General features: G+C 40.5%; 3 protein-coding genes and 2 pseudogenes across 7 annotated transcripts; 2 read left to right on the top strand and 3 right to left on the bottom strand.

Annotated features, from left to right (window-relative positions):
* Positions 1 to 2746: 2746 nt before the first annotated feature.
* Positions 2747 to 18394, bottom strand: TRIM6 (tripartite motif containing 6). 5 transcript variants are annotated; one of them, XM_047690221.1, is made up of 9 exons: positions 18162 to 18308; positions 12013 to 12183; positions 10468 to 10957; positions 9895 to 9990; positions 8973 to 9203; positions 6447 to 6469; positions 5051 to 5151; positions 4748 to 4774; positions 2747 to 4533 (listed from the first exon to the last, which is right to left on the bottom strand). In XM_047690221.1, the coding sequence occupies exons 3-9, from the start codon at positions 10888 to 10890 to the stop codon at positions 3971 to 3973; spliced, it is 1464 nt and encodes a 487-aa protein (XP_047546177.1). In that variant the 5' UTR covers positions 10891 to 10957; positions 12013 to 12183; positions 18162 to 18308; the 3' UTR covers positions 2747 to 3970. The 5 variants fall into 5 exon arrangements, with proteins under 5 accessions (XP_047546177.1, XP_047546178.1, XP_047546176.1 ...); XM_047690222.1 differs by having other exon boundaries at positions 12067 to 12183; XM_047690220.1 differs by lacking the exon at positions 12013 to 12183.
* A 9490-nt stretch (positions 18395 to 27884) lies between these two features.
* On the bottom strand, positions 27885 to 30839 carry LOC125079759 (olfactory receptor 52B6-like). Its single transcript, XM_047693524.1, is given in 2 exon segments — positions 27885 to 28877; positions 30774 to 30839. Coding segments are annotated over 2 exon segments (1059 nt in total).
* Positions 30840 to 46694: 15855 nt separating this feature from the next.
* LOC125079758 (olfactory receptor 52H1-like) lies at positions 46695 to 52014 on the top strand (annotated as a pseudogene).
* Positions 52015 to 52422: 408 nt separating this feature from the next.
* Positions 52423 to 53259, bottom strand: LOC125079757 (olfactory receptor 52B2-like; annotated as a pseudogene).
* An 8692-nt stretch (positions 53260 to 61951) lies between these two features.
* On the top strand, positions 61952 to 62893 carry LOC125078761 (olfactory receptor 52H1-like). The gene has a single exon (XM_047691903.1). It carries the CDS (start codon positions 61952 to 61954, stop codon positions 62891 to 62893), a length of 942 nt encoding a protein of 313 aa, XP_047547859.1.
* The last annotated feature ends 9196 nt before the right edge of the window (positions 62894 to 72089 follow it).

Here is a 72089-nt window from a genome sequence, read left to right as displayed (position 1 = left end):
TTTTTCAATACTAACTTGGCTATTTGGGATCTTTTCTGGTTCCATACAAATTTTAGAATATTTGTTAATTCCCTTCTGAGTGGAAATTTGGTGCACTTATGCTAACAATTCATTTACTGGAAATAACACGTGTGCAACCCTCATTTAGGGATGGTATTGTGGAGGGATGTGCAGGTTTAAAAAGCCATAAATATGTAGCCCGTGTATGTGGGTCACAGGGAGAGATATTAAAAAGGTGGTTCTACTTCTGAGCTTCCTGGTAAAATAGCTGCCCCTGAGACCTTCAGGCTGTCACATTGTCTTCTCTAGGTATTACTTTTTTTTTTAATATTTTATTTATTTATTTGACAGAGAGAGATCACAAGTAGGCAGAGAAGCAGGCAGAGAGAGAGAGGGAAGCAGGTCCCCGCTGAGCAGAGAGCCCGATGCGGGACTCGATCCCAGGACCCTGAGATCACGACCAGAGCCAAAGGCAGTGGCTTAACCCACTGAGCCACCCAGGCGCCCTCGGTATTACTTTTGTAAGTTTTCCTCTCGGTATTACTTCTTAAGTTTTTCTAATGTTGTAGGTTTGTCCTCCTATCAACCATTTTACTGTTATTGGTAAACAGAGGTTCTACCTGTAATATGGAATTATCACTTCAATAACTTAAGGGAAGGCAGAGGAAGTTTGACCTCTTATTTTCTTTCGGTAAACATTTCGATCATTTATTGACATTCAACTTCTTGTGAGTATTTAACAACTATTTCATTCCCCTCTAACTTCATTATTCAGTAACTAAATGGACATCTATTTCTTTTTTAAGTAAATTATTCTATCCATCCATGTTTGTTCCTGTAGTTCCTTTTGAGTATTTCATCTCCTTGTGTATGTCCACATGCACAACCTCCTCAGCTCAGCTCTCATTAGATCTCACTTCAATCTCTGCAAAATCTTTCCTGGAAGTGACAAGGTAAAAGACAAAACCCATTTGCAATCTGTTTAGGAGTCTATCCAATCAGAGCAGAGCATGTATTCCAAATTTGGTTGTCCTCCAACCTCCTGAAAATCCTGATACACTCTCCACCAGTTCCATTCCTTTTGTCCTGTCTCCTTTAACTTATTTACTATTTGATCTTAGCTTGGCCTTTAATTTAAAAAGATGGTTGTTACTTAGCCCATGCCCATGTGTATGACAGCAAAACATCTCATCTCTTCCCCTTTCTTTCACAATTTTAGGCTACAGGATGGAATAAACATAGTTCTAAAAAAAAATAAAAAAAAAAAAAAAGCTAAGGTTCTGGGTCTTCTATGAGAAAGAGGAATACCCTAAAGTTCCAGGTGCTTCTTGTAGCCCATGTAACAGACTACTAGGTCTCCACAAAAATCTGTGCACATTCCCTTCCTTGAAATTTGATTGTACATAATTGCACATGGCTAGACAGTTCTACAATTTTCCTTGCAGGTAGGTATGGCCCTGTGGCTATTCTCAGCATAGAAAGTAAGCAGAAATTATGAATCCCATATTTAAGAGAGGAATTTAAGAACCAAACTGCCTCCCCAGGTTTTTTTACCCTTCTGCAGGCTTGATGCTTAAGACAATACTGTCTTTGGGGAGTACTCAGATGGAAGCAAGCTTGGTACATAAAACCCATATGGAACAGTGCCACACAGCACTAAATACACTCATGTTTGATTTTTATAAGAATTTTTTTTTGTATTTGATCCATTGTTTTTGGGTTTACTTTTCATAGCAGGTTAGTCTATTGCATTATACCCAAAATGTCAAGGCCACTATGCCTCTGCCCAGACCCCTAGGAGAGTCAGGGCTGCAAATTCATTCCTCCAAATCTCACTGGACAACTTTCCCCAGATCTCACCTACACAATCCCAGCAAGTACTTTGTCTTTCCTTACTGTAGAGGCCATTCACTGAACACCTCCACTGGCAGAGGACAGTTGAGCTAACTCCTTTTTACCTGGGACTTATTACATGGGAAATAAGTGGAAGGGAGCAATTACTCAGGCAGATTCTACCATCCCTCATCCTCAGACCCCCACCAGCTCTGTAGGCAACGAGTTACCTGCTCTATCTCCTTTCATAGATTTAATTGAAATGCATGGTTTGTCCCCCCCTGATATAAATGTTGGGTATTCATCCTTTCTGATGGAGGCATAATACTCCATTGTATATATGGACCATATCTTCTTTATCCATTCATCCACTGAAGGGCAAATCAGGATGAAGAGTGCATTTGGCCTCTGGTCTCCCACAAATTTCATCTCCCAAAGAGAATTCTGCCCTAGAGCAAACCAGTATGGGGTTTTTACTGTAACCTGTACTTCATGTCCCCACAGACACCAGAGCTGAGCCCTGAGGATGAACTAGTTACTATTTCCTCAAACCATGAAGAAACATCAAATGTCCAACAGACTGAGGGCTAAAGACAGGGACTGGACTAGGCAGAATCATTTTCTCTGGCCATGATCCCTTTCTATGATCTTCCACCTTGTAAATTTCTAAACATGTTGAGATCTTCTTTTCTCTGCCATTACCTTCTACAAAAATAGCTCAGAAGGGTAAGGGGTCTGTAAAGAGATGAAACTATCTGCCCCACACTAGGGCCCTGGTAAGGATAGAGACTGCATTACAGAAAGAGCTGTCCAATAGAAAGACAATATAAGCCACATGTAATTTTAAATTTTCTAGTATCTAAAAAGCAAAATGAAACTGGTGAAGTTAATATGTATTTTTTAATCCAGAATATGCAAAATATTATCATTGCAATCTACAACAGAAAAGCTAGAAGATATTTTACATTGTTTTTTAAAATTAAGTCTTCAAAGTCAGATGTGCATTTTATACATAAAGCACACTTCAATTCAGACTAGTCACATCTGAAGTACTCAATAGCCACTGGTAGCTCTTGGCTACCATACTGGACAGCAGCTCTAGTTGACTCCTTGATATTTGTTTCCACACTCACATCCACCTCCTAATTTCTTCTAGAACTGGCTCAAAAGCATACACCACCTCTAGCAAAGTCATAGCAGCTCACCCACAAGCTGTTCACGTTTGAGCATAAAGATAGGCCGTGAAGCCCGAAAAACTCATTCTCTTCCTAAAACCACTTTATATTTTCTTTGTATGTTTCCCTCCCATTCTGGGAGAAAAATCTGTATTGGAGTGATCATTTTCTTCTCCCCTTTATCTACTTCAGTGAATCTGGGAGAATTTGTTTTAAATTTTCAATTACTACCCTTAAATTTTTAAATCCATGAAGGTTGCAGTGAAAATGGAAGTTAAGATTTCTTTCTTTGAATTTAAATCCACCAAAGTTAACTTGTATAATGCTTTTTAGCACTCTATCCTAAATATACTTATGCAGAAATACAGTAATTTCTTTGCTTATTTATTGCATTTTATAAAAACTGACAACAATGTTACAATGCAGGTCAATTTTTTTCATAAATGGACATAGAAATGAAACTTAAACAATGTATTAGCAAAAACAAATCCAATATTGCATATGAAGAACAGTGATTTATTCTAGGGCTTGGTGTTACACTTAAAAATGGAAACAAATCAATGTATTCCAGTTATAGAATAAAAATGACAAAGGATTATCTCAATAATTATAGATACTATCTGCTAAAATTCAATTTTCTATTCAGTACCAAAAAGTACAGCAAATTAATAGAAAAGAACCTGCTGAATTTGCTCCCATGAATCAGCAACAACAAAAAAAACTCCGTCAAATATCATGCTTAATGGTAACATGTTGAAAGCGACCCCCCAACCCATCCCAAGATCTGTAATTAATTAGGGATGTTAACTATCACCTCTGGGTATATTTTGGTGCTGAGCAAATGTCTGAAGGGAAAGATGTAAGAATACGAGAAAATGGAAGTTCAGAAAGGAGAGACTGAGGTACAGATGAATCTCAGAGTGAAGGATCCTGCTCAGATCTGGATGCAGACAGAGGAACGTTCAAGGGCTTGGCCGACGCAGGGTCATTGGGACTACACAGTTGCAAGGATTAAAATATGGAGAAAGGGTGGTAGGAAAGTAATATTTAGAGAAGGTGTAGATGGGAAAGCCATGGTTCGTGACATTATAAAAGGAGACAGTGCCGGCCTCATAGTCTAAGAAAACCCCAACACGGCGAGGGGGCACCATCATGGAGAGGAGCAGGGAAGTGGAAGACTCCTCATAGGCTCTATATTCATGTTTATGATGCAGCCCGATCACCCAGTAGCCACTCTGAGGTTGGTATCTGGAGTAAACATTCCGATTGTTCGTAAACTGGTTGAAACAGTATGTAGAGTCAACTGAATTACAGCATACCCCTAGGATCCAGTCAGTCTTCTTGGTCACATCCACCTCCCAGTAATGTTTCCCAGAGGAGAAGTGCTGAGAGCCCAGGATACCACAGTCATAATGCTCTTCCAGGTAAGACCCAGACAGCTTGGCACCCACAAATCTCACCTGTCTTCGGTTTTTAGACATGACAAGATTTAAGTTAGCTGTGTGTGGATTCAGAGTCACGTCCACTGTGGGAAAAGGTACAAAATCAGCAGATGACAATGGGTACAGGGTTTTAAGACACTGAGAAGAGGAAACACAGAAGTGGAGGAATTGGAACTATGTGGGGCAATGGAGAGATGGTATTAACACCTTGTAACAGAGTGTGTGGTATGTCCAGGGGGGAGCATATGAGGAAGGATAAGGACATGTCAGCTCAAAGATGCCATGGTTGCTACTTACCCCAATAGCTCTGGACATCCGTCAGTTCTGTAACGATAAATAGAGTCAATTACATTGTACAGAATGGACATAGGTCAGGTCTGCTTGGTTGAGGGGTGAGGTAGGGAATTCTATAAGGATGCAAGCTGGCCATCTTGGTTCCCCCTTAAGTATGAACTGCATCTTCTTCAGCATTGAATGTCCCTCTCTCCCTGTCCTTTCCCTGCACCACTACTCCCAAACACCAACTCTATACTCTATTCTATTTATTGCTTATGTTACAATAATTCCACCTCCAAAAAGCTGTCCCCTGAATCTCCTCACCTCTGAACACTCGCAGCATTCTTTTCAGATCTGGAACTCGAAACATACTCTTCAGCTTAGTAGGGAGAGCTTCTGGCTTCTTTAGGGTCCAGAACTCACTTCTAGAGAGAACAGACCTATGAATATCCTACACTGCTGGCCTTGGGTTTCTCCAACATCCATCCCCTCATTGACCAAGCCCGTGGGAGAACTTCAGCATTCTTTCTTGAAGAAAATTAACATCTGTCTGCAAAGAGCTCTGGCACTGGGACCAGAAGACCTAGACTAGAAACTAGCTTCTCACCATCTGTGCAAACTTTGATAAGATCTAATCCTGCAAAAGATTGTTTTGTTTTTGTAAAATACCATTCCCCTTCTCTCTCTCTACATCCTAAGATTATATAAAATTAAACAATCACTAGGAAATCTTTTGCTAACTCTAAGAAAGATACTAAATACTTACAGTCAGTACCATCTTAAGGGTCTAGTGTAAGGGGCTGGAGATGTGTGTGTTGACAGGGAGAATACCAGGAACCTGCTTGCTGGGACTCTGAGAGTACTGAGTAAAGGGTTTCCTTCTGAACAGTGAGGTTAGGCCTTAAGATCTGTCAAAGGCCTAGGGACAAAGGCCTCCAGAACAGTGTTTGAGGAGGCACTGTCTCTGGGAGTATCATGCCAGTTGGAGAAAGGAGACATCTTCACCTCTAAACCATGAGTGAACACTTCAGAGACAACAGGCTCCATATTTCATGTGTCTGTGAGAAGCTTAAAGGTGCCAGGTGTGTGGGGAACCTCAGAGGTCACCTTGATGGATGAGATTCTAGAGTATGGGACAGAGAAGAGAACATGTTTTTGTTCCAGGGCCAAAACCAATCTTCTCAAGACCTCATGTCTATGTTTTTACTGGAACTGAGAAAAATGGGACGTCTGAGGAAAAATAGGTGGCAAGGCAGGACTCTTCTAAAGCCAAGAGAGAAAGGGAAATTGAAAGCAAATGACCGAGGCACTGATTCTTGGACCTTGGAAAGACAGATGGGAAAGTTCCCCAATAAAATACTAAAAGCTACTAAAATCAGGGCTGGAAACAGGTAGTTTTGTAGCAAAGGGTTGCATCATGGGCTACTACAGGAGTTAGTGATACTGCAAATCTTATTCTTAAGAACACTACTGTCCCCAATTTGTGTCCATCTCCCCCAAAATTACCCCAAATTCTCTTACCATAGAAACTAGGTAATTCCCTTTATTTCAGGGAACTCAAAAATTCTCAAGATGAGCAACTCATGACATCACAGTCCTAAACCTTCCCTGCCTTGTGATTTTTCTTCTTTACTTTTCCACCGACCATAAGATAACTCTATGGGAATAGGAATCTTTTGTCAACCCAAGGGAACCACCCTGTATTCTCTCCTAAACATACCTTTTCATGACATCACTCACATCCTAGGAAGTAAAGAGAAATGTTAAGTCAGGAAGTAATAGGTTCATCCATGTTCCTTATCCCAATCCCACCACCTCATGGTATGATGGGAATAAAGATGGACCCAAAATGGAGGCCACAAAGTAGAATACAAACTCAGAGTAGACTGTCCCTGAGACCCTACGTAGAGATGTTGGGAGATGATTGAACTCATTCATTGGTACCTTTATTTTGATGACAGAGTGTGTATATTTGCATCATCTATTAGCACTAGAGAATCCCACATGATTAAGCCATAATTTCTGTCTTTGAGATGCTGCCATTCTCAAAGATGAGATGTTGCGATCTCAAGATTCAAGAGCCTTAAAAGTGGTTATTTCTCAAACTTCACTTCTTCTCACCGTTTATGCTACCCTTGCTGACTTCATCCAGTTGTCTTGATTTCAACACACCCATGTTCATGATTCCCAAACCTGTCCTTCTGCTCAGATCTCTCTCACATATGCCAGCAAATGAGCCACAGGCACCACAAAATCAAGACATTTAAAAAACAACACAAAACAAAACAAAACAAAAAAATCCTTACTTTTCCTACAACTGTGAGGTCTCTTTCCTTTAATCTCCCTCAGTGCTGCCACCATGCATTTAATCACTAAATTCAGACAAAGCGTGATCCTAAAAACTACCTTCTATTCACCCTGATGTCCCATCTCAAACAAAGCCAGTCCCCATCTTCTAGCCACCTGCTCTTCACTGTCATTACTGCCACCGCCAGCCTCCCTAGAGCAAAACTACCTCATGGCCTCCCCCTTGGTCTCCCTGACTTCTGCTCTACACACCACACTGACTGAAGAAAAGGCTTGATCTACACAACACAGGAATAATTATTTTCTCTGTGTTGGAGCTATTTTCAGCGGCATTTGACAGAAACACAGCTCAAACGGCTTGAATACAGAAAGCAGCAAAGGGGGTAGATGTGTCAATTTATACCGAATATCCAGGATGCATCAGCCTTCAGGCATGGTTGTACAGAGGAACTCAAATGGCCAATCTGGGGCCACTTCTTGGCTCCTTCTCTTCCATTAACTTTATTCTCAAGGGTCACACTGAAACTTGAGAGCTGCAGACTTCCATCGGTTATCAAATCTTAACAAGCAACAAAGTCACACAGATATGGAGAAGAGGAGGAAGATAGTGTGCTGGGTGAGCTCTAGAAAACCTGATGGTGAAACAGCACTCAAGTTAAAAGACCCACTGGGCAGTCATATGAAGAGGTGTGAGGGTCTCGACAGGGACCTGGGTGAAATCATGCAAACTGATGATCTCTGCACCTACGGAGCAATTTTTACAGCTTGAAAAATCTGTGGAGGGGCTAGAATGGGGCAGGGAGAAGCGTTAGGGTAACCCAATACCCAAGCTGAAGAAAAAGGGCAAGAGGAATAAAACGAAGATTGGAAACCAGAAGCAACGTGTGAGAAAAGCCCCAATAGGTAGAGTGTAGCTTCTTCATGACCCCAACGCCAGGGCCCAAGAATAAGTAAAGAACTGATTATTCTACCAACAAAGGGAGAGCAAGAGGAAAGCAAGAAAGTAAGGAATAGCCTGAAGTTTCCAGAATGTTACAAAATACATCCTGTCTCCACCATCAGTCACACCATTCACTCTACGCAGAAAACACCTGAAAAGATTTCAACTTCTGTTCAAGCTCCTGCATCAAATCTGTCCAAATTTGACACCTTGCACCCTCCTAGTGAACACACATGCACACACATATACACACACACCCCAAAGCCCAGCCTTTTTTGTGCCTTAAGAAGACCTGTTTATACTTCTATTACAACATATTAAATGATTCCGCCCAAGAGGAGAGAGTGAAAGCAAAGAAGGAATGATGATGACATACAGAATCTCTAAGTACTTGAGCCTGATGTGTGTTTGTCTGTGACTAAGCTGGGGTAAAAAGTACCCGACAAATCCCAACACAGCCTCAGAGACAACAGGTACCACATGGCCAGTGAATCCCAACAGGGGGAGAGAGGATTATGTACCTACCCCACAGGGACATCTGACAATATCTGGAAGATTCTGGGTTGTCACAGCTGAGGGGAGATGCTACTGACATCCATCCAGTACGTGGAGGCCAGGGAGGCTTGCCAAACATCCTACAAGGTACCGGGCAGCCCCTCATGGCAACGAATTTCCAGCTCAAAGTATCAGTAGTGTTGAGATTCAGAAATGTTGCTCTAGAACATCAGTGGGTATAACAGATCTCCACAGTAACAAATAAACTTTTGGACTACACTTTGTATTTAATAAATAAAAATGAGACAGTCCCCAAGCATTTGTACTTTAATCATCCTATGTTTTACCCATGACCTCCATATGGTTTAATAGGCAAGAAGCACACCAGGGCCAAATAAATCTTTTTCTTGCCCCTACCAGGTCATGAACCACATGCATGAAGGGAAGGAATGTTGGTCTCCCTTTGCCATGACTCTCAGACTAGGGGCTCCTCACGAGCCTTACCTGCAGCAGGTCCACCGCTGACCCCTGACACCGAAGCTCCAGATCAGAGATGAGCTCCCTCAGTGACTGGCTCTGCCGGACCAGCTCATTCTCAGCTTCTTCTAAAATACTCAGCCCCTTCCTCTCTTCCTCCTCCAGCTTTTTCAACTGTCGCTGCTCCTCTTTGTCTAGGATGCTTCTCAACTTATTAAACTCTGTCTGGATCCTGTGTCTCTCGGGTTCCATCTGATTCTTTGGGAACATGCAAGAGAAAAAGCCTGCTCATCTGCTGAGCTAGGGTCTCTGCTCTCGAACTGGGCTGGGGGTGGGCAGGGGGTGGAGGGTCAGGCTCAGCGCTGCTCTCCTGGCCAGGTTTCACCAGGAAAGGAGGAGCAGAGATGGGAAGGAAGTCCCTCAGAACCTGTTCTTTCCTTCTGCTCTCTCTTCAGCTCTTCCCAAACCATGAGCCCCATGCTACCTTATCTAGGACTCTAAGACATAGACTGTGGCTCCCAGGGGAGGTCTAGATTTAAAGCTGCCTCCCCAGCCTCCTGGGCCTCTGCATCCATCTCCCCTTCCAATTTTGAGTACCCATGTGGGAATGATAAGCTGGTGTGTGACCTGTCTTTCCGGGAGCTTTCAGAACTTCCAACTGTAGAACAAGGTCTGGAATCAGGAATTGCCGGCTGCCAATGGCCACGGTTCCCCTCCTATGTAAGTATCTTTAAAAACCCGAATTCCTTTTTGATATATTCATTCTCTAATTCCCCCTTCTCTATCCTTGCGCCATGAATAACACCCTTGTTGGGAAGGGCTGCAGTGAAGGATTATGCAAAGAGAAGCTCTGCCAGCCAAATTAGGAAGAGATAGGACCCAGACTCCCATGCCCTGCCCCAATTCTTCTCCCAGGACACCTTCAGACCTTCAGAAGAATCCTTCTTACCTTCCAGGATGTCCTCTTCCTTATGATAACCGCGGCCAGTCTCTCAGCTTCCTGCTGCTCTAGCCTCAGCTTCCTCAGAGACTCCTGGAACTTCTCCTTAAAGAAACATCAGGGCAAGCAGGGTCAAGCACTACCTCATCTCTGTGCTCAGAACGTAGTGAATGGGGGGGAGGGTATGCTGACCTCGGAAGCCTGTCCTGCTGGACTGAGAAATAAGAAGGCCTAAGGCTCTTTTATGCACAGGGGGTGTGCATAAAAAGCCAATGGGCTTTGGTGGATTCTCTTTCCTCCCAGGGAACCTGTCCATGCAGGACTTTCCACTCACCACCACCATATCCCCCACACTCAACCACCGAGCCCCCTAGTTACCCTCTGCAGCAACCTGTACTCATGCGGAGCAGGTCTTAAGCGGCAAGGAAGAGATAAAGTCTCTACTCTTGGGCAGGAGGGCATTTTCTAGGTTTATCCTCTAGGCAAATGGGAAAACCAAAGAAATGAGATTACAGCATGGAGAAAAGTTACACTCTCCTGCCAAGGGCCCTGCTCCTCCCTGCCTTCCCTCTGGAATCTTACCTGGAACTCGTGGACAACCTCCTCCATAAGCACCGTGTGGTGACCTCGGTGCTCCTGAGACCGCTCACAAAGCCAGCAAATGAGCTTCCCATCCTCCTTACAGAACAGCTGGAGTTTCTCTCCATGGTGCACACAGAGAATCCCCTCCAGCTGCATCCCGGGGCCCAACACCACCTCTCGGAGCCTGTCCGCTATGTTGGCCAGGTGTCGATTTGGCCGCAGGTCCCCAGGCTGGTAGCTGGTCTGGCACACAGGACAATTGCTTTCCCCATCTTGGCCCATCACCGATTCTGTGCTATTCCCCATGATGCAAGCCTGGCAGAAGCTGTGGCCACAGTCTATGCTCAGGGGCTCTGTCAGGAGCTCCAGGCAGATGGGGCAGGTTACTTCATCTCGTATGTCCACCAGGAGCGCTGAGGTCATTGTAGCTTCTCTCCTGGCTCCTGCCTGCCCAGCCAGAATTTCTAAAGTGTTTCTTGCTTACAGAATCCTGGGTAGGTGAGGGGGAAAAAAAAAAAAAGGTTCAGGTTAAGAAACGAGTGTCAATAAAAGGTTGCTGAGTATCCTGGACAAACAGGCCAGATACCTGGGGTCACAAGGGCTTCTTATTCAAGCTTCAAACATGTTATTTATCCCCAGCTCATATTAGACATCAATTTCTACCCGCATCAGAACAAGGATTGATTTTCCTTCACTCTTGGTAGATGGAGGGACCAAGTGAAGCCCATGAGAGAAGTGGCCTTGAGTGAGCCACCATCTGTTTGATCTTTTCTCATACAACCTTAGTGTTAAAAGCAATGAAACAGTTTGGTGATCATGGACATTGCTGCTATGAACATTGGGGTACATACGGCCCTTCTTTTCACTACAGTTTTTCACTTACTTGTGGAGCATAAGGAATAACATGGAGGAGATTAGGAGAAGGAAAGGAAAAAAGTGAATTCAGGGAAATCAGATGGGGAGACAAACCATGGAGACTGTGGACTCTGAGAAACAAACTGAGGGTTTTGGAGGGGAGGGGAGTAGGGGTTTGGGTGAGCCTGGTGGTGGGTATTAAGGAGGGCATGTATTGCATGGAGCACTGGGGGTGATGCATAAACAATGAATCTTGGAACACTGAAAAAATAAAATTAAATTTAAAAAAAATTAAAAAAAATAAAAGCACCAAAATACAGTGCTGCCTCCAGATATTTATACTTGCTGTTACTTCCTCAAGAAAGACCCTTCACCCGAATCTCCACCTGACTCAGTGACTTCATTCCACATCTCCTTACCCACTCCCTTATCGGCAGAGATGGCTCTGTGTAGCCTAACTAAAGCTTGGCCACCCACACAGTCACTCTCCATATGCTTGATTTTTCTTTTTATCACTACCTAATGTATATCTTTTGTTGCCTGAATCCTCCCACTAGAATATAAGCTCTAGGAATCAGAGACTGTTCTGTTTTTGTTCAGTACCGTATCCTCAGAAATAGCAGTATCTACACGCAAGTCCTCAACTTCTTTTTAAATTTTAATGCCCGTAGAGTTAACATACGGTATTACATTAGTTTCAAGTGTGTTAAGGTCCTCAACTTTTGAGGAATGAACATCTAGAACCTCCTTTGTCATGAGCTTTCCCATGAGAATCCTTTTACTGTGAAGACACTTGCAGCTTCTCAGAGTTCTGCTCCTCATGGGGCCCTCTCATCCATCATGGTCACCTTCCCAGACACACTGAAAAAACAATGATCATAATAACCCTGAGGTAATCTCTGATACCTAGTTGCGATTTAAAACTCCCATTTCCCTGCTTTCCTTATCCCTCACAGAAAAACTCCAAATAAATAAGAGTATTTGTGGCTCTCTGATAAAACAATAGATATGAATGACATTATAAAATCAAACATCTTGTAAGTCACAGAGTTGGCAGAACCTAACATGTCCACAGTCCTAGCTCAAGGCCCCGTCCTCAACCTCAGAACTTTGACCAGACATTCGGTGGTAACAGTAGTAAAAGTCAAACACAGACCCAGGGCTTTAGGAATGTGGAATGAGAAAGGTTCTGTTTGATGAAATTTCAACACGGCCCGTCATAAACTTTGACAGGGACCTGTGCGCTGGGGGGAAAGGGGAGGAAGGAAAGGTGTGGCGGTGAAGGCCACAGGCATTCTAGTGTAGGACCCCAGGAAGATGTGTGCTTGTGGGAAAAGACTGGAGAGTCAAGCATGGTTTTGTGGCTGGAGTGGGGAGATAATGTATGAAGGTATTTGTTTTAAGAACAGTAACAGGAAAACGGAAAATCATCACCAGTACCATTTTCTGATCACTTCTTAAGTGCTAGGCAATGGATGAACTGTAAAAAAAGCATACTGTAAAAAAAGCAAATCCCACAATAATTCTATAAGGGAAGTTTAATAACACCTATTTTATGAAGGTGAAAAATGAATTTTTCTTTTTTTAAAAAGTTTGTTTATTTATTTGACACAGAGAGAGATCACAAGTAGGCAGAGCAGCAGGCAGAGAGAGGCAAAGCAGGTTCCCCGCAGAGAGCCTGATTCGGGGTTGATCCCAGGACCCTGAAATCATGACCTGAGCCAAAGGCAGAGGCTTAATCCACTCAGCCACCCAGGCGCCCCCCAAAATGAATTTCTTAAGAAGGTATTTAACTGCCAAAAGTCTCAGAGTGAGTAAGTGACAAAGTAAAGATTACAATCCAATTTTATGCACCTCCCAGTCTCAGGTTATTAACCAGGAACCCATCTGGTTCTTAAAGGGAATGTTTTCTTCACGCTACCCACACCACCTGCAAGGGCACTCAGGCCGTGACGTTGCTGCGCTGATTCATACGATAGCTCCATTCTTCTTAGCACTTAAAAGCACCCAACAGCTCTTCCTAAGATATCTGTAGGCTCCCTCCACAGTCCCGCTCTGCTTCCTTCCTGGCAGCACATCATACAGACCTAAGCTGCTTTCTTTTTCCTGGCAGTGTAGGGCAGAAAAGTCACTGGTGCTAGAGCAACGTAGACCCAGGTCTAAATCCTAAATATATTGATCTAGTTTTAGAACACTGGAATGATTACCGATCTGAGATGTGGCTCCGTCTTTTGTGCATTGCTGAGATCAATTCCTCCCTTAGGAGTATAGTTGTGATAATTACCTAAGCCAATGCAGAGAACAGTCTGGTGGAGAGAAAGCTTTTCATAAGTATCTGTTATAAGAATTTATGAATTACTTTCTTACCCCTTTTCATTTCTTCTTACTTCTTTTGGAACTAGGAGAAAAATCCACTATTAAAATTCATAACAAGATTTAATTAGATGGCACTTAAGGACAATGTGAGAGAGCTTGACCTGAGTTAGTTGTCTCCATTTGCCTGTGGAAAGGATTAGTTAAGAAGTGTGGAGATGCCTTAAGAAATTAAAAATAGGACTACCTTATGACCCTGCAAGTACACTGCTGGGTATTTACCCCAGACATACTGATGTAGTGAAAAGGGCCATCTGTACCCCAATGTTCATAGCAGCAATGGCCACAGTTGCCAAACTGTGCAAAGAGCCAAGATGCCCTTCAACAGACGAATGGATAAAGAAGATATGGTCCATATACACAATGGAATATTATGCCTCCATCAGAAAGGATGAATACCCAACTTTTGTTATCAACATGGACATGGACGGGATTGGAAGAGATTATGCTGAGTGAAACAAGTCAAGCAGAGAGAGTCAGTTATCATATGGTCATTTACTTGTGGAGCATAAGGAATAACATGGAGGACATTGGGTGAAGGAGAGGGGAAGTGAGTTGGGGGAAATCAGAGGGGGAGACAAACCATGAGAGACTGCAGACTCTGAGAAATAGACTGAGGGTTTTAGAGGGAAGGGGGATGGGGGCTAGGTGAACTTGGTGGTGGGTATTAAGGAGGGCACGTATTGCATGGAGCACTGGGGTGTGGTGCATAAACAATGAATCTTGGAAGACTGAAAAAATAAAATTAAATTAAAAAAAAAAAAAAAGAAAGTTAGAAGCTTCTCTAACTATACAACTTGAGATCCTAGAACGTACTCTAACTTTACTGTTTGTGCTGAATTAAGATAGATGCCCTCATTGAAAAACACTATTTTATTCTCATTATTAGATATTTTCAGTTGTGCAATTATATTACCATTGTCTTAAATCACAGTGAGAATTTTTTAGACATTTTTTCTTATGTATGTATCTACGTGTGTATAGAGTGAGTGAGTATGTGTTTCTGCATTTAATCACTTTCCTTGGGAACCATTTGCTCTGCTACTTAGCTGGACTCTTCTCAGGGACATTAAAGAAGAGCCAACTCACAAATGCACCACCTCATTGAAGACACACTAGCCCTGGGGTCTCAGTTGTGACCTTCATGTACAGGACAGGACACAGGGCATTTCTGCCTCATAGATGCAAATCATTAACAGCCAAAAACTGGAAATAATCCATAAAACCATTAACTGATAAATGAAAAGATTGTGGTATATTCCATAAAATGGTATATTACCAAACAATAAAATGGAACTGATACTTACACAAGATAAGTCTCAAAAGCATGATACAAAAGGAAAGAAGCTAGATATCAAAAGTTATTGTATGGTTCCATTTATATGAAATCCTAGAAAAAATAAAACTATGCTATTTGAAAACAGACTAGTGGATGCCAAAGCCCAGGGTTGTGAGAAGGGGATTAACTGCATCAGGACACAAGGAACTTTTGGGGGTGATGGAAATGACCTTTATAAATGGTTGTGTTGGCAGTTGCACAACTGTATATGAAACAAAACTCACAGAATTGTATGCTTTAAAATTGATTTTTTTTAAAAAAGATTTTTTGTTTGTTTATTTGACAGAGAGAGATCAAAAGTAGGCAGAGAGGCAGGCAGAAAGAGAGAGAGGGAAGCAGGCTCCCCACTGAGCAGAGAGCTCAACCACGGACCCTGAGATCATGACCTGAGCGGAGGGCAGAGGCTTAACTCACTGAACCACCCAGGCGCCCTAAAATTGATTTTATAGATGTAAATTATAGCTCATTAGAGCTGATTACTACAAAAACAGAACAAAGAAACATTGAGAAAAGTTAAAGGCTTGTCTTTCTGATCTTCTAAGCATAAATTAGAACTGAGCTGTCTAATATTGTAGCCACCTGAAACGTGGCTAGTCAAAAAATGAGATGTTTTAAGTATAAAATACACACCAGATTTCAAAAGATTTTGTTAGAAAAAATAATCTAAAACATATCACTAACACCTTTTATATTGATAACACATCCTAATATTTTATATTATTGATGCACTAAGTTAAGTAAAATATATTCAAATCAATTTCACCTGTTTCTTCTTTTTAATGAGGCCACTGGAAAATTTAAAATGATAAATGTGGTCCTGTTATATTTCTGTATTTCTTTTCCATCTAATGCAGTACTATAGATATTCAGGACAGAGAAAGATTTTTGCTGAAAGAGTTCATGTGTCTTGTCAGAGGGTATAAAGCTGAGGCTGCAGAAAGGAAGAAATTGTGGAGGGAAGCATACAGTTAGCATGTTTAGTAGCTGTTGCTCACTACCCAAGACACCAGAGCGCACCCCAAAGGAGCCAAGGCGGGTCAATTCAGTCTCCCAGGAAAGCCTGTCTCAAGAGCAGTGTGGTCAGACGGAGAGATGACAACCTGGCTGTGGGAGGAGAGCAGATCCCAGAGGCTGAAATGCCAGAGCCCTGTGGATCAAATCTGCAAATGAAAAGAGCCCAAATTCATGTCCTGGTGAACTATTAAATCAGAAGCAGATGCCTGAAAAAGAATGTCTGGTGGTCTGCTGACTATCAGCATTGGCATCCCTGGAGCTCTTTACGCAGAATCTTAGCCTCATCCTGGACAATTCAGTTTCTGCAAGTCAATAAAGATCTCTAGGTAACATCTATGCACAGCAAGGTTTCAGAAGCCCTGTCTTACGTAAAGGCACGTCCTTCCCAGGCAGATGCAATCTGGGGGCAAAACAGCTAGAAGGGGGGGTGGGGTGGGGAGGAAAAGTCAGAGGATAAGCTCCTAGTTAGATCAGAAGCATCCACTCCAACGGAAGCTTAGAATTCAATATCAAATGGCTTCAGAATAAAAGTCAGTGACAGGGCAAGAAATACTACAAGCTAGCCCAGGATGGGGCCTCAGAATGAGTTAGAAATAAGATGGGCAGTCTACCCACCAGCTGGGAGCTCTACTGAAAATATGGTAAAAAACCTAAACAGGTAGAAGCTGCATTTATAAGAGAGTTTAGTTTCTTGTACTTAGGGAATAACTGTATTTTTTTTTTTTTGTAGGGTTTGTGTAGGGTTATATTCTTTGTGTAGGGTTATATTCTATTTTAATCTATTATCTGGAATGGTTATCTAACAGATGACACTTGATAAATACTGGAACTGGAACAAAATCAGTCTCAAATTCTTTTTAAAATTTACTTCAAAAGAATCTCTATCCCATCAACTTCAGAAACGTACAATTAAATAACTTTGCAATTTCTTAAAATACTGTCCTGCACAAGTTTTCTTTTCCCTGAGTTTTAGACAGTCCACTGTTTTTTTTTTTTAATGGCTAATTCACAAAATTATTATTTTTCCCCTGCACTTGTGATATTCCACTTGCAATTCCAAATTTTTAAAACTCTTATTATACTTTCATTTCTTTAGATGTTGGTTATACTCTTCTTTACCATAGTGCATTTTAACACATTTTATTCCCCGCTCTATTCTTGCAAAAAAAATTTTTTTTGGCAATTTTTTAAAAGCTCAGCATTGACTTTTTCAAGAATAAAGACTTAATTTACACTTTGTCAGGCAGTCGCCCATGTTAAACCTCTCCCTCACTTTATTCTCACCAAAACTCTAGGGTATAAATATTACTGTGTCCATTTTACAGATAGAAGAAAAAAAAACGGAAGCTCCAAGAGATTAGTGTCAGAAGGATGAAAAGGAAATAAAAATAAAATGATCTATATCATAAGCTCGGAAAGCGAAGGTACCGCATCTTTTACTGCTCTCTAACCTCTGCCAGGAGCGACAGTTAGTGGCCCGTCACAGAAGGGCAGACGTCTCCCTGTAACCGGCATACCGACAGAATGAGAAGCCCTAGAGGATCCAGATGGGAGCAGCCCCAGGTGGTCAAGACTCCCAGTAGTTTTGGGTAGACTGTGAGGACCTGGGGCGTGTGGGCCTGCTCCTTTCCCTGAAACGCAGGGCTCGAGGACCCGGCCTTGGAACAGACCCTCAGGTCCGGCGAGGGCGGAAGCCTCACCCTCCTGCTCCCCGGGGAGAGGTCAGGGCCTCCCGGGTGGAGGATGAGCGGTGTCACTTCCTGGGGCAGAGAGGCAGAGATGGGGGAGGGGATGCTGACCTCGGAATCCACGCCAGTCCCATGGTTTGCACGCATTCCCGAACTCAAAAAACTTTCAGGACTGCCTCCCCTACCTCCTGCGGTCCCCTGTCACGACCCTTTGCACAGACCACCCCCGGGGTCCCGAGCCAGGAGGAGCCTGGCCTGAGGAGCTCCCATGAAAAAGTCAGTCAACTCAAAACCGCAGAGGTCTCCCTCACTCCTGTTCACCCGCGAACCCCGAGAACCCCGCAACCCAGCGTGCAGGGCGGGTCGAACTCCCAGAACCTGCGCGGACAACAGTGGCTGGCCAGAGAACAGACTGGCTCACTAACCTGGGCTCTGGGGCCTGGATCGGAGCCGAGGTCACACCGCAGCGGACTCCTCCACCCCAGCCGAGAGACTCCGGGCCCAGAGGCGGGGCGAGGGAGGGCGAGGGCTGCTGATAGGGCCCGCCAGTCCAGCGCCGCACGGGTCCTGCAATCCAGGGGTGTGGTCCCGCGGGCCCCACCTGCGGGCGGGGGCGCTGTTCCGCCTACCTGTGCGCCGCACGTCCTGGGGCCAAGGAGAACACCTGAACGCCGCAGATGGCGTTTGCAAGTGGTCATCCCTTGGGTTTTCCGACTTCGTGTCAGTGTTGAGGAACACCGAAAATACGCCTGATTAAAATGTCTGAATAAAGAATATCCAAATTTAAACGAGTAGGTAAAGATAATCATTTCGCATCATAATGGTATGTTTTGCAAAAACATCGTTAACTTTAAAAATTATACCAAGATTTTAACCTATGTGACCTATGAACCCTATGAGAGACCGTATATATGGGTTTTTACGTCCTTGTGAATATATGCAAAGCTTATGAAGCCCGAGATCTGAACTATAATGTTTCAAAGGCACAGAGACTTTTGAGAAGAAAAGGAAGGGCAAGCTTTTGACCCCAGGGAACCTAGAAAATGAACCTGACCTGGTTTGGGAAGGTGGGTTGGGGGAGGAGGGCCTGCAGAGAGGCTGATTGGGGGCGGGGGATCTCAAGATAAAAGTCAGGACAGAAGAGTTGGGCAACATGAATTTTTTCACCTAGCATATTATTTTTACAGTTCATTATTGTTGCATGTGTGTGAGTACTTTATTCCTTTGATGGCTGAATAACATTCCATGGTATGGATTTTCCACATTTTCTTTACCATTTCATCAGGTTTTAGGTATTTAGGATTGTTTCTGCTTTTGGTTTTTATGAATAATGTGACTATGAATTTTCTTTTACAAGTTTGTTTTTTGTTTTGTTTTTAACATAAGCTTTTTGTTTTTCTTGGGCATATACCTAAGAATAGAATTGCCAGATTATGTATTTACTCTTGAGAATCTTCCAGACTGTTTCCACAGTGACTGCACCATTTTACATTCTCACCAGCAGTGTAAAGGGTTCTAATGTCTCCACATCCTTGCCAGTATTTGTTATTATGACTTTTATAGTCATCTTGGTAGGTGTGAAGTGGTATCTCACTGGTATTTTAATTTGCATTTCCCAAAGGACTAATGGTGTTAAGCATCATTTCATATACTTTACTGCTATTTGCATATCTTCTTTGGAGAAATGTCTATTTAGCCCCCCCCCCTTTTTTTTAAACGGGTTGTCATTTTATTATTAAGTAAGAGTTTATATATTCAAGATAAAAGTCCTTTGTGAATTCTGATTTCTAAATATTTTCTCCCGTGCTAGGGGTTGTCTCTTCATTTTTTTGACTGAATCCTTTAGAAGAACAAATTTTGAATTTTGCTGAAAGTCATCATTTTTTGTCACTTAAACTTTTGTTGTCATATCTTTGAAGGCTTTACATAATCCAAGGTTATCAAGATTTACTCTTATATATTTTTTAAAGTTTTATGATTTAGCTCTTATACTTAGGTTTATGACCTATTTTGAGTTCATTTTTATTGTGTGAAATAGAAGTCCAATTTTATTCTTTTGCACATGGATATCCAGTTGTCCTAGGACCATATTCTTGCCCCACCGGGTGATCTTAACATCACTGACAAGCCACTAAAGAGTTTTATTCAGGGGTGTGTGTGTGTGTGTGTGTGTGTGTGTGTGTGATGTGAGATAGTAGGGGGCAAGTGGGGAATGACATGTTCTGAATTTGTAAATGACACATAAGAGATCACCTAGCAGCAGTGAGCAGGGTAGAGAGGTCTGCAAGTAACCAAATGCCTCGATCCAGGGAGAGTAAATGTCTAGCTATTGCTTTAGTACAGAGGAAAACATGCTTAACTAGATGCTCTTGAGTTCAGATAAAAGAGAGTGGATCTGTGAAATAATTTGTTTTCTCTCCATACAAATTGGTGATAATGTGTACATGAGGATTAAGGATATGTAACTCTAGATATACATCCAGATTTCTTACTTTCACATCTTAAGAGATGAAGAATACAAGTAAGAAGATATATGAAGTGATATTCAAAGGAGTACACCGAAGGCACCTCCTTCCAGGGAAAGCACCTGGGAGAAACAGAGCAAAGGGCCAAAGAGAAAGCTCAAGGGAACCCCAATATTAAAGAAGGCCTGGGGTGTGTGTTCGGTGGGAAGCAAAATAGGTAAAGGGAATTAACACACTTCCAGCTACAAAACAAATGCCACAGAATGAAAAAGTACAGCATAAAGGAGAGTCAATAATATGTAATAACATCCTATGGTGGCAGGTGGTGACTATACTTATTGTAGTGAACACTGAGTAATCAAAAGAATTGTCGAACCACTATGTTTTACGTCTCAAACTCATACGACATTGTATGTCAACTATACTTCAATAACAATTTTTTTTAAAGGAGAAGTCTAAGATCTAGGTCTGGAAAAGATACAAAGGAAAGATGGTATCTAGCATAGGGATTAGCTCAAAACTCTTTTCATCAAAATCTTTTTTTTTTTTAAGATTTTAGTTATGCATTTGACGGAGAGTTGGAGAGAGAGCACAAGTAAGCAGATGGAGAGAGAGCACAAGTAAGCAGAGTGGCAGGCAGAGGGAGAAGCACTGAGCAGGGAACCTGACATGAGTGAGGCTGCATCCCAGGACCCTGAGATCATGACCTGAGCCGAAGGCAGCGGCTTAACCCACTGAGCCACCCGGAAGCCCCATCATCAAAATCTTTTTTCCACATGAGGATAAATAAATCAGAGCGGATACCTGATTCCATTTGATACGATTTGCATTTCTCTTTTGACTTGTATTTCTCTCAAGGGACTAGCTACTCCAAAATTCCACGTCAAATGCCACACTGCTTTGCTCTTTTAAAAACGTCCTTTATCTTTCAAATCAGTTTGAATTCTCTTAACAAGTTTTCCTTGATCTCTCTTATTTTCCCACAGTGTTGAAACCCTACTTCACGCAAGCCCAGTCCACCCCCTCACCCTCACAGGCCTTTAACAATTCAGTTTTCACCCCTGAAAATTCAGCTTATCACAGAAAAGATGGTGAAAGATGGAAATCTGCTTTAGAAAGAAACCCTAAGAAACTCAACTTACATTAGTTTGCCTAAAATTAACCGGCACGTCAGGTACTAAATAGGTCTTGTCCTGCAATGTGTCGGCTAGTTTACTTTCCAGTCAATAAATATCTTCTATGGGTTGTTTTTCTTTTGTTTTGTTCATGTTTGTGTTTTTTAGATTTTATTTTTTTATTTGAGAGAGAGAATAAGCAAGGGTAAGGGCAGAGGGAGAAGCAGACTCCCCACTGAACAGGGAGCTGGAGGTTGGGGCTCCATCCCAGGACCCTGGGCTCATGATCTGAGCTGAAGGTAGATGCTTAATTGACTGAGCCACCCAGGGGTCCTTATGGGGATTGATTTTATTATCCTATAAGCAATGGAAAGTGTACCTCCTTGTATTTTGGGTAGATCTTTAAGGTGTCCGGCGAAGGTGGCAGCTAGGAGGAAAGAAAGAAACTGGGCTTACCTCCTGGAGCAGGAAGAGAAAGAGAAATGTGGGCTGTGGGCCTCTCAGTCTCTCTCATCTCATGGCCCCATCCCTTTATTCAGGGCTTCAGGGCTGCCTCTCCTCTTCCATTTAGCTTTCAGTATCAGGGTCTGCTGGTCAATGGCCTTTCCACAGCTACTTTGGGCCCAAGATCAGCTTTTCTGTGCTCTCTCCCCAAGCTCAGGTCACAATTTAAAACTTGCAAAATCCCCTACACTTCTCCACTCAACACCAGCCCACTTCTGAAGTCTTCCAGGGGAGGTGAAACTCTCTGGAGGGAGGATAAAGGACACCTGGTTTCATTCACCTATACCTGCATATGCAGATTGGGACAGAGAGCAAGGACAACTTCTGGGGGTGGGGGAGGGGTAAAAGAGGAAAGAATGGGATGGGATTGAAGGAGCCCGAAAGCCTGCTATAGGGAGGTTTTCAAAGTATATCCAGTTATTTTCAGTGTGGGGTTTTGTCAAGAATGCTGCAACATTTATGGTAAAATTGAAAGAGGAAGAGATGCCTGCCTCACTGTGACAGGATCTTGAAGAACAGCAAATACAAAGGACTTGGGTATTATCAGAAGTTAGGAGATGGTGATATTGAGGTCTTGGCCTCAGGGATGCTTATTTTTCCTACATGATTTAAAACAAAGAAAAAATGCCCACATCCCACATGTTCAAAATAATTAACTAGGACAGTCGAATTGAAACCTAACAGTATGGTTAATAGACAGTTAAGTGTTGATTAATTTTGTTTTTAAAGCTTACCCCTCCTCTATATTATAGGCAATACTGTTTTTAAGAATCAAATATTTTGTAAGCACCTAAGAGGTCCTAGAGTCTAACATTGTGCATTTAAGGCTGAAGGGAGCCTTGGAGAACTCAACTGCTTTGTGGAGAACAGATGATGTCTATCTTGTCCAAAAGGGGCATGGAATGTTGGAGTGATGCCCCAGAAATCAAGACAGTGACCCTCTGCCTCAGAGAAGACCAGCCCTTTCCCAGCCTCCACATCTCCAGAGGCTGGAGCAGACAACGATGTGTTCTCCTGGATTGACCTGTCACACCTCCTTCTTCAGGATAGTCACCACCACTCACTGGTTTGAGACCATTAGGAACAATGTCACTATGCATTTTATCCCTGTTATGTCACATGCAAGAATCTCATGATTCAAGGTCATTGTGCAGACTCTCATACCATAAGACCCTGGATATCCCTAGTTTTAATTCCATATTCCACACCTCTCCAACTTTTGAAACTCTCCACTGGACAATCTGAGACTTTTAGTCATCTATCAGTAAAATTCCCTGTATTTTCAACTTCTTGGAATATTATCTTTACATTCTTGGTCTTGCTTCTGGCTCTTTGTCTCTCTCTCTCTCTCTCCATAACTCTCTTATCATGATTTTTAATATTTCTATTCATAGAAGATCCTTGCTTATATTGACCTTCATTCTGTTCACTATCTTTCCTAAAATAAGCTTGTCTTCCATCCTTTCTCAGTCCCTCCTTCCCATGGTCATGCTGCATACCTATTGTCACATAATTACAAAACCTCTATATGACCTCGGTTTCAATTATTTTACTCTCTGTCTCTAGGTGCCATCACCATAATTTTCTTTAATCCCACCTTAATGAAACTGCCTCCTATTCCCTGTCTACAGTACTCCCTCCATGTCTGTACTACTCTTTAATTTTCCCAGTTTAAATTCCATTATTATAATCACTCTTTGACATGTTCAAAGACTTTGCCATTCTCCATCGTCTTTGTGACTTCTTAGCAAAATATGAATCCTGTTTTCATTTGACTCTTTGCTGCTTCTCTCTCCAGTTAGCTGACACACATGCAACCCTCACTTTAAATTCGCGTGAGTCTTTAATGTCACATAATTTTTTCTCTCCCTCTCATCCTCCTAGGTTCTCATCTCCTTTCTCATTAAAGGATTTAAAACAGAGATAAAATGGACAACATTTACACAATTATAAATAAACACATGTCAAAGATTTACTTAATTCATTAATTAAGGAAGGAGCCAGTAAGATACTAAAATCAGTTCAAATAAAACACGACTTGAGGAATGAGAATGGAAGCATTCTACATCCTATATAACTTACTCTCTACATTAATAAAAACTTACTATTCCAACATGATTTTGCTATTTTAGGAGGCTCTTGTCCAGGAAGGTAAAAATTTCAAATAAGTTTATTATTCAACCTAGAAATACAATTATATGTGATCAACTTTAATAGACAGCATTTACTCCTCAAGACTTTTCAAGCCTTCTTACCTTAAAATTCTTCTAACCTTACTGTTTCCATCAGTCTTAAACTGTTATCTTCACCCAGTCTTAATGAAGCCCCTGAACTGCAAGACCTATTTTGAATAGAAGTCTAAATTTTCATAAATATCTCAACTTTACCACTCTCCCTTTGAAGACACTGGCTCCTTTCTTATATTAAGACTAAACTTTGCCTTGTTTTGTCAGCAGATTATTTATGGGTTACTCTGAGGAAGCCAGCAGTTGACAAGAAATTTGTATTCTCAGTAGACAAAATTAATTTCATTTGCCATGAACAGAAATCATTTGCAATGCCAGACAGAAAACATTTACTTTGTTAACATTTTCTACAATTTGCAGGGTTTCAAAATAGCCTAGACCCCAGTCAGTCAAAGATAATCACAGTAATACATCCTTATAGAACCAGATAATTCCCAGAGTCTGTTAGACAACATCCAAAATTCCACTCCAAGAGCACCAATAGTCTTTTTCTCCCATTTCCAAATCTTTGCCAATGTTTCTTGACAATTCTTGTGAAGTTTTTCTCTAGTACCCGGCTTCAGCGCCCTGTAGTTTTCAGTCAGGATGGCCAGATGGAGAAATGATAGAGTGTTCTAGGTTGGAAGATGATCCAATCAAGACATACAGTAATATAGGCTTGGCTTTTTCTTTGGCTGACTCTTACTTCTCCCAGATTGTGAGGATGCAGCCAGCCTCTCTGGATGCTGGGGGCATAGTTGGTGCTCAAGGGTATTGTCAGAAGGTCCAGGATGGTGACACAGGTTATCTCTTTCCTTGTTCTTCATTAGCAACTGTTTCCTAATTCAGATTGGTGAGATTCTGTTTCTGTCAAGGCCTTTAAGGCTCTCGATTTTTTCAAGGTTATTCAGACTGAGGGGTGAAGGACAAAAAAAAAAAAAAGAGAGAATCCATTACCAAAAGTCACTAAAACAGTTACGAAGACTTTGCTAAAATGGAACAGATACCCTAGGGTTGTTTAATTCAAGTCATAATTGATATGAACAAAAATATGTGAATAAGGCTTTTTAAAAAAGCCTTCTTAGTAATAAAAGTGACGTACTTTATTAGAATTTTAAATATGCATAATCTATCATCCACTGTTCCACTTTGAGGTATTAAACCTGTGGAAATACAGTTCCCCCAGAGGTGCACACAAATACACCTGAAAGGAAGTGTATTTCCAGCTATTTTATAATAGTGACACCTGTTTAAATAAAGATTTACTTGTTTATTTTAGAGAAAGAGGGACACGAGCAGAAGGAAAGGGAGACGAAATCTTAAGCAGACTCCCAGGTGAGTGCAGAGTCTGACACAGAACCCTGAGATCATGACCTGAGCCAAAATCAACAGTGGGAGGCTTAACTGACCGAACCTCCAGGCTCCCCAATAGTGACAAATTTAATAGCAACAAAATGTCCATTTAAAAACCATTTATTTTGTTATGTCAGGCTAATCTCTTTAATAATCAAAACAACTCTGAAGTGGGTGTTACCACATTTTACAGAGAAGTAAGAGAAGTTTAAAGAGGTTCAATATATTGCCTAGTGACAAATGGCTGGTATGTATTGAATATGGTGAATTTCTCTAAGTCAAATCTGTGTGGTTTTAAAGTCTTTGTGGAACTTAAAGAAGGTACCACTACTAGTAAGCACTGGAGTCCAGAATTCAGACTCCATTTAAGTGTCTCAATTACTTTAGTATTAAAAAAATGTTGCCGTAATTACCAACTTTGTGTATATATTGTTTTGTACCTGTGAAGATATGTCTAAAAGGCAATTTCCTGTGTGATTGCTCGATCGAAGGATAAATGCATGAGAATTTTGTTAAGATATTTCCAAATTCCACAAAAATTTGTCATATTTTATATTCATAAACAACGTATGAGAGGGCTTGTTTTCTTAAATCTTTGCCAACACAGTGTTAATCCTTTTAATTTATGCCAATCTGACAGGTGAGAAATTATATTTTGGTGTAGCCTTAACATTTTCTTTTGATAATAGTTAAGCATATCCCAATTGACTTTGTCTTCTTTCATTAGATTGTTGATCTTTTTTTCCCTACATTTTTTTTTTTTAGATTTTATTTATTTATTTGAGAGAGAGACAGTGAGAGAGAGCATGAGCGAGAAGGTCAGAGGGAGAAGCAGACTCCCCATGGAGCTGGGAGCCCGATGCGGGACTTGATCCCCGGACTCTGGAATCATGACCTGAGCCGAAGGCAGTCATCCAACCAACTGAGCCACCCAGGCGTCCCTTTTCCCTACATTTTATGGGCTCTTTATATCATAGGAAAAATTAACCATTCATCTGTAATATAATTTGAAAATATTTTTTCCCAGTTTGATATTGACTTTTGGTTTTGCTTATGGTATTTTATTTTGGGGATTTTTTGGGGAAACAGCTTTGGTTTTGGTTGTTTTGCCATGAAAAAAAGGGAAGTATTTATTATTGGAAGATCATAGGAATATCTCTGTGGAAGAAACATATAAACAGAAAACTGAATGAAAGGAGGGGTTGAGTCATGTAAAGATAAAGGAAGAGGGTGTTTTAGGCATCAGACTGACAGGTAACCGGACCTGAGGAGGAGATGAACTTGGTGTGTCTGCAAAACAGCAATAATGTTTATGTATTTTGTAGTAGGTATACTTAAAACAGTGTCTACAACAATTTCTAAATATGGTTAATTTTTATATTTAAAAATTATATTTGGTTGAATTCCCTTATTATGAATATTAGATTAATTCTTTTTTAAATCTTGTTTTCTCTTTCCTATTCCTCTATGTAGAGATAAAACTCATGTATGATTCTGCTTGGGTCCCAGGGCTAATTTTTTAAAAAATTCAATTAATTAACATATATTGTATTATTAGTTACAGAAGTAGAGGTCAGTGATACATTAGTCGCATATAACATCCAGTTCTCATTACACCACATGCCCTCCTTAATGTCCATCACCCAGTTACCCCATTCTTCACCCACTTCCCTCCAGCAACCCTCAGTTTGTTTCCTATGATTAAGAGTCTTTTGGGGCGCCTGGGTGGCTCAGTGGGTTAAGCCGCTGCCTTCGGCTCGGGTCATGATCTCGGAGTCCTGGGATCGAGTCCTGGGATCGAGTCCCGCATCGGGGTCTCTGCTCAGCAGGGAGCCTGCTTCCTCCTGTCTCTCTGCCTGCCTCTCTGCCTGCTTGTGATCTCTCTCTGTCAAATAAATAAATAAAATCTTTAAAAAAAAAAGAGTCTTTTATGGTTTTTCTCAGGACAACTTATTATTAATTATGTGGTAATTAGCTATTAATTGAGTTGGAAGAGCTATTACTTAAAACAACAATACAAATAAAGCTATATTTGCAAAGCATTTATTATATACCAAGCACTGTATATATATATATAGTATATGATACATGTTTTTCTATGTTATATGTATCATATATAATAGGAATACATATAATACATATTCTTATACATATATTAAGGAGAAGATACAAGTGGATACTGAGAAAAGTCTTATTTGGATGGTAGATTCAGGTAAGTTATCACATTTCCCCTAATCAGGTTTTCTTAAGACAGTGGGTTATCAAAAGGTTTTGAATAACAGGTAGAAGAAAGTGGCGTGGATATTACTGTAGATTTCTAAAAAAGAAATTGAAGGTGGGTTTGAGTAGAGCGTGTATTTAAATAAATTGGGACATAGATAATAATAGCTCTGCAATATCTGGGAGATGTAGAGATAAGGATAGGGTGACTATAGGAACAACCGATAGATACAGAAAGGATTAGGTTGAGGTCAAGTTGAGAACATTTATTTAGATTCCTGGGCAAGATGGGAAAACGTCTGTTTAGCCCCTTCCCAAATCTGGTTGGTCCTCACTCCATAAATAATGGGATTGAGCATAGGTGGGATGACCACATAGAGGTTGGCCAGGAGGATATGGACATAGTGTGGGATGCGTCTCCCACCAAACCTGTAGGCAAAGACAGAGAAGAGGGCAGGGATGTAGAAGAGCAGGATGACACAGACATGAGAGCCACAAGTGCTCAGGGCCTTGGACCGGGCATTGCGAGAAGGGAGGCGGAAGACGGCTCAGAGGATATGAATGTAGGAAACAGTGATAAGAATGATGTCCAGGCCTGTGGAAAGTAGAGCAGCTGCCAACCCATACCAGACATTGATGGAGATATCGGAACAGGACAGACGGGCGATGCCCATGTGCTCACAAAAAGTATGTGCAATGACGTTGATCCGGCAGTAGTGCAGGCGCTTGAGAAGAAAGATGGACGGAAACATGATGATGAAGCTGCGGGTCAGGGCGGCAGCGACAATCTTCCCAATGACCGAGCTTGTGAGGACTGTGGCATATCTCAGCGGGAAGCAGATGGCCACAAATCGGTCAAAGGCCATGGCCAGCAGGACAGCAGAGTCAGCCATGAAGAGAAAGTGGATGAAGAACATCTGGGTGAGACAGCCATTGAAGGAAATGTGGCTAGAACCCAGCCAGAAGTTGGCCAGTGCTTTGGGCATTGTGGAAGTGGAGAGCAAGATATCAGCACTGGCCAGCATGGCCAAGAATACGTACATGGGCTCATGCAGACCTGGCTGGGAGAGGATGACACAAATTAAAATGCCGTTGCCTGCCAGGGCAACTGCATACATGGTGCAGAAGGGGATGGAGAGCCAGATGTGCAGGTGCTCCAGCCCAGGGATGCCAGTGAGGAGGCAGCCTGCCACGCGAGTGTCAGAGTCATTCCCAGCAGCTGTGCTGCTGGCAGATGAAAGAGCCATGATTTTCTTCTCCTGTACCAAAGGGGAAACATGTAGCTTCAGACTTCATACACACCAGCAGAATGCATGGAGAGGCTTGCAAACAGCCACAAGGTCTGCACACACTTAGAGGTCCTACAACCACTCTGGGCTCTGCGAAGGCGTATCCTCTCTAGACAATGACCCACAGGCTCTCTGCACAAAGGGCACGGCTATAGACCCTGCCCACAGAAAGGGTCTGTGTTCTTATTCCAAGGATTTCAGTATCATTCTAGGACTTTCACAGGGCTCAAAAACATTGCCAGACCCAGTACAGTGTCACAGGTACTGAAAAGAACAGGAACAGCTAGAACACCAAAAACAATCTCTAATCGCTACAGGTATGTGAACTATAATGAGCTCTGCGAAAGCCCCAGGCTCTGCACAGAAGGGCTACAGCACCACACCAAGGAGCAATTTTCTCTGCTTGGCAGACCATGTGGGAGAATGGGATTGGGGGCAGTGGGCACTGAAGACACTGCATCTCTTTTCCCCCCATCACAGATGCTCTGACAAGTATGGAGGCAGTGAAGTCTGCTGTGGCATTTAGAAAGAGCACTGGACATTATGTGGGGAAAAAAAAGAAAAGACCCGGATCTGCAGGTCCCACAATTACTTTCATGTGTGTGTGTTCTTAAACTATTTTTAAAACTAGCTGTGTAAACACACACGTACACATATTCCTGTGTGTGTGCCTATGTATATATGTGCATATGTGTGTAAGTATGTATGCATCTCTAAAAGAATAATTTACCCATCTATTCTCTGAATTCTCTTTTTTTCCTACCTCCTCTGGGACTTTGTTCCATCAATTACTTCTCTCTTCTATATCTTCAATTTCTCCTAATTTTTCTTGGATCTTCTTTCTTAGATCTTTTGCATTTATAAATATTCATGTCTTTAGAACCTTGAAAACAAACGAACAAAACAACAACAACTCTCATATAAACATCTTATTCTACTACCTGTTCCACTACTTACTGTTCTTTCTTCTTTCCTTCAAAGTCAGTCCTTCCATAAACACCTCTTTAGGTTTTGATTTCTTTATCCTCTACTGGTTCTTCTCTTGTCTCCTGGCCTTGCTTTCCAGTCCTCATCAAGCCTTTGACTGTCCCTGCAGGACTGTCAGTATTTCCTCTGGGCTGTCTGCAACCTCTCCTCACTCGCCCACTCTCCCTGACTGATCTGGCCCACAGCCTGGGCTTCATTCAGTGTGCTTGTGCTAATACCTCCCAAATCTGTATTTGTCATCTACCCAGTTTACCAGGCTTCAGATCCACTTACCTGAACACTGCCCCCACTCCCACCACCTAGTCTGCACTTCTTCCAGTCTCTACAACAGCCTCCGTATGTAAATTATGTTTCCTAAAGATAATTTTGAGCACAGTACTGACTTGATTACAAATCATAAACTCCCTCTGCCTGAAAGATTCACCCAAATGTTTCCTGCTTCCTCTGCTGAAACTGGATCAAATACTTGTCTCTGAACCTGTTCTTCTTTCTCTGTGGTCTTTCATATATTCTGCTTCTTCTACCTCCATCCTCACTTTTATTTACCCAGTTTATATTTCTCATTCAGGAAGACTTTCCTCATCCCCCGAGGGGGGCTGTGTGCCCCCTCAAGGCACCTGCATTCCCTTGCAAGCACCTATCTCCCTTTAGAATTTACCACACTGAAATCTTTTCAGCCCCAATATATTGCGAGCTCCTTAAGGGTCAGGGCTGCTGTCCTATTCACTGGTGTCTGGGACAGAGTTGACATGTGGTGAACATTAAGAAAGATGAGAGAATAGGTAAGGCTCCACTCACATGGCCACATAAATTCACACTGTCAGGGGCACACACTCATGCCATAAAAACCATGGGTTTGCACAGAACCTCTGTTCTCACACTCTCTTCTAGTCTACAGCCCATGCCAATTGTTGCCTCCGTTCTTCCTCCAACATCACTCACCATGGGTACCCTCCACTATGTGCTCCCACCTTCCTGGGTCCCATTTGTCCGAGTCAACATTCTTCTCTGACTTCAGTTCTCCTTCTCCATAATCAGCCTCCAAGGCAGCCTTAGTTTACAGCAGTTCCCTATTGGTAATCCATGGGGCTTGTGTTTTCAGTCCAGTTGAGGCAGCCTTGATGTTGCTGCACCCCCAAATTAGGGAGTATCCCTAGGAGCTCCACTCACAATTTTCTCTCTGGAAGCCCCTGTTTTCAGATCTCCCACTCCTTCTATGCCCAATTCTCTTGCCCTCTAGTTCTTGCTTTTCTCAGCTTTGGGGAAATTACCAGAAAAAGTGTTCCTTCTATTTCCAATTCCCACCTGTTTTTGAGTCCTTTACCTGACTGTTCCATCCAGGAACTTTATCATTTATAAATGCCCCCCCCCAATTGCAGTAGAAAAACATTTTCCCCATTGTTTCTCAATGTCAGAGGATAGTGCTTGTGTGCCATTTATGATTCTACTATCTTTCTTACAAGCTAAGGATCACCTGCTCATCAATCCTCACCTGTATAAAAGAGACCCGTTATAAAAAGTGACCCTTCAAACTGCTTTTCCCCCATTGTACCCTGCAGAACAAAATTCCCTCGGGTGACCTAGTCCACTCTTCCCCTTCATCATTCACATCTCCTTGAATGTTGCTAAGAGTTGTCTACTTATCTTGTACCCATTACCCATTCATTCCATCATATTAATAACCTCCTCTCCAACTTGAAAATATATGACCCAGACTTACTTCCCTGAGGCCACCTTCTCATATTCACAGTTTTTTGATACAATGTTTCTTTCACAGCTCAGCCTTCCTTAATATATAGAATTGAATCTAGAGTCTTGCTTCATATGGTCTTTGTTTCCTCTTTTCCTTTGGGGATATGGATTCTCCTCCCTTTGTATGTCCTTTCCCCCCTTAGTTTCAAATCCCTCCCCTGACACTTGGGCCAATATACTTCTGTTCAACACAGGATCTAAGGCACACAAGGAGATGCTCTGGCATAGAGCCAGAGAAAAGAAATCAATTGATAGACACTCTGAGAACCAAAGGAGTGTGGTGCAGTGATGGTCAGCACCAACTCAGAGGCTCTTATTTAGTGTGAGAGTTTCCATTGAACTTGTTTTTGCATCTCCTTCCCGATACTAGTTCTCTTCCATGCCTTCAATCCCACTCTCTCTCCTCTCTTTCTCTCATCCTTTCATCCTTCCTAGAGCATTTTCCTCTTGAGCTTCTTTCATTCACCATCTGTCTAGTGTCTGTCTTCAAACCTCTGCTCCTTTTTTACCTTAATGCTCTCTCTTCACTCCTTCATTGCTAAAATCTGTTGTATTCAAATGTCATCCTGAAGGAGAGGATATATAGGGACTATTGTTCCTATCTTGCTCATTTAAAAACTGGAAAAGTCAAGAATCATCCCTTCTTTAGTAAATATTTCAGGTCTACAGTAAGGAAAACATGTCCTCTTACCGTGAGCAGCTATGAGTAATTAAGTAAGACTGTGGGTGTAAAGACCTATGGGAATCCAGAGGCTAGAAGTATAATTCTGCTTGGTAAAGTTAGGGTGGCTTCAGGGAGTGTCCAATTGCACTTGGGACTGAAAGTATGTGGTGTGCACAGATTTGTGTGTTTATGATTTTATTGTGAGTGACAAGTGAGACAATGAATGTGAAAGAATTTTGTAAGTTTCTGTTGATTTAAGTGCCTATTCTTGCACTAGCATCACACTTCCTTGATTACTGTTTCATTATAAGTTTTAACTCAGGAATTATGAGTCCTCTTATTTCACACTGCTTTTTTTTTTTTTTTTTAGAATTGATTTGACTATTCTGGATCCCTGAGACTCCATATGGATTTTAGAAACAATTTGTTAATTTCTATGAAGAAGTCGGCTGTGATTCTGATAGAGATTGAGTTGAATCTGCGGATCAATTTAGGAAGTATTGCCATCTTCACAATGTTGAGTTTTCCAACCCATGAACGTGTGATATTTTTCCCCATTCATTATGCAGAGCATGTCTCCTTTAATTTTTCAACAATACTTTCTATTTTTCAGAGTATACACTTTATACATCTTAAATTTATTCTTAAGTATTTTATTCTTTGTTATGTTCTTATAAATTGAATCATTTTACTAATTTGTTACAAGATTGTTCATTACAAATGAATAGAAATATAAGCAATTTTTTATATTGACCTTAAATACTGTGTAATTAACTATACATGCTGAACTCATGTATAGTTCTAATAGTTTCTTATTTTTATTTTTAGTGGATTCCTTAGGATTTTCTATATAAAGATCTTGTCAACTATAAATTGAGATAGTTTAACTTATTCTCTTCCAATCTAGATGCCTTTTATTTTTTATTCTTGCCTAATTTCCTTGGCTAGAACCTCCAGTACACTGTTGAATAAAAGTGACAAGAGCAGACATCCTACCTTCTTGATCTTAGGGAGAAATCATCCAATCATTCACCATCAAGTATGATGTTAGCTGTGAACTTTACACAGATGCAACTTATTGAGTTGAGGGAACTTCTATCCTAGTTTGTTGTGTGCCATCTGCATTTCTGAGGAAGAGTTTTTGTCAGATATAGAATTCTTAGTTGAGATTTGTTTTTCTTTCAGCCCTTTGAATGTTATTCCATTGCTTTCTCACCTCCATGGTTTCTGATGAATTATTAGCCGTCAGTCCTATTAACAAGTCCTCCTACATAATGAGTTGCTTCCCTCTATGTTTTCTTTCTTTTTTTTTTAAAGATTTTATTTATTTATTTGACAGAGAGAGATCACAAGTAGACAGAGAGGCAGGCAGAGAGAGAGAGGGGGAAGCAGTCTCCCTGCTGAGTAGAGAGCCTGATGCGGAACTCGATCCCAGGACCCTGAGATCATGACCTGAGCCTAAGGCAGTGGCTTAACCCACTGAGCCACCCAGGAGCCCCTTCTCCCCATGTTTTCAATACTTTGTCTTTGGCTTTCAGCAATTTCATTATGAAATGTCCCATTGTGGATTTCTTTGTATTTGTCCTACCAAAAATATTTGAGCTTCTTGGATTCATAGATTCATTGAAAAATTACATTTAGGAAGTTTATTGCCATTCTTTCTTTCTTTTTTCTTTATTATCACCATCACTATTTATTTATTTATTTATGAGAGAGAGAGAGAGAGAGAGAGAGCACAAGCAGGAGGGAGGAACAGAGGGAGAGGGAGAAACTGACTCCCCACCAAGTGGGACCCAATTCCAGGACCTGAGATCATGACAGGAGGCAAGGGCAGACATTTATCCAATTGAGCCATGCAGACACTCCCATTATTTCTTTAAATATTCTTTCTGCACTGTTCTCTCTTTCCTTTCTTTCTCAGACTCACATTTTGTATCATATGTTGGTACATTTGGTAGTGTCTCATGTCTCTTAGGCTCTACTAATTTTTTATTACTTTTTAAAATTTTAGTCCCTCAGATTTGTTGACCTCAATTGACCTGTCTTTTCATTTGGTGAGTCTTTATTTTGCTAGTTCAAATCTGCCTTTGAGCCCCTTTCAGTTTGGTTATTACAATTTTCAACTCCAGTATTTATATTTGTTTTCTTTTTCTTTTCTTTTTTATATTTCTAATCCTATAGACATGGTTGGTTTTAGCTCTTTGAACATATTTAAAATAGCTTATACCAAGTCTTTGTATAATTCAAACATCTGGGCTTTTCAAGAACAGTTTCTATTGATTATTCTTTTTCTAGTCTGTGAACTATATGAGACATGCAAAGACACTGGGCAGTGGTTTAAACTGTGGCCACTCTGGAAATTTGATTTTCCCTTATTCCTGGGGTATGCTTGTGTTGCTAATTGTTCTAGCTGTTGTTTCTTTAATCACTTTCTTGAACTAATTCTCTAAAGTTTATATTCTTTGTCTCATGTGATCACTGAAGTCTCTACTCAATTATCCTAGAGGTCAGCTAATGATTAAACAGAGATTTTTGTAAATACCAAGAACAATAAACCACCCAGTCTTTACTGAGGGGCTCTGTGTGCATTTTAGAGCACATAGTCACTACTCAGCCATGCAGTTTATAACCCTGCCTTAGCCTTCATTTCCAGCTTTTGCAGAGCCTGAGGTTAGCAAGAGGTGAGAACTTAGAGCATTCTTAGGTCTTTCCTGAGCATGCTCACAGCTCTCACATGTCTCTGAGCTTCTAGATTTACAAGGATATGCCAGTCTTTTCCAAAGCTTCTACAGCTTTAACATTTCAGTTTTTTTGGTTAGTTTACTGTCTACTGTAATGCTCTATGTTGCCTCAAGCAGCAACAAAACTAAAACACTTGCCATCTTTGTTTTCAATAAATGTTTCCTTCCCCCAGAAACCTTTTAATACCGGACAAATTTTGTTCAGCTGTGTAAGTCAGGTCTTCCAAGGAACTACCAGACAAGTCAGATAATGAAAATTCTTTGGGAATGAGGATTTGAATGAGCCCAGTTTCCATTTTGCTTCCTCCAGTGGCTGCCAAACTTCTCTGGTAATGTAAGCTGTTATTTTTAAGGCTCTACATAGCTGGAGAGAGGAGAATAATTTTCAGACAACTTAAAACTCCACGAAGCTCTTTGTTCTTGACTCTGTTGAGCCATTTTTCTTGAATAAATGCTCTGCAAGTGGCTTCAAGCATTTGATTAACTCCCATAATTATGAATAAGTTGACCCTAATTAATTATCTAATTTTTTTCATAACTTTTACAGAGGGCAAAGTATTGCAGGTCTTTACTCATCCATTTTTCCATGTCATCTCCTTAATTTGGCTGTCTTAATATTAAAATGAGACTGAAATTTCAGGACATATTGATAAGCCCTGGTCATAGGTCTTAACAGATTTTCTCTTCATTATTAAAATAATGATAATGGTGTTCAAATAGCACTAATCCAGTATTCAGCTCTCTGTTTTAAGGTGGGATTCTTCAATTCTCCATGAACATCTAAGCCCCAACCAGGTGTTGCTCTTTCAGTGATGAAGAAAAGACAAAATAAAAACAGAAACAAATAGAAGCAAATAACAATCAAATAAACAGATGTAGTCTCCCTAACAAAACTTTAAAAAGATTAGCCTTATGCCATTTCGCACAACGGAGCTATTCTGATCCTTTTATATACAAGATTGCATCCCTTAGGGAGAAACTGTGAACCTATAGTAAATTTTCATCATAATTTTTACCTCATTTGGGACACTGGGGGGAGAATTTCCCCTATTTTATAATACATATATGGAAAATAAAACAACATCCAAATGGAAAAAAATTTAAAAAGCATTCTTTTTTTTTTTTTTTTTGGTGCAAAATGGTAGCTTATTAAAGGACAGGGACAGAACCCGGGGGCAGAGAGAACTGCTGCATGAGGATCTTGAGCACTGGGAGTTGGGGGAAAGGAGGGAAAGTTCTCAAAAGAACTTTCATATGCTAAGGAGAACCAACCTACAATATACGTAAGAGACTGGAGACCTTGCCTTTCCTTAAATTTGTTTTCCCCTCCAGCACATTACTACAGTTGGCAGATTCCTGGAAGATTGTCATACATGTCCCACCCAAGAGTCCCCGGGGGTGGGAGGGGAGGTTGCAGGGTGCAGGCTTATGTTTTGTCCTCAGCTAGAGTTCAGTTCCCTCATTTCCTCCCTGAACAATTTTGACCCTTAAATCTGAGGTTGCTGAAGGTGGAAGTTCTCATCTTCTGTAAGATCCTCCTGCTGTAGGGGCATAGAGACACCCTGAACATATTACAGAAGTGGAGGCAGTTGAATCCAACGCTGACAGAAGTATCTCTGGGTGATAGGGATCATCTGTTGTTGTGAAGTCTTAGTAGGGATGGAGTCTCAACAGCAAGCAGAAGGAGATTAAAAAAGGCAACACATTAAAATCAGTATGGCTATTAAGAATGAGAAATCCAGGGCACCTGGGTGGCTCAGTCATTCAGCGTCTGCCTTCGGCTCAGGTCATGATCCCAGGGTCCTGGGATCAAGTCCCACAACGGGCTCTCTGCTCTGCAGGAAGCCCGCTTCTCCCTCTCCCACTTCCTCTGCTGTGTTCCTTCTCTCTCTGTGTCTGTCTCTGGTGAGGATGGTGGGAACTCTGTAAGCAAGGCCAACATTTCCAAGGAGCCTTATGGTTCCAGGTTTCATAAAGTCAGCCGTGTTAGTTCCTCAGAGCTATTTGGTCATATCTGAGTCTATGCATGTCTCTCTCAAATATGACATTCCAGTCAAAGCCTTGGTGAAATAACCAACATTTCCAAGTGTATCTGAAACCTTTTGAATTTCAGAGGGTTCAGAGAGAAGTTAAATCCTTCAGTTTGTTTACAAATGAGTATTTTATCATACTTTTTTTTTTTTTTTTTTGACAGAGAGATCACAAGCAGGCAGAGAGGCAGGCAGAGAGAGAGGAGGAAGCAGGCTCCCCGAGAGAGCAGAGAGCCCAATGCGGGGCTCGATCCCAGGACTCCGAGATCATGACCTGAGCCGAAGGCAGTGGCTTAACCCACTGAGCCACCCAGGCGCCCTTTATCATACTTTTTAAGTGATACGTATCTTAAGAGAAAGTTTCCTTAATCTGATGGGGACTCTAGAGTGGGTAGTGTTAACTCCAGGGGGTGCTCTTCTTGATGGGGTTTTGGAATGCCGGTAAAATTCAGTGTTGTGAAGTCTGGAGGCAACAACCAGGAGCTAACAGGGACTATGGGGCCTAAAAAGCATTCTTAAACATAGGAGCAGAAGTGTGCTTGAGTTGGCTTGAAAGAGTTTCAAAAAACTGATTGTGGCTTTCTCTACCATATCCTTCTTTTTAAGTTTTGTCATTTTAAAAAGGGAGGGGTGTTTCAAATTCTATGCAAACATGTAAAATATAGAGAATAAAATATAGGAAAATAAATTTATGACAATTGGATAAGAACTTATTTCTTAATAGAACTCAAAAGGTACAAATAATAAAATTAATGCTTAACCAATTGATTATACCTACATAGAATATGTGCTGCGGAAGCAAGCACAATTATACCTTCATAGAAAATGTCTGTAGAGACAAATATAAAATAAGTACAATGATAAGTATCAGCCTGGAAGCAGTTTTTTTAGCAATGGGAAAATAACTATGAGGCAGTCCTATAAATAAATAAATAAATAAATAAATAAGAAAAAGGACAAAAATTGCAATAGAAAAATGGGTCAAATAAAATAAGTAGGCAAAGAAAAGACAAAGACACCTGTATGTTTAATATATGTATTTGAGAATGTATTTACCCTGAATTCTGTCAGTTGGCTTTTTAAACTTCCATTTAACATTCCTTCTTTTTGAAAAATTTGGAACACATCTGAATATATATCTACATCTGAATGAAATGTAACTTTCTTCAGTTGGATGTATTCTTAAAGATCTATCAGGAAAGAGTAAGTCAGAAATCATGATTTCCTTCTTTGTTTTTCTTCCCAAAAATGTTCAAAGCGAAGGTTTTTTTACTCTGTTTTTTAAATTTTTATTTATTTTATTTTTTAAATTTTTATTTATTTTTTAAAAATTTCTTTTCATTGTTCCAGAGTTCATTTATGCACCACACCCAGTGCTCCATGCTGTACATGCCTTCCATAGACCGACCACCAGGCTCACCCAATTTCCCAACCCCCGCCCCTCCAAAACCCTCAGTTTGTTTTTCAGAGTCCACAGTCTCTCATGGTTTGTCTCCTCCTCCAATTTCCCCCAAATCTCTTCTCCTCTCCATCCCCCCATGTCCTCTGTGTTATTTCGTATGCTCCACAAATAAGCAAAACCATATGATAATTGACTCTCTCTGCTTGACTTATTTCACTCTCATTCTTCCAGTATGACTAATATGTTGATGTGATAGCCATTGATGGTGGTGTCCTTGGTGACTCCTTGATTCTAACTTGGGACCCCTAGATTATATGGTATAAAGGTTTATTCTGCAGCTTTCTGGGAACTGAGAATCACCTGTGCTAATGTTCATGGCAGAAGTGTTAGCTTCTTGATTCTTGTTTTTTTGTTTTTTTTTAAATTGTAACCCTGGATATAGTAGCTGCCCTAGTAAAATACCATTCTGGCAGTCATTGCTCTGTTCTTTGAAACTATTCCTTTGATTCTGTCAAATATTTTTAGTATACATAAAATTATTATCATTCTCTAGAGTTTCTCTGCCAACTAACAGTCATATGATTTTATATGTACACTGTATGAGAGCCCTCTTTCCTCTAGAGTCAAACACTATTTAGTCAATAATATTTGTTATTGATTACTTCTGGTGATAACCAAACAGATAAAGTCATTGTTCTCATGGAAATTATATTCCAGTGGAAACATGTAGATAATAATAAGTGAATAAATAAGTGAATCCATAAATATGGCAGGTTGTGATAAGAGAAATGAAGAAAAATAAAGTAAGGTAATGGGATTGAGAATGATGGGGGCACAGTTAGGTTCTATTTTGCATAGGATCAATCAAGAGTGATGTCATATCAGATACTTGGATTAGACGTGGAAAGCAAACATTCAGAGTTTTGGTTAAAGGTCATCCCTAGCAGAGGTATAATTAAGAGCGAACCTAGAGACATGAGCTTGATTGGTGTGTCTGAAGAATAGGTAGTGGTATATTAGGACTGGAGGATTGGTGGGGATAAGTGGTTGGGTGGGGAAGAGGCCGCATCATTCAGGGGCTTCAGTAAGTCATGCAATACAGATTTTATATTTTATTCTTAGTGAGCTAGAAAAGCACAGCAAGAGGTCTTTAAAAACTATTTAAATTTTGACATAATTATAAATTCATAGAAGTTCACAAAGAAGCATACTAGGAAATCTCATGCACCTTTATTCCAGCCTCTCAATGTTGATGTCTTAAGTATCTATCACAAAATATCAAACCCAAGAAATTGACAAGGACCCATAGAGCTCATTTCAATTCCACCATTTATACATGCATTCATTTGTGTCTGTATGTATATTTCTATGCAATTTTATTACATGTATTGCCTTGCTAAACTACCAACAAAATCATGATACTCAAATGGAACATTGCCACAAGATTCCCACATTTTATTCTGTATAGCCATGACTATACCTTCCCTCTTCCTAACCCTTGACAGCCACTATTCTAGTCTCTATCTCTATAATTATATTTTACCAATGTTTCATGAATGTAGTTATGCAGTATTCACTCTTTTGAGAATGGCTTTTCACTCTGCACGATTTCTTTGCAGTTCATGCAAGTTGTTGAGTATGCCAACAGTTCATTTCTGTTTATTGCTAGGTAGTATTCAATGATACTACAGTTTGTCTAACCATTCATTTTTGAAGGCTATTTGTATAGTTTTTAGTTTGAGACTATTATGAACAAAGCTTTATGAACCTCCAACTATAAGTTCATGCATGAAAATAAAATCTCTATTTCTCTGGGATAAATGCCCAATATCTACTGCAAAATGTGCAATAGCTGGGTTATATGGAAAGTCTATTTTTAGTTTTGAAAAGAACTGTTAAACGATTTTCCATAGTGGTCGTCAAAAAGATTTTGAAGTGAGAAATTACATGTTATGGCTTACATGTTTAGAAATATTATTGGCTTTTCTATGGTAAGTAAACTGAAGATAGACCATGTAAGAAGCTATTTTGATTTTCCAGATGAGAAATTATAGCCACATGGACTAGGGATGGAGAATTAGAGGTTTTGAAAATAAATTTTGAATACACTTTGATAGTAGAGCTAGTAGGATTTAATGATGATCACATGAGTGATATAAGAGAAAGAATCAAGAATGATTCAAAGGTTATTGGTCTCAGCAACCGGAATGATGGAGTTGCTATTTACAGTGATAAAGATGGTTTAAGGAGGAGGAAGAGTCTGATTTTGGACATGTTTCGCTTGAAATGCCTATACAGCATTAGGTAGATGCGCTGAGAAAGCAGTTGAATCTAGGAATCTGGAATATAAATTTAGGAGTCATGAGTGAATAAATGGTGCTTAAAATACACACACACACACACACACACACACTCTTTGTGGAGTAAAACTAGAGCAAGAAGAGCTGAAGACAGAACACTGGAGTAATAAAAGATTCAGAAAAAGGAAAGACAGAGGACATAGAAAGGGAGAAAAAAAAGAATCAGCCAATGAGGTAGAAGAAGGGACAGGAGAAAATATAAAAATCAAGATATGAAGGGAAAAAAATGGAGTAGGTGGAAGTGTTCATAGTTTTCAAATGCTGCTTATGTGTTGAGTAGATAGACAGCTGAGAATTACCCATAAGACTGGACATTATGCAGGTCACTGGGTACCAGAGAGAGGGCAGTTTTAGTGGGTGGTAGAGACTGGAGAGTGTTCATGAAGGAATGGGAGGAAAGAAGTGGAAACTATAATGAGGGGAGCATTTTTTTCTCATAGTCTTAGGACTACGTAAGAGAAGAGAAATGCTGGTGATTTTTTAAAAAAACATTATCTTGTATCCCTTTACTGTAATAAGCTCCTATCTTAGTAGTTTCTGGTACAGAAAACTTACAAAGACTGTACAGAGATTTCCTATGATTAATAATAAGATATCAATAATATCTTATACCAGTATGGTACATTTTAAAACCAATATACCAATATTGACACCTTATTATTAATGAAGGTAAAGTGATATCAACAAAGGTTCATTTCAGATATAATTTATATCAGAAAGACTTACTTCTTTTTTTTTTAAAGATTTTATTTATTTATTTGACAGAGAGAAATCACAAGTAGGCAGAGAGGCAGGCAGAGAGAGAGGAGGAAGCAGGCTCCCCGCTGAGCAGAAAGCCCGATGTGGGGCTTGAACCCAGGACCTGGGATCATGACCTGAGCCGAAGGCAGCGGCTTAACCCACTGAGCCACCCAGGCGCCCCAGAAAGACTTACTTCTGTTTACAGTATATTTGCAGTAGAAATACCAGTATATAACTAAGATTATTTGTACAGAAAAAACGATGATGATATAATTATAGGTGATACATACATACATGTATATTCTTTTTTTTTTTTCATTTTATTTTATGTCTCTTCAGTGTTCCAAAACTCATTGTTTATACACCACACTCAGTGCTCCTTGCAATATGTGCCCTCCCTAATATCACTACCAGGTTCACCCAATATATTCTTTCTTATATGCAAGAATTAATTATAATAGTTAAACATCTTTTGAACATTTACTATATGTTTTGTAGGTTCAGAAAACAACCTTGTTAGAAAGAGCTATAACTCAACACTACTTCTTTTGATATAGCATCCTAGAATGGTATATATCTGTTTCATTTTCAACAAATCATTTTATAATTAAATTTATTTGTTCCAAAGAATCAATCTTGATGCCTTTATAAAGAGGACAGCTGATAGTAAAGATAGTTTCATTTCTGTGAGTCATTGTTTCTTAGGGATATTTTGTTTACTTGGTTTTATGATATATTTATTCTATATTCCCAAATTGTCTATGTTAAGAACTGTGAGGAGTCTGAAATTTTCCTCTCCTTGCAAGCTAACCAAGTTATCTTGCCACAGTTTCATGGTGGCTGGTAGAAGACACAAATTCCTCGGTCAGAGACAAAGGACAATCTAGTACAAGCAGCCATAACAGTTTTCTCTAGTTTTAACTGATGTACTTTTTCTGTCTCAGAGTCCTATCCTGGAAACTTCATTATATTTAGTTTCATATCTCCTTAGGCTTTTCTTAGATGAAACAGTTTAGTTTTAAAATATTTCAGTGTGTTACTATTTTAATTTGATTTTTTTGAAATGGAGTTTTTGTGTATACTATGTGTTTTTATTTTGGAATGTTAGACTTACTTTTTTATATTGTTGAAATGGATGGGGTTAGTGTTACCCCGTGCTCAGTTTGATTTTTTCCTCTGGAATTTTCACTTTGACCTGCTGAGATGAAAGAAGGTCAATTTCATGTAAGTTGCTCAAAGATCTGCAAGAACTCAGGGGCACAGCAGAGTCAAAAGAATACGTTTTTAGGAGAGGAGGAGATTATTTTACCCATTTAAAAAAATTTTAAGATTTTATTTATTTATTTGACAGATAGAGAGTACAAGTAGGCAGAGCAGCAGGCAGAGGTAGAGGGAGAAGCAGACTCCCCTGCTGAGCAGGGAGACCGATGTGGGGCTCCATCCCAGGACGCTGGGATCATGACCAGAGCCAAAGGCAGCTGCTTAACCGACTGAGTCACCCAGGTGCCCCTATTTTACCCATTTTTATGTGCTACAGTTGATATACCAAGCTGACCAGCATATAACCTTTAATACGCTGGCCTGTTTTCCCTTGAGATATTCTGAACTTGATACTTTTATCTGATTTGTAAAATGGAAACCTTAGTACCACAAAATTACAATGTATCTTCAGCTCTTTCCTTAGTAAGCAGATCTGTTACACTGTCAAGACAATTCAAGTGTGAAATGTCCTTGTAAGACACTAAGACCTGTGGTAGGTTGTTTTTTGTTTGTTTTGTTTTGTTTTTGGCAATACATTAACAGAATCAATAAAATGAAAATAAGAGAAGTGAGAGAAGAAGTGGTTTCAAGAATAACTTTAAAGTTTCTGCCGTAAGCATCTGGTTGTTAATGATAATCACCAGCAGTAGATTAAACATTCGATAATATGCAAAGACCTAAAGGAGTTGTTTATGTAAAAGATTAACTCATCTTGCTCAGGAGTCTAGAGTTTCTTCAAAGTACCTCAAGGCAGTTACAAGGAGAGACCAGAAAGCCCCATTTGGTGAAACAGGTGATACTCGTATCTGTCCTACAACCATATCTGGAACTCACCCACATCCCTAATCAATCAATTGTTTTTCTCCAAACACTCACATAAACATCTGGGATCTGAGTTTAAAGGGTTATTATCACACCATTCTTCAGAGACAGAACCTGAAGCCTAGCTAATTCAAATCAGTTTTTTCTTTCAAAAAAATTATTTCTTGAATTCTCTGTAAATGACTACTCTATGCAGGCTGAAGTATTCCAGCACTTCCTGGTTCCTCCTCTCTGTCCCAAACCCTGAATCATACCATGTTTCTAGACCAGGAAAACATTAATGCAAACATTTATATACTAATACTAATAGTATTGACTGGTGACTAGACTCCCTGGAGTCCCCCTAGAATTTAGACACCTCACTTCTCAGTCTTTCCATCCCCTGAGAAAAGCAGTGAGAAATAAAAGGTTATGCTGTCCAGGTGTGTCTGTCTTTCTTGGCTGGAATTAAATTTCTTTGTTCCTATGCTCTTCACTTCTTGTCTGGTACCTTTCTCTTTATATGTTCTCCCCAACTGTGTTGTGTTACCTCCTGTATCTCTCTGTTCTTATCTTGGAATTATCCTCTTCGAGTCCTTTATTGGTTTCCTAACATCAGAATAAGGTGCCTGTGAGTATAATCTGAGCATGGTAATGTTGGTAGTTGTTTTGGGGAGGCAGACTGGAGAAGATCCTGGGAAAAATCCAGGGAAAGATTATAATAGCTAAAATAATGAATGACCTCTCGAAGATATGCATATCCTAATTCCTGGAACCTGCACATAAGTTATTTATATGTCAAAAGATATTTATGACTGCTAATCACTTGACTATAAAACACCACATTGGGTTATCTGGGTGATTCTGATATAATTGCTGTGGTCTTTAAAAGCAGAAGAGGCAGATAGAGAAGTTCAGAATCAGAGAGAGGTATGTGACTGTAGAGGTTAGAATAAGGAGACTTGAGAAAGACTCAACCCACTTTTATTGTCTTTGAGGTTGGAGGATGAGACAATAAGCCAAGAAAATGTGTGTGTGTGTGGTGTATGTGTGTGTGTGTGTATTCGAGCTATATATTCAATATTTTCTGGCCCAAACAGGACACAATGAAAAAATAAGTAAAGAATGACAGGCTTGAAATATCAGCTTTACTCCTGAGATTGTATGAACAGTTATTCTATGTGAAATCTTGCCTTCTTTTATTCTAGAAGAGATCTGTGAGGACAGAAAATTTGTCCTCAAGAGGAGTTCCAATCATTAACAGAGGATGCTCACATATCTATAAAAGAGAATCCAAGAGAACAGGCATGAAAATAATGTAAAAATATAGTCATCTGGTAGTTTGGTAAAATTATTAAAGTGATTTTACAAGCAAGGGAATGGACTGCTTGGTTCAGAAGGTGTGCTGGAGACATCAGTGTTGGTAAGGATCAAGAGCAATGAATAGAATTTACACATGTTGAGAGAAAACAAGATTACACTGATGGACAAGGCGTAATCTAAGCAATGAGTTGTAGGAATGAAGGAGAAATCTATGGAGGTCTATATGGACGTCCACCTTATAGGGGAAAATGTGAGACACATTCACATAGGTAGAACTAAAATATATAAGGAAACTACAGACTCGCCAAGCAGGAGATAAAATATATTCTGTAGGTATAATGGGGGCAATGACAAGCTTTTATTTTTTTTTTTTAATATTTTTAAGGGGCACCTGGGTGGCTCAGTGCGTTAAAGCCTCTGCCTTTGGCTCAGGTCATGATCCCAAGGTCCTGGAATCAAGCCCCGCATCGGGCTCCCTGCTCAGCAGGGAGCCTGCTTCCTCCTCTCTCTCTGCCTGCCTCTCTGCCTACTTGTGATCTGTCTGTCAAATAAATAAATAAAATCTTTAAAAAATTTAAGATTTTATTTATTTGTCAGAGAGAGAGAGAGAGACAAAGAGAGAGTGAATACGCGTGTGCAAGTAAGTGAGCACCAGCAGGGGGAGCTGCAGGCACAGGGAGAAGCAAGTTCCTTGCCCAGCAAGGAGCCCCATGTGGGACTCAATCCCAGTACCTGGGACCATGACCTGAGCGAAAGGCAGATGCTTAACTGACTAAGCCACCCAGGCATCCCAATGACAAGCTTTTAAGCAAGGTTGTGAATGTTCTAATAATTTCATATTTTTAAGAGAGCAATCTGGCAGCATGAGATAAAAAAAACTCCCAGGATATTGGAAGAACTGGGATTCTTATTGTACGGCTCCAGTTAGTGACTAATGACTTGAAAAGGTGAGGAAGTAGAAAAGTAGAGTAGGCAGATCAGAAAGGATTTCAAAGAGGATCAGAAGAGCTGGCAGATGAGATATAGGGACTGAAGGAGGAGGAGCCTCTGTCAACCCTCTGAACACCATACTCCAGTGGTGGGAGAAGGATGTGATGACAAAGTGACGGTAGTTAGTCAGGAAACTGGCAGGTGGAAGAAATAAGGGGTTTTGGAGAATTGTCGATGAGTTGACAGAAGAATATTTAGAAGGAGATTTTCTTCCAGATATTAAGGAAGTGGAACGAATAGGCAGTAGTAGATTGGCTCATTAGAGTCCTAATGATTTATTGGCAATGAAGAATACAGATTTACTAATTTGCATCGGGTCCCTGTTATTTCTTTGAATGGATACCTCAGTGAAGATATTATTGAGACTCGTGCCTGGTAGGATATTCGGGAAATCTCAGACTGAATTACTTGGTGAGGACAAGATAATCTTGGAACTTCAGCTGACAACACAGGCCCAGCAATAACCCTAGGTCATAGATCTGGTGGGACGGTCCCAATATAGTAACAATACTGTGTTATGGTAATGTCTATAGACAGGGAATTATTAATGTCTCTTGGCATCCTGTGGTAAGTGCTATAAAAATTGTGACAAAAGGTAGGTTGTGTTTGCCACAGTGTTTGTCATGCAAAGAGAATGAAGGGATCTTAGCTCTGGAAAAGTCTTACAGGGAATTCATGGCCCATCAGTTCCAGAAATAAAATACTATATTTTTGTCCTCAAGGAATTACAATTACCATGATGGCTACACTGAATTTAACAAGTTTCAATCCAGGCTCCTTCATGCTCATGGGGATCCCAGGGCTGGAGCAGTTCCACATCTGGATTGGGATTCCTTTCTTCGTTATGTACCTGGTGGCCCTTGCAGGCAATGGTATCCTTCTTTACCTCATCACGATGGACCACAGCCTCCATGAGCCCATGTTCTTCTTTCTCTCCATGTTGGCCTCTGCAGACCTCATATTATGGACCACCTGTGTGCCCAAAACCCTTGGCATATTCTGGTTGAAAGCTCAGAAAATTACTTTTCCCGGCTGCCTTACCCAAATGTTCTTTCTTCACTTCAGCTTTTTTCTAGACTAAGCCATTTTGTTGGGCATGGCATTTGATCGTTACATGGCCATTTGTTCTCCTTTGAGATACACAAGTGTTTTGACACCTAGGACAATTGTCAAAATCATGGTGAGCATTGTTGTTCGGAGCTTCAGTGTTGTTCTGCCTATTGTTTTCCTGGTGAAGCGTTTGCCCTTCTGCAGGTCATGTATCATTCCTCACACATACTGTGAACATATAGGGGTGGCCCGGCTCGCCTGTGCTAACATCTCCATCAACATTTGGTATGGTTTTGCTGTGCCTGTAATGACCGTTATCTCAGACCTGATCCTCATTGGTATTTCCTATTCTTTCATCCTTCATGCTGTTTTCCACCTTCCATCCAGAGATGCCTGAGAGAAAGCCCTTAGTACCTGTGGTTCCCATGTCAGTGTCATTCTCATATTCTACACACCAGCCATATTCTCTGCCCTCACTCATCGTTTCGGTCACAATATCTCTCTCACCTTTCATATTATGTTTGCCAACCTCTATGTGGCCATCCCTCCTGCATTCAATCCCATCATTTATGGTGTAAAAACCAAGCAGATCAGGGACAAGGTCACTTTTCTTTTCTTTTCTAAAGGGATGCAGTAACCCTTGGCTGAGAATATGGAAAGAAAAATTGTGGGAAGTTAAGTAATCATATTGTTTAATAGCATTTGTTATGTAAATCAGTAGCAGGAAGTCCTCCAATAATGGACTCAATTCCTATGAACCTCAAGACTATAATTCTGTTGGAGAAAATCAATGGTAGGATTACAGGAAGAGAGGTAAGAATTTTTCAAATCCCTAAAAAATGACAGACATCAGAGGGAAGAATCTTAATTTTCTACAATCAAAACCTTAAATGCAAAAATATTTACTCTTCCTTTGGTCCTTTTATTCTGCTTCAATGTCCTCCTTAAATAAATTTTAAAAAGAAAGAAAAGAAAAAATAGTACTTTATTCATAGGCTTGTTTAGCACCCATTAAGCTCACAAAGTGAATAACAATCTTCATGCTGAAAATTCCCACATCTAAAGCTCTACTCCCAATTCTTTCTCAGTCCCACATAGCCAACTCTGTATTTGGCAATGTCTCCTGGTTATCCCACTGAAACTCCACAATCGACATAAACTAAAAATCATTTATTCAATTACGTCCTCTGAATATCCTTTAAATTCATTCAAGTGCCATATTAAAATATGATCACTTCTCTCTCTCTCTTTCTGTGTTCTTGGTCTGTTCAGCAGCCTCATTTGGCATTTGCTCACTCCAAGTTTTTCTCTCTTGCATCCATTTTTTTTACTCCATAATCAGGGTGGTCTTACTACATCCCAATTAATGAGGTCAATCCTTTACTTAAAAATCATTCAAGTTACCCATTTTGCTTGGAAGAAAACTCAAGTGCCCCAACTTATCTTCAATGCCTCTTACAGCGTGATTGGTGCTAACCAGTTGTTGCTTGGTGCCCACTGACCCACCTCTCACCCTTGGTCTCACTTTGGCTCACATGCCCTTTATGCTACAGTCACTTTGTATGTCTTATGCTTTTTAAAACTACATTCCCTTTCCTTCTGGACTTTCACACATGCTATTTCCTCTGGAATTTGAAGCTTAGCTTTCACGTCAGTAGGAAAAGGAGTGAAAGGAAGTATTTTTTTTTTTTAAAGATTTTATTTATTTATTTGACAGAGAGAGATCACAAGTAGACAGAGAGGCAGGCAGAGAGAGAGAGAGAGGGAAGCAGGCTCCCTGCTGAGCAGAGAGCCCGATGCGGGACTCGATCCCAGGACCCTGAGATCATGACCTGAGCCGAAGGCAGCGGCTTAACCCACTGAGCCACCCAGGCGCCCGAAAGGAAGTATTTTTTCAATCTCCTTTTATTGTTCTAGTTCACACCCACCAGGATTACTGTAATTAAAAAAAAACAAGGGGGAAATAATAAGTGTTGGTGGAGATATAAAGATGTTGAACCCTGATGCTTTGCTGGTAGGATTGTAAAATGTTGCAGCCTCTGTAGAATACATATTGGCAGTTCCTCAAAAGGTTAAATATAGCAGCATTGTCAAATGACCTAGTCCTCCTCCTAGGTATATACCAAAAAGAACTGAAAACATGTTTGCACCGAAACTTATAAATAAATGTAATTTATTTATAATAAATTTATAATTTTATATATATTTATATATATATAAATATATAATATATATAAATATATTATATGTTACATATAATATATTATATATTTATATATATAAATTTATAATTTATAATAAATGGCATTATTTATAATAAACCCTCAAATAGAAACCACTCATATCAAATGCATATCAACTGACAAATGGATAAAACAAATATGTTCAATCTAAACAATGGAATCTTTTTCAGCCATAAGAAGGTATGAAGTTCTCATACATAATATCACATGGATGAAGCTTGAAAACACTATGCTAAGTGAAAGAAGCCAGACACAGAAGGCTGATGTATCGTAGGATTCCATTTAGGTCAAAAGTCCAGAATAGTCAAATCCATAGACAGAAAGTCAATTAGTAGTGGCTAGACAACTGGGGAAAGGGAAATAACAAGTGACTGCTTGGGGAGGATGTGGTTTCCTTGTGGGATGATGAAAATGTTCTGGAATTGGATAATGGGGGTGATTGTACAACATTGTAAATGTACTAAAAGCTATTGACTTGACCACTGTAAAATGGTTAATTAAGATGGTGAATTTTTATGTTATGTGAATCCTACCTTAACCAAAAAATTAAGTGGTATGTTCAGTATCATATAAATAATATATGTTGAGCATAAAGCTAATGAGTCTGTATGATTTCAAAGTATTTGCTCCTACTCACTAATTGTCCTAACTCCCACAAAGGCAGGATTTCTCCAGCACAGAGACCTCACTCTTTTGAATCTCTTCTGAGCTAAACCAAAGCTGAAATTTCCAAGTTCATTCTAAGCCCAGTGTATCAGGTCTAAGAAGAGCTGCAATTAGTGGGGTGCTGAATGAAGAAAGACTCTTCACGCTGAAAGCCAGGTATTAAATTTTCAGGAATTTTGCAAGCAGGTCAACAGCATATTGGTAGCTTGAAATCGGTTATACTGGGAATATCTACAACTCAGGAATCAGCAAATGTACAAATCAACCCCCCCAAAAGACAGTTGCTGAGCATTCAGTAGCACATCACTGCCTGCAGTTCTGTTGAGGCCACCTCAGAGGCCTAAATATGGCTCAGGCCATGACTTCAGTCCTTTTAGGACTGCATTTGAACTTCACCCACTGTTGGGCTTTTGTCTTCTGAACCCTGATGTTTATGTCCATTTGGCCATTTTTTTGCCCCAAGACCCGTCATCTTCCTAAGCTTGGTAGTATTGTTGGGGGGGGGGGGGTTAGCACATTATTTTGTTGTGATTGAGATAGGCTCTTTTAGGTATATGGATTTATACGGCAATAAGCAATAAAGTGGGAAGGAGAGATAGGGATAGGCACAGGGACAGCAGCCACCCGAGACTTAACAGGGTTGAGTATTATGGAAGTAGAAGACCATTTATATTGGAGTGTTGTGCTGAGCATGTGTTGCCTTGTAAATACTCATGTCATCAATTTTGTCCTGAATGCACACACAAACTGTTCTAGATCAGGAATAGATTATTACTATTCCCTTAAAAAGGTAGTGAAGGGGTGCCTGGGTGGCTCAGTGGGTTAAGCCTCTGCCTTCAACTCAGATCATGATCTCAGGGTCCTGGGATTGAGCCCCACATCGGGCTCTCTGCTCAGCAGGGAAGCCTGCTTCTCCTTCTCTCTCTCTGCCTGCCTCTCTGTCTACTTGTGATCTCTGTCTGTCAAATAAATAAATAAAATCTTAAAAAAAAAAAAAGGTAGTGAAAGCTGTGTGGTTTCCCATACTTGATTCTTACCACTAGGGCTATACAGTGAAGGCTAGGTCAAAACCAAATGCTGAAGATAAATGTATTTTCTCTGCTTGTAGAAGCCAGAGAGACTATTTTCCCTCTATCTCACTCCCACTTCTTTCGGGGAAAGTTTCTTTGGAGTCTGATGAGAAATAAATCTCTCCAGGGAAAAGATGAGACACTTCTCTTCAGCTCTAAACCCAGCCATGTGTTTGTCCTTCTGGAATTAGGTAAATCTGGAGATTTCTCACTATCCTTAGTTATTTCACTATCATTGTAAATTAACTTTCCAAGACTTGCTCTTAGCCCAGGATGCCAAGATTTTGGTAAAAGTTATTCAGAAAACCCAACTTAGGGAAAACACAAAAATATTTTCTCTATACCCCAAAAGGAAGTTCCATGATTATGGAGCAAGGTAGAATTTCCTTGAAAATTCCTGTAGGTGCTTGTGAAGGAAGTGCAGACCCAGCCCACACTGTCTAGAATAAGGGCTGTGCAGACTGAGCACCCAGGAGTATGTCTGGTCATCCCCCATCCCAAGAGGGCAGGGCACGCCTGATATGAAAAAGCTGTGGCAGGACACTACCCTGGGGCTCAATTAATCCTGATGCAAAAGAAAGGAAAAGATAAGACTTTGCTGTAGACAGACGGGGTTTTTGCTTTGTTTTGTTCTTAACCTTTGACTATAAGGAGTGTGAAAGCTCATACCAGGGAAGATAATGACCTTAATTACAGCGATGCAGCACATTTGTATAGCATTTTATAAATTCTAAAGTGCTCTTGCATCCAACTTCTCTTTGGATCCTCATATCACAGCCCTGTGAAATAGGTGTTAAGGAGTCTGAAAAGAGGGTTGCTGAAGCACAGATTAGGAGGGTAGCACAGGACACATAGCATCCAAGCAGTTTGTGTTTGCAAAAATTTAATTGTCTTGTCTTTTTTTTTCCTCCCAAATTACATACTTATAGCAGTAAATCTCATTTCATTTGTGCAGATCAGGCTATCTACTATCATCAAATATTACCATTTGTGTTACAAGATTGTGAAGGTATTCTTCTGTGAATAAAGTAAGATAGAAGGGAGAACCTCCACATTTCCCTTATTTATACACAATTTTGGGGTGAACTCTAATTTGTATTAAATGTAGCTGTTGGGGAGGACACATAGAGATCTAAAAGTCTGAATAGTAGATGGAGACGTGTTCTATAAATCTTATATTTGTTTGGTAGAAATGGAAATGTGTTATTAAATACCAAAGAACCCTGTAGACATTTAAAATAGTAGCTTTATGCCTATGGGTTTTCAATAACATATTTACCTTTGAAATAAGGGACACATACAATTTGGGTCATCTCTAGCGAATAAAAAAAAGACTACTTTCATAACAAGTAGAGTCTATCCAAAATGACAACTTACCTGTCCTTTTTTAAAATAGGACTCTTCCTACTTATGTCTAAAAACCCACAAGAGTCATTTATCCTCGGCAACATTTCCTTTTCAAAGAAAACACAAGGGCCACTAGGTCATAAATCTGTTTGATCTTTACCCCATAGATAACTGGGTTCAACATGAGGGGAAAAAGAACATAGAGATTGGCTAACAGAATGTGGACTTGCTTGGGGATTTTTTGGCTGAAGCACTGAGCAATGACAGTGAAAATCCCTGGAAGATAGAACATGAGGATGATACAAATATGGGAACCACACATGCTGAGGGCTTTCCTTCACACATCATGGAATGGCAGCCTGAGGACTGCCTGGAGAATGAGCCCATAGGCGATGTCTATTGTCACCACAGCTAGCATAACACTGAGTAATGGTACAGAGATTCCATACCAAATGTCGATGGTGATATCAGCACAAGCCAGGTTTGCCAGCCCCATGTGTTCACAGAATGTATGGGCAATAATGTTTACCTGGCAAAAGGGCAGATGGTTCACTAGAAAGATAATGGGAAAACAGTTGCAAAACTCCTGAGTACTACAACACCCCCTATCTTGCCAATGACACCATGGCTAAGAATGGGGGTATATCTCAATGGGTAACAGATGGCCACATTAACGATCAAAAGCCATGGCCAAGAGAATGTCTAACTCCCCTACAAAGGCAAAAAGCATAAAGAAGAGCTGGGTTACACAACCATCAAATGAGATGTCCACATCATCAAACCAGAAGATGCCCATCCACACTGTGGATGGGGATAGCATTAGATCCCACAAAACCAACAGGGAGAAGAAGAGGTACATGGGTTCATGAACACTGTGCTCCACTGCCACCATGCAGATCAGGATAACATTTCCTGACATAGCCATCAGGTACCTCACAGAAGGGTGTGGAGATCCTCATGAGCAGCTCCTTCAGACCAGGGATGCCAATGAGGATAAACACATCATAACTGACGGTGGAATCATTGGGATAAACCATGCCTGAATCGTGGTATGGAAATTTTATCATTTACCTATAAGAAGAGAGAAAGTTTGAGAACTAGCCTGTCACAATCAACTAGCAAGATCAAGGGCTCAGACATGTGCTGTGTAAAATCTCAGGAAGTTCCCTCCTATTCAGAAGTGGTAAGAATGGACCTAAAGGTTTGTAGCATTTTATAGCGAGGAGAAAGATTCCAAACATTCAAAGCAAGATCAAAGAATTTCAGGGGTGCTTGAGTGGTTCAATCAGTAAAGAGTCTGCCTTCGGCTCCGGTCATAATCCCAGGGTCCTGGGGTCCAGCCTCACATCTGGCTCTTTGCAGAGCAAGGAGCCTGCTTCTCCCTCTTCCTTTGCCCCTTCCCCTACTCGTGCTCCCTCTCTCACTTACTGTCTTTCAGATAGATAAAACCTTAAAAAAAAATAGGATTTCACAAAGATGGTCCTGAGGAAAATCCTGAGGCTGGTACTGTTTTCTCACAGAATGGTCATAATTTTAAAATGATAGTCATACAAAATTTTAAAACCTGTAATAATAAATTATATTCTCTGACTAAATATTTTAAGATGGGGAAGAAAGTTAAAGTTATAAATTTTTGTAAAGCATATAAAAACCAAATAAAAACTTTTTTAAATTTTTATTTATTTATTTAAAGATTTTATTTATTTATTTGACCTACAGAGATCACGAGTAGGCAGAGAGGCAGGCAGAGAGAGAGGAAGGGAAGCAGGCTCCCTGCTTAGCAGAGCCCGATGTGGGGCTTGATCCCAGGACCCTGGGATCATGACCTGAGCCGAAGGCAGAGGCTTTCACCCACTGAGCCACCCAGGCACCCCAAAACATTTTTTTTAAATTGTTAAACAAGAATCCTGTTATCTCGTACATATATTTACTTAATCAACTATTGATCTTTTGATAAACTAAACACCTATTAATCACCTACAATGAATATAGAGATACCAACATGTGCATAAAAGGGAAAAGGATTTCAAGACCTATAAAATAGAAATCCCACATATCAAGGTATAAGTTAGAGAACTGTGGAGCCAATATGGTATTTTCTGTTTAATTAATTATTAACCACTGATTATAGATACCTTTGTTTTGAAGTTTTGATAGTGAAAGATTTTAGTAAATTATGGACAGCCATCATCACAGGTAGGGATAGTGTTACTTGAGATTGGGTGGAGTTGGTTAAGCACACCTCACTCAGGATGAGACTCTGTATGAAATTTACCTAGATTATTCAAAAATACTGTTTCTCTATCTCAGAGTTTTCTTTATTTATACGTCCCAGCTTCATTACTTTTTCTCCCCAACTTCTTTACTTTAAAGAAGCATAATCAGAAATAAGTAACTTGAGGAAGTTGAAAATGTAAATCATAGATATAATTGGATTCTGCTACCAATTACTTATTGAAATTCCTTTAAAAATGAATTTCATAATTTCTTTCTTTGTTGGTTTTTTAATTCTTTCAAGTTTTATCTCATGTGTGTGCAAGGACTGAATAAAATTAGTAAACCAGAAAATTCTATTTGGGAAACATAATACTGTTGACTTTTCTCAAATCTTCCCTCTCAGACAATTTTGTGAAACCCTCTACCTTGTGTTAAATGAGTTTCATCACTGAAAAGTTAACATATAATGAATACTATTCTCTTGAAAGAAGATAAAAATAAAATTTCCAACCCTGCCATCATTGAAGATTTCATTTTTATTTTGAGACAGGGAAGGGGTAGGGGCAGAGGCAGAGGGAGAAAGAGAATCTCAAGCACACTCCATGCCCAGTGTCTGTTATTCTTTAACCTTTTTTCATCCTGGAGATTCCTAGTATGTTACTTTGTTGCTCACGATCTTTGCTGGTCCCTAGGCTGTAGTGTGATTCCTCCACTCAGTTTCCACCGACACCCTTGGGTTTCCTGTGACTCTCATTTGTATCAAAATTTCATTTTAGGGGCGCCTGGGTGGCTCAGTGGGTTAAGCCGCTGCCTTCGGCTCAGGTCATGATCTCGGGGTCCTGGGATCGAGTCCCTCATCTCTTTCTCTCTGCCTGCCTCTCTATCTACTTGTGATCTCTCTCTGTCAAATCAATAAAAAAAAAATTCATTTTATAAGCCTGTTTACCTTAGCGGGTTATGTCCTCTAGTGGAATACTGATATTTATTTCTGAATATCCAGGGTCTAGCATAAAGTCTGGTTTCTGGGCCTGACATATTATTCTTATCTTAATAAATGTTTGTTGTGTGAAAAAAGTGATCTTGAAATCCTTTGACAAATATCATGCCTGGTGCTTACTGTATTTCACATGGGCAGGTGTCTCTGTTGATGTAAGTTTCAAAGGGGGTGATTTAAGTAGAATTATAGTGGATTATCTTTAGGTGGCCCAAGTGGCTAAGAACTGCAGTTACCCTGCCCTGCCCTTCAGTTCCTTATCCTTACGTAGGACTACATAGGATAATCTGTGTTCCTTTTCCTATCAGCTCTCTACACTGTGTAACAAGTTACCCCCAAAGTTAACTTAACAGTAAACATTGATTATCAGAGTCTCTGAGTGTCAAGACTTCAGGACTGGCCTACATAGAAGGTTCTGCTTTGGGTCTCTTACTGGTTGTAGTCCACAAGTTATTGGGGTTGCAGACATCTGAAACCTTGGGTGGAGCTGGAGGAGCTAGTTCCAAGATGATTACTATAGGTAGTGCTATTCATTATCAAAGAGGTTTCAGTTCCTGCCCACATAGGCTGTTTGAGTTTCCTCGTGGCATCAAGGCTGGCTTTGCCCAGAGTGGGCGATTCAGGAGAGACAGCAAAGAGGAATCCTCCATGCCTTTTATGACCTAGCCTCAGGAAGCATGCATCCAACCATATGCTGTTTTTTTAGAGATGAATCACTGAGCCCAACCCAGACTCACTTGGAGGGGAATTCTGCACTATCCCCTCAAGACAGGAGTATCATAAAACTTGTGAACATATTTTGAAACCACAATACTTGTTTATATTTATAATCACCGGAATTCTTTATCTTTGTGACGTTTCTCATCTCACTTGAGGGCCCCTATATTTACCTGGCTATCAGCGTTAAAATGCCCTAGGCTGTGCATACAAATCAAAATCTGCACCATTGATGCTACTCAGAATAGCAACTATTTCCCAAAATACAGTATATGAATAAATGAAGCATTTCTATAAAACAAGGCAGACACTTCTTCAAAGACAAAAGTAAATCAAGAGCAGCAATTAGATGCCACAGTTCTTTATTTTCCTCCCTACTAATCATGCTTGTCACAGGACATAAATTTTCCAGAAAAAGGAAATTGGATGGGGTAGGAGTGTGAACTGAGAGAAGGCTATAGAAATGTTACAATAAAAGAAGAGGTTTGGGGTGCCAAGTCAGTTGAGGGTCTAGCTCTTGATTTCGGTTCAGGTCATGATCTCGGGGTCCTGGGATCAAGCCTTGCATCAGGATCCGGGCTCGGTGGGAAATATGCTTGAGAATTCTCTCCCTCTCCCTTTGCTCCTCCCCTGCTCATGCCTTCTCTCTTTCTATCCCTCTCAAATAAATACATAAGTCTTTTTTTAAAAAGAGCAGTTTTCATGGAATGTACACTTCTGTAAAAATATTCTGCTTTAATCTGAGTTTGTGATATCACTATAAACTAATAAATTTTTCCTTAAGATTCAGCAATGAGAACTATTTCTTTTCTTCTCTATATTATGCTGTAACTTCAGGAAGACAATGACCATAAACAATGTGTGAAGAGGTGGGTAATTAGATTTGTAAACATACAGGTATACATTTCAGGCTTTTTCCAAATACAACATAATTGGTATTATACTAGTAATTTTATAAAATGCTACATAATAAATGTCATACAAATAGAGGCTAATAATATTGATTTTACTACTGGTAATTGAGAACACAATTCTGAATGCCTACTTTGTGAGCAACTATAGAAACCTAGTGCCCAACATTAGGAATAAGGTCCTTGTCACTGAGAAACTTGCCATCTAGAAGCAGAAACAGAGAGCTAGACAGATAATTGCAATATAATCTGATTAAGGCTAAGGCAGGGGTAAACTCAAGGGAGAGTAAGGGGTGACTTTCCAAATAAGTGATGCTAGGCTTTAAGCTGAGTCAGATAGAAAAGGGTCGGAAAGATATTCTAGAAAGAGGGACTGCAATATGCCTAGGGATGGTGCTTGGAAGATTATAATGTGTGTTTGGAATTCCAAATAGATTAGTCTGGAATTTAGGGTGTTTGGAGGAAAAGGGGCAGGAGGTGACATTGCAGAGGAAGTCAAGGGCTTGAAATCGCTAGATATTGTATTTGTATATTTATTTATACAAAAGGCTTTTTAAGGGGATGCCTGGGTGGCTCAGTGGGTTAAGCTTCTGCCTTCGGCTCAGGTCATGATCTCAGGGTCCTGGGATCGAGCCCTGAATCCGGGTCTCTGCTCAGCAGGGAGCCTGCTTCCGTCTCTCTCTCTCTCTGCCGGCCTCTCTGCCTACTTGTGATCTTTCTCCCTGTCAAATGAATTAATAAAATCTCTTTTAAAAAAGGCTTTATAAACTCTGCAGAAATGATGATCTGATCTCTATTTTAGGAAGATGAGCATGGCTTGGTGGGAAAGAACGGAGATCTGCAGATCAATGAGGGTCCAATAGCAGAAATAACAAGGGACTGAAGTGTTGTGACAAAGAAGGAACGTGTTCTAAAAATATCTTAAAGTCTGTGTTGCTGGGGCTGGCAGGCATGTGTGTAAGGAGATTTACATGACGGTTCAAGTGTTTGATCAATAGGACTGATTCATGATAGCAAAGGCATTTGCTTTTTAGGCTTGAATCAGAAGAACATGTACTCTCTTTCATAGGTCTATTTGCGTTTTCGTACTAAAATCACTATTACATAAAGTTATACAAATGATTGAATATTTATGACATAAATGCAGTTACCTACAAAGACATGCAATTCCTCTCTCTCATACACACACCTGCGTGCGCACACACATACACACACACACACACACAATTTCACTGCTGATGGCTTCAGCAGTGGTGGAGAGGGCATCTGCCATCTCGTAAGTCCCAGGGAACTCTGCCTGCCCAGGATACTTCCTGTTCTAGAAGACAAGAGTCCTCAGGGACTCAGTCTACCTCGGCCTTGGGACCTCAGAGCCTCAGGAGCTAGACCCCTGGGAAGTGTTCCCTGTGCAGGCCACAGCCACTGATTGGGTTTGTGGCTATGGTCTCTCAGGGGCCCACATGTTTTGAGTGCCCTGTCTGAAGCCCAGGAAGAGAAATAAGAGGACTGGTTGCTTGAGGGTGCCATTTCTGTGTATCTTTGGTCCTCACCAAGGGCCTAGGTTTGGTGAGTGTTGGGGAAGCCAAGGGCAGAGCTCAGAATCCTGGGGTACCTAACAGAAGGACATACAGAGGACCCAGGAGGATGGCAAGGAGATGCTAAGAAAAGACAGGGGTGGGCTCAATCCAGTTTTCTTTATGAAAGAGAGTCTGCAGGCCTGGGGGTCAGATTTTAAACAGTCTCAGGGGTTGGTAGGAGGATGGACAAATGGGGCAAATGCAAACAAATAAGACTACTGGAACTTTTCTTCAGGACACGACTCAATGGTCTGAGAGTTTGGATCTGGAAGAGTAGACCCAAACTCTGTTTTCTGTGTGACTTGAAATTTTCCATTACCATGTGGGTTTCTGGCATCCGTGTGCATTTACAAGTGTTTGTGATAGTAATGACCTCATATAACAGTCCGCATCTATGGAGAGCTTAACCCTGAGCCGAGGACTTGCCTTATGTAATGGCCACAAAAATTTTACGAGGAAAGATCATATAGCTTGTTTGGTATAATGAAAAAACAGGCACTGATCGAATGCAAATCTGAATCTCGACTCTAAAATGCAGGTTCTTAAGAAGTAGCAATAATGTGACTTTGTGTACACTTTGCCTAAGATTTCCCTGTGTGTGTGTGTGTGTTTTATTTCACTCACTCATTAATTACTTTAGCCACTTATTAATTAAGCTGTAACACATTAGTTACTTTAGCCACTTATTAATTAAACTGTACTTTAAGGGAATGTAGAGTAAACAGAAGGGGAAATAGAGGTGGCGTAGGGAGAGATGTGGCAGAAGGACAAAGGTCTCGTATCCCACAGGAACTTAGGTGCAATGATTTAAACATTATTTTTCTATTCAACAATCCTTAAGTGTTTGTAGAAATTAAACTAGAATAAAACATGAAACTCTGACTATGAAAATGTCTTTATACTCAAGATGGGTGGAAGATAGGCAAACATAGACAAATAAATTATATGTGTTTCCATAGGACATAAGTACACCATTCTGCGGGTGTTACTAAGAGAACCCAGTCTTGGAATTAAGAAAAAGTTTTCTGGAAGAATTTTCACCTCAACAGAGACAAAGGGGGTGGGCAAAAGTAAACAGCCTTATTTCTCTGGATAAAACTTCTTGAGCACTGTTAATACAAATGTTTTAAAAGCCAAGATCTTTTTATGTTCAGTAGAAATGCCTTTAGCCCTTTTCTGGTTTAGCATATTATTGGCTGCCAGTTTGCCTGGGTTTATTTTCCTTTGTTTAACAGAGTAACAGAGATCTCATGATTTTAAATGTATTTTAGAGAAAAGGTGTATATTCTTGTCCGGACTCAGCAACAACATTCAGCTCCAGATATAGTCACCGAGCACTTTTTCACTGCCACTGTTGGGTAGCTATTGAAAGCATTACTGAAACAACAGCAGCAAGAACAAAAGCAGGAAAAACAAAACTGACATGCTCTTTGCCTCTGTAGAGCCTGCGGTCTAGCAGAGAAAATAAGCAGTAAATGGGGGTGGTAAGTATGGTGAATTTCAGAAAAGAGGAAATACGATTGGGAAATGGAATTTTCTAACATAGATCAGGAAGCCTGTTTGAGGGGAGGTGATATTTCAATTGAATGAAAGGGGGCTTTGTTGATTCCTGATGGATAAGTGCAAGCTAGCAAGGCTTGGAGACAGGAAGAGGGGCAGGGATGTTTGTTCTAAAGTCAAGGAGGAAATAGGTGCAGGGTCTCAGAGTCAGGAGACTTTCACACTAGGGAGTGTGTGCTAGCTTACCTGTATTTAGAATGGCACACATGATCTGTTTAGACTTTTATTTATCTGCAATGGCCATTGTTCTCTCCAGAGAAGTGCAGCATCAAGGTGTGGCCACTCATGGCCTCTCGTACCTCTTTGAATACCTTGCAGTGTGATAGTTTACCTGTAAGGAGTCGTGGTGGTCTCATTTCTCTTCATCACATGGCTTTCCAGTATTTCTGACCTCATTTCTGTTCATCTGCGAAGGAAGGTGAGTCTCAGCAGATGTTTCAGTCAAAATTTGAGGAAAAAACTAAAGACTATAGTTGGAACCCTGGAAATAAAGTGGTAGAGGAATTTACCATATGTCTTCTATGGAAATTATGTTTAACATACAGATTTTTAGAAAAAGCAGGACTTGGTTTTCTGGCAAACATTCCTGGAATGTAACAAGAAGACTGAAGAGGTAACAAGACCAGATTGTGGACACTTTGTTAGCTATGTTGAAGATTTTTAATTTTGATTCCAAAAGGATTAGATCAGTGTAATCTATTGCACATGGGGATTTAAAGAGAGAAAAGTATAAATGCAACTCAGGTTTTTGTTTTGGCTTATTTAGTGGATGATATTCCACTGGGAAATAGTCTATGAAATATTAGACAAAGGAGGGAAGATTGGGTTTCTGAAGAAATATGATGGATCTTAATTTTAATTTTTAAAAATTAAACTTGAGTGCTGTGCGATATCCATAAAATGATATCCAGAATGGAGTTGAATGTATGTGTCTTGTGACATATAATAACTATAAATGATGCTGCTGGACTATAATATTTTCCAATTGTACCTCACTTTCTTAGTTTCTTTCTTTCTCTGCATGTGGTTAGACTGTTTTTCTCTATACTCAGGTCTATGTAGAAAATAATTACTTTGACCCAGGGAACACTCAATCATTACATGGAAATAAAATAGTATACAAGTTGAAGATTCCAGAGTGATGAGTACCAGGAGTGTCATGTCTGGGGAGTCTGCCTGCCCGCCTGCCTGCCTGCCTTTCCCTCTTTCTTTCTTTTTTCCTTCCTTCCTCCCTCCCCCCTTTCCTCCCTCCCTCCCTCCCTATCTCTCTCTCTCTCTTTCTTTCTTTCCTTTTTTTTTTTTTAAAGATTTTATTTAGTTATTTGACACACAGAGATCACAAGTAGGCAGAGAGGCAGGCAGAGAGAGAGAGGAAGGGAAGCAGACTCCCTGCTGAGCAGAGAGCCCAATGCGGGGCTTGATCCCAGGACCTTGAGACCATGACCTGAGCCGAAGGCAGAGGCTTAACCCACTGAGCCACCCAGGCGCCCCTCTTTCCTTTTTTAAAATGAGGGATCACTCTTCAACACATGAATATTGCCCTTACTAGTACTGGGAGGTTGTTCTTGGCAATTTATTCAGGTTCATTACAGAAAAAATTGTTTTTCAGATACAGATTCTATTCTTCAGACCACACTGGCCATGTACAACCTGAGTAGCTACCACACAGAAGACTTCACCCTTTTGGGCATCCCTGGCCTTGAGCAGTACCATGCCTGGATCAGCATCCCCTTCTGTTTTATCTATCTCGTGGCCATTGTGGGCAACAGTATCCTTCTCTACCTCATTGCTGTGGAGCGGAGTCTTCATGCACCCATGTTCTTTTTCCTTTCCATGCTGGCCATGACAGATGTAATATTGTCTACCACATGTGTCCCCAAAACTCTTATCATCTTCTGGCTTGGTCCCCAGAAAATAAGTTTTCCTGGTTGCCTCACCCAATTATTCTTTCTGCACTGCAGCTTTGTCTTGGACTCAGCTATACTGCTGGCCATGGCATTTGATCGCTACGTGGCCATCTGCTCCCCTCTGAGATACGCCACTGTTCTGACTCCCAAGACCATCATCGAAATTGCAGTGGGCATTTCTTTTCGAAGTTTCAGCATTATCTTGCCAGTTGTATTCTTACTCATACGCCTGCCTTTCTGCAGGACACACATCATCCCACACACATACTGTGAGCACATAGGTGTTGCCCGGCTCGCCTGTGCGGACATCTCCATCAACATCTGGTATGGCTTTGGTGTTCCCATCATGACAGTCATCTCAGATGTGATTCTCATTGCTGTCTCCTACACCCTCATCCTCTGTGCGGTCTTCCGTCTCCCCTCCTGGGATGCCCGCCAGAAGGCCCTTGGCACCTGTGGTTCCCATGTCTGTGTCATCCTCATGTTTTATATACCTGCCTTTTTCTCCATCCTTGCCCATCGCTTTGGACACAATGTCTCCCGCACCTTCCACATCATGTTTGCCAACCTCTACATTGTTATCCCACCTGCGCTCAACCCCATAGTCTATGGAGTGAAGACTAAGCAGATCAGAGATAAGGTCATACTTTTGTTTTCTACCAAGTGTACAGAATAATGTTCCAATGTGCTGTGGGAAAGCTAACATCACTTTATAGGGGATATTAAGGTAGCAAGAAAGAGAGAAAGGCTGTTTCTATTTATTTACTTACTTGCTTGTTTTTAGAGAGAGAGAGAGTACAAGTGTGGGGGTGTGGAGCAGAAGGAGGGAGAGAGAGAGAGAGAATCTTAAGTAGGGTCCATGCTTAGTGTAGAGCCAGAGCCAGAGCTCAATTTCATGAATCTGAAATCAAGGCATTAGCCAAAATCAAGAGGCAGGCATTTAACCAACTGAGCTACCCAGACGTTCCTAAAAAAAAGCTAATCCTATTTAAAGTGAGAACCGTTACAGGTCCTTTTGCATACCAGGAAAATAGCATGATCTATATGAGGAGATGGTTCTACGTATAAAAAATTCCTGATGACCTGATTATGTGTAGAATGTGAAGTTGTATAGGACATAATGAGGAAGAAGATATAAAAACAGAGAGCTGACATACTTTTTTAAAAGATTTTATTTACTTATTTGACAGACAGAGATCATAAGTAGGCAGAGAGGCAGGCAGAGAGAGAGGGGGAAGCAGGCTCCTTGCTGAGCAGAGAGCCCAATGCAGGGCTCCATCCCAGGACCCCAGGATCATGACCTGAGCCGAAGGCAGAGGCTTTAACCCACTGAGCCATGGAGGCGTCCCAAGCTGACATATTTTAAATGGACAAAGCAATGTAAATTTGCAAACTGACATTTGCAGCCAATGAGAGGAAAAATGTGTTAAAGCAGAAATACAGAAGAAGAGAGACAAAAAGTGAAAATATCAATGAATAATTCATTATTAAGGGATGTGTAGATGGATTGAGGAAATTTATGGTATTATTCAATACTTATTATTATTCATGGTGTGTGTTTACAGTTTCCACTCAATGCCCCAACACATGAAATCCTTCAGTTAAGTTCTATGAGCAGTGAGGTCTATCAGCAGTGCCGCACTGAGGAGGAGCAAAGCTTAGAATTCTCAATGCCAGCATTGTTAGCCCTGGTGCTTGTGGAGGAGCGTAGCTTCTAGCCTCCAAAACACACTGAGGAAGGTAGCTGCAGAGATAGTGTCAGGAGATCTCGGGCCAATTCACTGGGACTTTAAAGTAGACATTTAACTCCACTGGATGGGAGGCTGTGGGGCCCTTAGCTATGGGTGTGTTTCCTGAGCTGGAGAGAGAATCAATTACCAGACATATCAGTGCAGCATGGGGGGATCAGCAGAGGAACTCTATAGGAAAGTAATGCATGGATGATAAGATGCATCCAACGGCACAAAGGTTTCACTGGAGACAACACTATATATCATATTTGAAGAAAGATCTAGAGTTTATACAAGAAATCTTTCATTTATTGACAATGATCTATGGATCTGGAATTGTTTGTTGAGTATCCACTGTACTGCAATAAGGTTCAAAGTATTTGGAATATTAAGGTTAATACAAAAAACTCTGTCACACTTCTATGGAGCTCATATTCTGAGGAGAGAGATTCACAAGAAACAAGAAAACAAATTCTTTGCTTTCAAAGGGTAATGTAACTGATAGAAAAATGAAGTGAATACAGTGATGCAATACAAGCGGGCAACAAGGACAGTAGCAGAGAGTGGATAGCACAGGCAAAGGCCCTGGGGCTGGAAACACTGTGACATGACTGTGGACAGAACAGAGATCAGTGTGACTGGAGCACAGTGAGGTGGGGATAGCAGAAGAAGGAGGTGGATCATGGCCAGGTCTTGTGGGACTGGAATCAACCAAACTTCATTTTAAGAGGAGGAGGAGTGATTTTTCCAAGGCACACCACAAGGCAGTCATAAATGCAGAGCTAGAACAAAATCTGCAAACCCCCAGTTCAGAGATTTTCCCACTCAACAGAACCTCACTCTTGTGAAAACAACTTCAGAGGGAAGAAAACATATGTAAGAATATCAGAGCCGGTTTTTTGTTTTGTTTTCTGTTGGTGTAGTCCATTTGTCTTAAATTAATCCCCATTCTACTAAATGAGGTTTCTGCTCTATGTACCAGCTTGCTAAATGTGCTGACAATTATCAGAGGAGATGACCCCTTATTCTCTTCTGATTATTTCCCTCCTGCTGAGAACATGGAGCAACCAAGGGCCAATATTTTAAAAAGTTTATTGAAGGAACCTAAGTAAATATATTCTGAGGTAATTGATAGGTACATCTTCATTTCATTGTGGTAGCAAGTCAAACCCATGTTCACCAACATGCAGAAATGACTCCTGCATGATCTAGAACAAGCAACACAAGCAGCAATTGTCTTCTGCACAGTGTTTATTTTCTCCCACCCTTTTTGTTTAGCCCATTTATTTGTTATATTTCTGCCATTCCTCTCTAAGGGGGTCCATTTATTTCTGTGACTGTGGCCTCTTTGCTTATAACTCTATATCTTCATGTTTGTATATGATCTTTCTGATAAATCCTAGTGTCTGCATTCCTACCTACTAGGGCCAGTATTAGGATTAAACAAATAATGTAGATCCTGTGCTTAGCAGATTGTAAAATACTAATCAAATGCTGGTTGTTAGGTTAATATTCTACTACTTACCACTGCCATTCTCATCTGGTAAGAGAATCTCATCAGCATGTTTAACTCTGAGCTCATCATTGTCATATAAAATCCCTCTTCCACTGGAGGGTGTTATGCTAAGTGAAATAAAGTCCATAAGAGAAAGACAAATATCATATGATTTCACTCATTTGTGGAATTTAATAAACGAAAGAGATGGACATAGAGTAAAGGAAAGAAAAATAAAAGAAGATGAAAATAGAGAGGGAGGCAAACCATATCAGAGACTGAAGGTTGGTGGAGGATGGGATGGGTTAAGCGATGGGCATTAAGGAAGGCACTTGATGTAATGAGCACTGGGTGTTATATGCAAATGATGAATCACTAAATTCTAATCCTAATAATACAGTATATGTTAAACATTGATTTTAAATAAATACTTAAATAGGAAAATAAAATAAAAATCCCCCTCCATTTCAGTGTTTATAGAAATTGAAAACAGATTAAGCCTGGTGTTTCTCTTCTCTCAAGGTCAAATCTAGTGTCCCCAGCTGTCATGGCTCTTTTTGATGAGACTGGCTGCAAACATTCTGTTCTCGTTATACGATAGATGACATTCCATGTTCTAGTTGGATTTAAAAGAAAATAGTTACACAAATATCAGCATTAACTTTATCACATGTAAGTAAGACAACATATGAGTTGTCTGTATCTTTTTTTTTTGCAAATTTCTCTCCTTTATATTAACAATGTGATATTAAAACCATTCCATCAGAGGAATTGAAGGGTCTTACGTTTCCATCCTCATAATTTAGAGCTGTATCCTGCAAATAGGGATCCAAGAATGTGTCTCTAAACCCTCTGAACCCTCTCTTCCGTATGTCACCATTATTTAAATGTGTGTGATTTCATTTGGTGTCTCTTAGATTTTAGTGTTACTCACTCCATCATCCTGTTTACCCCATATTAGCCAGACATTTGCATTGTATACCTAGACTTGATTGTACACATGTGTTTTATTTTATAAGCCAATGACAACTAGATCTAGTTATTGTGTTCAGGAGAATAATGTAGGTTTTATAAAAAATAAGTAACGGAATGGGTTTACAATGTTTCTCTTGGAAGAAAGAAGAAAGTTGGAGATTTTATGCCTTGCACCTGTCATTTTGAACTTGTTTTAAAATATATGTGCATTTTTTAATGTGATTATCTGTTTTTTGTGTGTTGAGTTTGAGTTTGCGAAGACATGAACAGATACTTCTCCAAAGAAAGCATGCAAATGGCTAATAGACACATGAAAAAATGTTCATCATCACTAGACATCAGGGAGACTCAAATCAAAACCACATTGAGATACCACTTTATACCACTTAGAATGGCCAAAAACAAACAAACAAACCAAAAAAATCAAGACAGTAAACAAGTGTTGGAGAGGATGTGGAGAAAGGGGAACCCTCTTACACGGTTGGTGGGAATGCAAGTTGGTGCAGCCACTTTGGAAAACAGTGTGGAGATTCCTTAAGAAATTAAAAATAGAGCTACCCTATGACCCTGTAATTGCACTACTGGGTATTTAACCCAAACATGGAGATGTAGTGAAAAGAAAGGCTATATGCATCCCAATGTTCATAGCAGCAATGGCCACAGTTGCCAAACTGTGGAAAGAACCAACATGCCCTTTAACAGATGAATGGATAGAGAAGATATGGTCCATATATGCAATGGAATATTACACTTCCATCAGAAAGGATGAAAACCCAACTTTTGTATCAACATGGACAGGACTGAAGGAGATGATGCTAAGTGAAATAAGTCAAGTAGAGAAAATCAATTATCATATAGCTTCACTTATTTGTGGAGCATAAGGAATAACAAGTAGGACATTGGAAGATGGAGAGGAGAAGTGAGTTGGGGGAAATCGGAGAGGGAGACAAACCATGAGGGACTGTGGACTCTGAGAAACAAATTGAGGGTTTTGGAGGGGAGGGTGGTGGGGGGTTGGGTGGTGGGTATTAAGGAGGGCACGTATTGCATGGAGCCCTGGGTGTGGTGCATAAACAATGAATCTTGGAACACTGAAAAAAATAAAATTTAATTTAAAAATTAAAATAAATGTGCAATGATTTATAGGTCATAATTTCAGTTCAGTAACATTCACAAAGTACAGGTTATAGGGGAAAAATGCATAGAAATTGACAGTATTTATATGTAGCAAATACTACCCATGCTGCTTACAATCAGAAAGCTTATAGGTTGGCAAAAGAACATATCACCTACATAGATACTTTGCTCACTAATCTTATGCATTGCAATGAGTAGAATAGGATGTTAAGGAAGCACAAAGGAAGCACACCCAACCATTCCCCAGATGCAAGGAAAGTTTCTGGCAAAGTTAATTTCTGTGATGATGTAGAAGAACACAAGGCTGTTGAGCCTTAAGAATAAGGGAACAGGTGATCCCAGAGTCCCAGGATTGAGTTCCGCATCAGGTTCCCAGTTCCATGGGGAGTCTGCTTCTCCCTCTGACTTTCTCCCCTCTCATGCTCACTCTTTCACTCACTCTCTCTCAAATAAATAAATAAAATCATTAAAAAAAAAAAAGAAGGAATAAGGGAACAGGACCTGCCAGCCAGAGGGGATTGCCTGAGCCTAAGCAAGAAATCATGTGTTTAAAAAATATGTTAAGTCTGATCTGTAGGCTGATGGAGGAATCATCCATAGAGATGATGGCATTTCCCAGGGGAGTGGTAGGGGTTGGGCAGTGACAAATAGGAGGACTCATAAACTGTCTTTGGTAGATTTAAGAAGCTGGTTGGAATATCAGTAGACGAGGCTTGTAAACTATCTCATAGCATGATGCTATTGTTGTCATACGAAAGCTAGTAATTTATCACACATTCTTTACTTCCTCTTGGAAAGTAACTAAGGATAGGCATGAGTCAGACAAATTAATATACAAATGTAAGCATTATTTCCAGTAGTGCCAAATTCAAGAATGTGATATGAATGTGTATTCATGTTGCCCTCTTACTATTTCCAAGTGTAAACCTGGGAGGCTACATCCAAGAGTAAGTCAAGATCCATCAAACCATCACTCTAATTTCTTCTTCTGAAGAAGACCACTGGGGGCGCCTGGGTGGCTCAGTGGGTTAAGCCGCTGCCTTTGGCTCAGGTCATGATCCCAGAGTCCTGGGATCGAGTCCCGCATCGGGCTCGCTGCACAGCAGGAAGCCTGCTTCCCTTCCTCTCTCTCTGCCTGCCTCTCTGCCTACTTGTGATCTCTCTCTGTCAAATAAATAAATAAAATCTTTAAAAAAAAAAAAAAAAGAAGACCACTGAATCACCAAGGTGGGTATACTTGTATAGGGACATATAGAGAGAGAGGCCTCTAGAAAACTATCAATGGGCAAGGACAAGGTTTTTGGTTGTTTTTTTTTTTTTTCTTTTCCAAAATTATATATTAAGGCTTTTGTAGAATAAAATGAATTCCTAAAACAATAAAATTTTAAAAAACCACGAAACTCACAATCTCATATCTATGATTGTATTCAAAGACATAAAATACATTATAATAAGTATTATGGGATTAAGCAGAGGAAGCAAATGAAAGACTTGCAGAAATATACATACTGTTTCTTAAAAGTGTACATTATTGGCGTTTACTATAAACAATTATATTACATAGAGAAATAAAAATACTTGCTAGGTTTATTTGTTCTGGGAGTTGGCTTGTGTATGTGATATGGTCATTGTAAAACGGGCAGCCTGCCTAGTCAAGAACTCCCACAAACAGCAGTGCAGGATGGATTCCTCACTTAGAACTCGGAGGAGTAAATGGTCATGTTTGCAGAGTGGACTTGCTGTTTCTGTCTCTGGGCCGTATCTCAGCAACTGCTCTCACACCCTCCAGTTCCAGTGTATCCACACACACTCCACGAGGGAAAGGCTGGACAGGAAAAGAGGTTATTGGATTATTCTAGAATATTAAAACAAAGGATAACAATATTATAAGGATTTCGTTGTTTTTGTAAACTGTAAGTTTATTCTGTGACAGTGTAAACACAAAATAATTCTTTCAAACGAGGTCTAAAAACAAATACAAACCACGAGGACATATTTTGAAATATCTGGTGTTACCACATCCTCTTATGCCCTCTACATGGAAAGGAAAACATTTTCGAGAAAGGGGAGAGTTGTGAAACTAAATGTCCACTACGAGGGTTCACCTGCTGCCCTTTGTGGGCCAGCAGGCATCTCAGAGAGCCAGAGTTTGTCCTCAAGCTGACTCTGCAAGCGACACAACCTTGAGTAATGTTGTGTTACTCTCCCAAGCTCAGGCACCACGCTGGTGCTCCATGTCTTCATGGAGCATGCTGCTCTAGTCTTCCCACCACCTCTCCGGGAATGTCCACAAATCGTCATTGTAGAAAGGGAAAAAATAACAAAACAAAATGAAACTGGGTCAGAAGAATAAAATACTTGCTCCAGTGTATGTAGTCATGGAACCTATTCAACCCCATGTCTGCCCAATTCAACAGCCCAGGCTCTTCCCACCATGCTGCTTTGCCTGCATATCAGCCTAAGGGGCAGAAACAATGCTAAGCAGTGAGACTGTCCATGTCTAGGGGGCAATTGGGTGTGCTCTTTGTGGAGCATGAAGCAAGTCTCCATCTGCGTGTGCTGTGCCCCTCCCAGGGGTTCTGCTGAGACCTCCCTGCTCTGTGTCTTCCTTTCCCGGGATCTGAGTGCCTGAGTGCATCAGGCATGGAAACCAGGGGAGACCAGGAGAGTCAGCAGAGATGACTACAGACCTCTGCTAATCCCTCATTAACGTGCACAGCTGTGACTCACAGGTTCTGGATCCAACCAGGGACACAGGGTCCATGCCCCTGATGGGCAGAGAAGAAACACATAAATCCTTCCCACCCACACCTGCTGTCCCTAGGACTGCCCTGGAAGCACCTTTGGAGTCCCCAGGTCACCGGTGCACTGACTACTGAATGGATAAGCCGGAGTAGCAGGGACTGGAGCAGCCCTGGGTACAGGGAGGCTGGATGCCCCTTCCTCATCTTTAATCCCACCTCCCCAGCACAAGGTGAGAGCTCCTGGCCCACTGGCAGCAGGAATTCTTCAGCCAAAATCAGTCACACCCTAGACAGGGTCTAGGGCTCCTGAAGAGCTCTCCCCCCTATGTTCTACCTGGATTTATCTCATAGTGATCCCAGCATTGAAGGTCCTGCTAGTAGTGCCAATCCCCATGGGCATGCTTCAGAAAGCCTTTTTGTTATGCTAGAAAGAGTTAGCTCACACTCTTTTATAGAGAACAATTTTGGGGTGCCAAGGAGTGCCCGTGTTGGAGGGCCAGTGTGACTGCTTGGTTTGAGAACTAGGTCTGATGTGTCCACTCCCTTATCACTGTTTCTGGGTCAGAAAAACATGGAAGGTACATATTGAGGACCAGGAACAAGGATTAAAGGACACCACCAACATGCTCTCTGTTTTATTTGGAGCAGTCTTGTATTCAACCTGCTTTTCTTGGCTCCATTGGCAGAGAAAGTCCCTAGTTTGATCTAATCGGATCTAATTTAAACCTTTCATCCTTACTTTTAGCCATTTGGTTTTCCCAAAATCAAGACCATTCTGCTTTCAAATATCATTAGTTTAAGTTTCTATTTCATCTGTTTCTTTTTTTTTTTTTAAGATATATTACAGGATGATTGATCACATTATGAAACGAGAACTAAGGATGAAATCAAAAAGGTCTCAATAGGACTAGTTTCAGGAATAACACAAACGTTAAAATTATAATAACAAGAACAATTCTACTTAATATGCTTTGGGTATTGGCTGTGTTTTAGGCAGAATTGATTTATTCATTATTCATTTTTCATAGTGTTTTTTGATGAAAAAATCATTTCCTATTTCAAGTCATATGCTTTAGATCAAAAAAGGCCTTTGAAGTGGCCTCCTCTTAACAATTGCTGTGGAGAGCCTGTTCCACATGACTTTGGGTCATTTTCTGGGTTGGTTAAACTGATATGGGTGTATCTGGGGCTATGGCTGTACGAGGTGAACTCAGAATCTTCCTACTCTACCATCTTGTCCAGAAGTTCCAGAATTACTTTACATATTTTATTTATCCTTAGAAGATTTTTTTCATTTCATTTCATTTCATTTATCCTCACAATATTCCTTTTCCCCAATTTAGGTAAAGGAAATAAAGGCATAGAGGAGCTGAGACTCCTATGCAAAGTCCCACAGCTTGTATGTGGCAGAACGAGGGTCTGAACCTAGTTAATGTGGCCTCAGAGCCCGCTCTAGAGCCTAACCATTATGCTGAGGGGTAGTACATGGAAACAAGGAAAACTAGAACATTGTTCCTGGCTTCCCTCTCACTCCCACCTCCTCTACAGTGAGCATGGGGATCATGAATTCTGATTAAACCAAGGGCCAAAGGGCTCATTCGATTCCCTCCAAATCGTATTACAGAACTGGGACTGAACACTTGCTGCCAGAGTTCAGTTCAGTTCTTGACTCCCCCTCTCTGCCTTCTTTCTGTGTCACTGCTTCCAGTTGCATTTAATGTTCCTTGTTCTGCTCCTCCCTGGAGGGAATACTTGTCCCTCAAGCCCCTTAGGCAGGACACAGTCTGTGAG

The sequence above is a fragment of the Lutra lutra genome, chromosome 10 (genome assembly GCF_902655055.1).
Source record: "Lutra lutra chromosome 10, mLutLut1.2, whole genome shotgun sequence".
Classification (NCBI taxonomy): domain Eukaryota; kingdom Metazoa; phylum Chordata; class Mammalia; order Carnivora; family Mustelidae; genus Lutra; species Lutra lutra.
This window is presented reverse-complemented; position numbering and strand designations above follow the sequence as displayed.

Bases quoted from the DNA above. Each gene is read 5' to 3' on its own strand.
- TRIM6 (XM_047690221.1), bottom strand. From the start codon at position 10,890: ATGACCTCAGCGCTCCTGGTGGACATACGAGATGAAGTAACCTGCCCC. The intron at 6,470-8,972 runs GTAAGGCTCGTG...TTTACTTCCTAG, and splicing joins CAGCGGTGGACCTGCTGCAG to GATGTGAGTGATGTCATGAA. The intron at 5,152-6,446 runs GTATGTTTAGGA...TGTTCTCTCTAG, and splicing joins GTGAGTGATGTCATGAAAAG to AAGTGAGTTCTGGACCCTAA.
- LOC125078761 (XM_047691903.1), top strand. From the start codon at position 61,952: ATGTACAACCTGAGTAGCTACCACACAGAAGACTTCACCCTTTTGGGC.